This window comes from Homarus americanus, unplaced genomic scaffold (genome assembly GCF_018991925.1).
Source record: "Homarus americanus isolate GMGI-L3 unplaced genomic scaffold, GMGI_Hamer_2.0 scaffold15535, whole genome shotgun sequence".
In the NCBI taxonomy this organism is placed as follows: domain Eukaryota; kingdom Metazoa; phylum Arthropoda; class Malacostraca; order Decapoda; family Nephropidae; genus Homarus; species Homarus americanus.
The window spans coordinates 602733-674821 of NW_024749729.1; positions in this window are offsets into that span (position 1 = coordinate 602733).

Here is a 72089-nt window from a genome sequence, read left to right on the forward strand (position 1 = left end):
CAGCAGGTGAGAAACATTACAAGGTGAGAAACAATACAGCATCAACAGGTAACTGACGTGAAAAGCACAACAGAAGCACCAAGGTAAGTATTGCATTTACTTTATAACCAGATTTGTACGTTTGGTGATAATTTTGGAATGATAAATAATCATTATTATCAAACTTCAAACTCGTGAGTGTACTTTTATAGACATTTCTTGCCTCTATAATCATCATGAGCTTTTGTTGATTAGAAAATAAGATTCCTTTAAAGCTCAGTGTTAGGCCAGGTGTGTTAGGCCAGGTGTGTTAGGCCAGGTGTGTTCGGGGAGGTGAGTCAGACCAAGTCGCTGTGATCTTGTAACTTCCATGAGATTAAACATGTTAAGTAATGGAACTGGACCATCCCTCCGCTGTACTTATGTTACGGGGGGTCCATGTTGCTTCTCTCTGGTGTATGTGTGTGTGGTGTGGTGTGGTGTAGTGTGTGTGTGTGTGTGGTGTAGTGTATGTGTGGTGTGTGTGTGGTGTGGTGTAGTGTATGTGTGGTGTGTGTGTGGTGTGGTGTAGTGTGTGGTGTGGTGTAGTGTGTGGTGTAGTGTATGTGTGGTATGTGTGGTGTGTGTGTATGTGTGTGTGTGGTGTGTGTATGTGTGTGGTGTGTGTGTGGTGTGTGTGTGTGTGTGTGGAGGGGGTCACCTGGTTGCTTGTACAATACATGATAAATATATAAACAAAACACACATTCACAGAGAATCTTCACCCGCTCCACATACACAGAAAATACGTCTATGATAACATCCATAATCTTAAATAGAAATAAGAAAAAAACCCTGAGATAGACAGCCACTAGAGCCCAGGAGGACGGGGGAACGAACGCCCTAGTGCACATAAGCTTCCATTATTTCTTTGTGCAGGAACAGCTGGCCACCGAGGAGGAGACAAGGAATTCCGGTTGAGATCTGCTGGAGGAGGAGGAAGAGGGGGAGGAAGAGTTAGAGGAGGAGAAGGATGAGGAGCAGGAAGAGGAGGAGGTGGAGGAGGTGGGAGGAGGAGGAACAAAAGGAGGAGGAACAAGAGGAGGAGGAGGACGTGGGGGGAGGAGGAGGAAGAGGAGGAGGAGGAGGAAGATGAGGAGGTGGAAGAGGAGGAGGAAGAGGAAGATGAGGAGGTGGAAGAGGAGGAGGACGCCACATCACCAAGGATCGTTTTTGATGGGACTTTTTTTATTTTATGTTATCCCTGGGGCTCTAAGACCTTCCTCGTTGTCTTAAGTTCTAAAAAAAGATAACCAGCAGCCATAGAGTCCCTCGTAACGTCACTCTACAGGTAAATAGTTCTGTTCCACCTTGTAGTTGATTCAATGCACCAAATGGCGACAAATTTAAATATTTTTTGAATGTGATAAATAATTTCCCTCTCAGCGTCTACCTCTATCACTAGCAAGTCTACGGACTTGGCGCACCCACATTCAACCACAACCTCTTGCTGACTGTCACACCATTAGTTGTTGATTTTTTCTCACTGGCTCAACGACAGTGTTCAGCTAGTACTTTTCCCCTTCACAACAAAGCCTCAGGGTGTTTCGTGTCTGTCTGTTTTGTCACTGTCGCTTTAAAACCCTCAGTACTAGCCGTCCGCAACACAACAAACGCTAAAAACACATTTGATGCCATGGTGTCTAAGCATTACCAGATAACCAATTCTTTTTTTGTTTGGGTTACACTTCGCCTCAACGATAATATATACGATAGGTGTCATGTACAGACTAGTTTGAAATAAATATAAAAAACTAGAGATCCAGTAAATTGAAATTATTACTCTGTCGCACGGCACGGCACGGCACCGCACACACATCAGTGCCAACAAAGCCATAAGCTCCAGTAATCAATCGAACAAAAGAATCAATAATACTGTCAATATTTGCCACACTATCAGCACAATTATCAGTTCCGGAAGTAAACCAATCAGGAAGGGACAATACTGAGGCCATAGACGAGTAATGACGGCGGGTTAGGTTAGGTTAGTGAAATGACAGCGGGTAGGTCGTCTGATCCTCTCATTGAAACACCACGATGAGACCTGTTGTTGCCCTGGAAATGAAACTCCAATACTGCCTCTACCCGCAACACCTTTGATGCTCACTGACTCACACACTCGCCCCAACTAAATTAAATCATTATTGGCGCAGGAAACAACAGAGACACATTCTACTTGTATCATTAAGAGTGATTGGTAGAAGCTTGGTGGTGTACAGTGAGGTTAGGTTAGGTTAGGTTAGGTTAGGTTAAGCATAAATGATACAGTCTGTCTCCTGATCCAGTCAAGGGCTTATCTGGCCTTAAACTTTGGAGCAGCGGAAAAAAATATATGTTCTAAACTTTTACTCTATTTATGTTTCCTGCCCCACCACTATGTTTCCTGCCCCACCACTTTTTTTCTGCCCCACCACTATCACCACTATCTTGCCCTGCTTCACCATTCACCATAAGTGCACTGTGGGATAAATGGTGTGTGTTATGATATTGGGGAAGATTGTGGTATGTGTGTGTGTGTGTGTGTGTGTGTGTGTGTGTGTGTGTGTGTGTGTACTGTGATGTGTGTGTGTGTGTGTGTGTGTGTGTGTGTGTGTGTGTGTGTGTGTGTGTGTGTGTTGTGTTGTGATGTAGTGTGTATGTATGTGTGTGTGTGTGTGTGTGTGTGTGTGTGTGTGTGTGTACGAGGCAGCCTTCCTCTCCTGAACTATCAAATATGTAAGGTTGAAAAGATAAATTGTTATTGACACTTTTTACTCTCAAAGCTTTGATAATTTCTATTGTAGCAGCGAGTATTTTTTTTTATAACTTTTTTCGTGTCTTGATTGTTTTTTCAGTGACTTTTATTAGGATTTTTGTTTTTTACAGTATTTTCGTAAAAATAATAAATAAATAAAACTTTAAAAACCTTGTGAATCCCTGAGAGGTCGACCAACACCCACACAGACTACACCAACTATCCGAATATCCATCCCGTCCATTCTCTCTTCCTCGCTGAGACAGACAGACGAATAGAGGTCATGTTTATATCTCATTCCTTCACTGTGTTATAAGAAACATGAAGATTGAGCAGGTAATAATATCCCCACGTAGTAAAGCGTGTGTGTGTGTGTGTGTGTGTCGCAGGGAGTTTAATGGCCCTGGAGACCTGAACCAATACCTTCATCTCACACAGGAAATTACTGTCGCCGCCCTCTGTAAGCCAGCAGCGTTAACACGTGTTGTAGTGAGCAGCGCCACGAGCCTTAAACACCTCCTGTGTTCTCCTCTGTGTCTCTTCTCACCTTACTATCTCTCTCTTGTCTTTGTTAGTCGTGATTAATTACAACTCCTCTGTGTCTCTGTGTGTGTGTGTGTGTGTGTGTGTGTACGTCCATGCGTGCACCAGGAACTATGAAACACAACACCTCAACACCAAGAACTTAGAAATACAAGAATATACCAACACTCGTAGGCAGACGGTCACTCACACGACAGCGCCCCAGGGAAAGCAGAAAATAAACAACAGCAACAGAAATGAAAAAAAAAAAAAACTCCACGGTAAAAAAGATACAGTCAAGTGTGCGGACAGGTCATGAGAACGAAAAAGCTGGCAGGTGTGCGTGACTATAAAGGATCAGCTTATGCCCCTAAGGAACTCCACACTGGTCTGAAAACTCTGGTACGACCTCTCCAGACTTAAGAGATGTCTCCTAGCTCCGGGTTCTCTTCTACCTTCTCAAAATATCTCTGGAATTAGTAAGAAAAAAAATATGTGATGGAAAAATTAATAATTCTCTTGTCTTCTTTATCCATCTTTTTGTGTGTGTGTGGATCAAAGGATATAGAAACCTCAAAGAAAAGGAGAGGAGATATTAAGGAGAGTAATGAGATGTGTGTGTGTGTGTGTGTGTGGAGTGCTGTAGGGCTGGAGAAACTGACGGGCTGCAGATCACACTCTCCACACATCTCTAGGGCTGCAGATCACACTCTCCACACATCTCTAGGGCTGCAGATCACACTCTCCATACATCTCTAGGGCTGCAGATCACACTCTCCACACATCTCTATCAATTTCTCCTAACTTATCACTCCACATTATTCAAGTCAATGTTTACTCACAACATTTCATATTACTTTCTTTTCTATCTTTATTAATTCCGACATTACATCGAGTTTGGGATTTTAGCTGTTTTTTAAAAGGTTGAATGAGAGAGACAGACAGACAGACAGACAGACAGACAGACAGACAGACAGACAGGCAGACAGACAGACAGGCAGACAGACAGACAGACAGACAGACAGACAGACGCGGGTGTAAAGTATATAACCGGTCATTTTCACACCATTAGTTGACCGTGTGTATGTGTGTGTGTGTGTGTGTGTGTGTGTGTGTGTGTGTGTAACAGAATGTCAACGTACTTGTCACGGATGTATTAGTAAATAAAGACAATACAGGATTCAATAATCTAGGAGCTTAAGTCACTCACTCGTATTGTAAGACTTGCCTGTGTATTAATGGGTCGATTGTCAACAAGATAAGATTGAAATTAATATTAAATAATGTAAGGGTGAATTTTGTCATTATTCGTAAAAATATTGGTGTTCACTGTGATTTATTTCTGTGTATTCTCTTTTAAAAAAATAATTGTCAATAAACTTCACCTGGCGCCAACCTGTTGATGTAAACTGTGTGTGTGACGTGGGCAGATGGTCCCCAGTTTCTGATAATGAAAGGGCAACAGAGCCTCCTCCCCAGAACATATATATAAAGCCAGTAATATGCAGAGTAGCATTATTTAAATGAGAACTTAAGTGTGAGAACTGTCGGGGGCATTGCAAGTAACAAACAACGTGAAGTGCCTCATAATAAAACTCGCTCTCCACTCCGGCAACTCTCTCAGGACCACCACTTTTTGGTACCCAGGACCTGTCATACTTGTGGCGAGGTCTTGGCAGATTTACTCATATTTATCAAGCGTTATGTTGGCGGTGGAATATATTCCTGGAGCTGGGCTGGAATATTCACTGCTGCTAACCAGTAGGAAAGTGCTCCTAAATTTTGCTTTCGGCATCTTGATTATCATACGAAATGGTTGTTTGATGTGTAGCTATTATAAACAGTATATATATGTATACCCTATATATATTTGTCAGCACTATATATACCTCGGTACTCTAGATGTTGTGCACTCAGCAATAAATGAACGCATTTAGCCTAACCTAACCTAATCTATGTTATGAGGTAGGTTGTACATTGTAGTATACTAGGTTATGTAGATCAGACACTGAGCTAAATCTAATTACACAGGTCATAAACGTAATATATCTTGGTTCTCGTCAGTACCAAGGATACAGCTATTACGGTGCATCACGCATTACATTACCTATTAACTCTATCCCACTTTACCTACTCATTATACATGGAGATATTGCAGCACTTAATAAATCAGTTAGGTAGAAATTAGGTTTTAAAGTGAGAAGTGTTGTGACTCTTCATAACTGTGATCTTTTAACTTAATGTTATTAGTTTCAAGTGAGTTTACTGTGTTGAGTTTAATCTATATAGTTATAAATATGATAATGAATCGATAAATAATAATAATAGTAATAAATGTCTCCCCTCTTTAAAAAATAAGAGGATTTCTAGACGTGGCTGATTTCATTGTTTGTTTTTTCTGATCCACAAAAAGTTGAGGGTAAACTTCACGAGATGGAGGCAGTCATGTCCCTGGTGTGGCGGGCGAGTCTGCTGCCACCTGCATTATTCATGGCTGCCACGAGTCGGGGAATTGTTCACACGTCAGCAAACTGTGTCATCAGTCTTCACTTATGATCACTTTAACTGGAACTAAAGACCCCTCCCCACCTCATTACTGTCCACTTACGGCGTGTGTGTGTGTGTGCCGAGGCAAACAAGCGCCAGCCCCGGAAAGACGTTGCCACCGCCCCTCCCTCACTAAATGGAGCCATTCACCTGTGCAACACCTGTGAACAACTCTGCCGGTCCCTTATCGGCCTCTTTAGTCACCTCACAACTCACCAATGAAGGTGACATCCTTAATAACTCATATAATTGTACCATAACTGGATGATCGTCATATTCGATCCCGAGTGACAGCAAGGTAGTAGTAATGTGTGTGTGTGTGTGTGTGTGTGTGTAAAGACCCCCTAATGTAAGTACTAGGCGCCGTATATAACCGTAAAGACCCTCCCCCACCCGCAGATAAGAACGAAGCCTCTTTACCCAACACTATAACACCTTTTAAAGATAGATCGAAACCCATTATAATTTGCATTCTATTAGACAAACCTAATCATTTATATTAATCTCATGTAAAACCTAACCTAACCAACACAGGTAAGTCACCAACCATATCGATAGTTCTACGCCATTAAATTATGAAAAAATAAAGAAGAATCACATATTACAAGAACTAATCATTTACTCAATTTATCAAGTGTATAAATTTTACATAATATTTCGAGCGCATGAAATTGAAAATAAACACAAAGAAAATATTTATATAAACAAAAAGCAAGAAAGACGGAGAGAAGAGAACTATGTGAGGGGAAACGGAACTGTCAGCCAACAATAAGCTGAAAATACAGGAATTGCAATTGTCACGAGGATCATTCCGTCGGCAGAAACTGTATACCCAGATATCGAAATACAAGCCAAGAATTCTGGAGCCTCTCGGTGTATTGTCGAACACATTGCCATGGAGAAGTATTGAAGGAGGGAAGTTTTAGCATTGTGCCTTCAGTGGCTTCTTCTCCATGATATTGGCAGTTGTTTCAGTGTAAGACTTGTTGTATACATCAGCTGTGGTATTTAAGGTGTGTGTGTGTGTGTGTGTGTGTGTGTGTGTGTGTGTGTGTGTGTGGGGTATGTGTGGGGTGTGTGTGTGTGTGTGTGGGTGTGTACAATAAATTCACCTCCTCTCTTTTTCTTTATTACTGTCTCTAACTTTCTCTCTTTTTTCTCTCTATCTGCTTCTCTTTGTCTCTTCATTCTTTCTCTTTTCTCAATATTTCTCTTATATTCTTTCTTTGTTTCCATTCTAACTTTCACACCAACATCATAAGACTCACCAGGTGTTAGGAGCACAGCAGGTAAGACCATTAATTATTATCTAATGTAAACAGATCTTAAACAACTACACATCTTTTTCTATCGATAACAAGGAGGTTATATCCCATCCTTTTGTTTACGTTTTCCTTCACGCAAATAAGAAGCAGGTTTTCATTTTTCGTCTCCTCGGAGCTGAAATAAACAATGAAAATACACACACACACACACACACACATACATACACACACACATGCACAGGCCCCTCGCACTCACACAGACACACACACACACACACACAGACAATTCCAGAATATCACCTCGACGTCGTTCAGGAATATAATTAAGGTAAACAGAGCCTACCTGACCCACACACCTGCAGCTGACGACCTATACAGCCAACTATATAGGAAAATAAACCTTTATTTATCGGGTATAATTATCACTATATTATATTACTCGAATATAAGACTTCAGAGAGTCTCCTTTATGCTCACTTTCGCTTTAGTAATGAGTCTCCAATAACAAGAAACGGTATTATGTACTGAACCGGGGTGATCTTCACTACTCTGGCCTTCAAGCTTATATTTCAGCCTTAAGATTGTAATACTAACAGTCTATACAAGCTTAATAACATCAATACAGTCTATACAAGCTTAATAACATCAATACAGTCTATACATGCTTAATAACATCAATACAGTCTATACAAGCTTAATAACACTAATACAGATTTTAAGCTTAATTAAAATTCCACCTGAGTCTACAGGCTTGATGATAGTACCACCACATTTAATAAGCTTAATGACAACTGGACCACAGCTTATAACCTTAAGGATAACCTATTATTTTTCTACGTTGTGTTTATATTGATGTCACAAACCTAACCTAACCTAACCTAAACCTAACCTAACCAAGAGGACGAAAACACACACACAAAAAGAAACAATCACTTTCGTTAGTCATCACTTCGTCAAGAGATAAATATTGTATGGGAGAAAAAGAAGAGGGACAAGTGAGACCAGGGAAAGATATTGGTGGGTGATGCGGACGATAACAACTGGGTGATAAATAAGAGTATAGAAGGAGAGGGTGATGGAGAAGGAGAGAGAGAGAGTGAAGGAGGGGGTGAAGGAGGGGGAGGGGTGTGTAGGCTTAAGATCTAAGATTCAGGTTAAATTTTAGAAGGCCTGAGATTATCTTTAAGGTAACTGTGATATACAAATTGTTATTACTTGATTAATGACTAGAAAATAATAGAGAGTGAGAAATAATATGATTTATACGAGTAAAACAACTTAAGAGACGAGAACAGGCGAACAAAGGTGAAATTACAGGGAAGAAGAAACGGAGGGGATTAAGAAGCAGAAACTAAGGGAGAGAAGACAGAGAACGGCAAGGGAGAGACAGAGAGAGAGGGAAGTAGGGAGAAATCCAGGTAGATTATAAGAGATAAGTCAACTCAAGAGCCATTCACCCTCAAAATCCTTATAAATGAACCCTGTAGGTAATTAACGTCAAGACAGGTGAATTAAACAGTCAATCACCGTCAAAAGATACAAACCAAACGATTATTTAACATTTTAATAGAAGACTCAAAACAGTTTCTATCACTCACTTCTCACATTAAAGTTTTCAGTATGCTACTTTCCAGTCTCTCTACCTTTCCTCCTTGTTCTTTTCATTCCCTGGTGCATATGAATTTATTACAGTAACCTTTTCACTGTTTTAATCTAAGGCACTCTTATGTTCTATCACATTTCATGACTCAGGAACCTTGCCATACCGCTTCTGGTTTTTACTCGTTCAGATAATACCTTGGTTTTACGCCCTTCACCTGTCCCCAGTATAACATTTGTTTTGGTGTCTTTTAAAATAGCTTTACACAGAATCAACACAACCATGTTCCTTGCCTCCTTCTCCTTGGGTTAGAATGAAGTAATAACTCGAGTGATGCGGAGTGATGGCCAGGTTAGTGTCACGGAAGCGGTATAACGTCTTGGTTAATTCACCCACAATGGCGACCCAATACTAATACCTTACACAACTGACATTTATGGCCCACAAAGTTTTCACCATCTTGGCCAATTTCACTTTCCTTAATTTACTACTAAAGTTTTTATGATCTTTACGGTGTTTTAGTTTCAAGGTTATACACAATCGTCCTTTGGCATATATTCAGTTTGACAATAACATGAATTTTGGTGTTTGGTCCGGCGTCATACACTCAGTGACTTAACAAACAATGCTGGAACTTCTGCATTTTGAATTAAAGCTTTAACACTGAAGATAAACTTAAAACGTATTTCTAAGATGGAACAGTTTCTTATGATGCTTAAGATTTTTAATTTCCACCTGGATTACAACATCAACAGCAATTTACACAGCTCATAAAACATCATCCCAAGTTTATCCATCAACTAATTTTCCATTTTTGTACCTGTGTGATTTTTTTTTTCGTATTTCGATTAGTAAGTCTGATCACTCTGGGTGTAGAGGTGTAGTGTGTACTGGACGAGGCTAAGATTAACTAACTTATGAACTGTGGAAAGGTTATAGAAAATAGTATTGGAAAACATTAAGTGATGAGTGTTATGAATAATTTATATATAGATTATTATGAACTATTTTATACACATACACACACACTTTCCTGTTACCTTTCAATACTGTGTTACCTGTCAAAGATGAAGTCAATTACACCTTAATGAAACACACCTGGAGGCTCTGTGTATAAAAACTCCCAGTGTAATAATCTTTCTTCCCCTTCTAACTCACTCACTGATTAAGAGTCAAAGGCCAGAGCTCCTCGACGAGTTCTCAAGTGATCCATAACATCATTAACATTCCTATCTTGACTAAATCCCTTCCCTTAATACACTCTTAATTGTTTTGTTAATTTGGAAAGAAAGTTGAGTCTTGGTGTAGTGAGATAATCATTTTGGTTTTTTTTATATAAAGTCGATAGAAAAATCAAAATATAATACTGAAGAATTGATAGTGAATAATTTAATTTATTTTGTTTTAGTAGTGACAAAAAGGAAATTATTGTTTATTTCACCACCATACTTGCTTCACCATCGCTACCACCATCATCACCGTGTATATTAACTCCAACAAACTCAAAAAAATAAAATATCACAATCAGTTTCAGTCAATAATGAAGAAAATTAAACTACATCCAAGACAAAAATAAAGAGAACCCAAACTATCGCTTCTGGAGTGAGTCAGGCTGTACCACTCTGCCGCCCTCCAAACTAGCCACTCAGGACGCTCCAGTAATTACCGGAGAGAATGTCCTCCACTCTCATCTGATGGTGCCACTACCCTCCTCTACCCCCATGCCTGCCAACCCTGCCACAACACCAACAGATCTGAGCTCCCCCAGCACTATCTGCCTTGCCAAACCCTGCCAACATGCTCGAGTCTTCCAACACTGTCCTGCTAACCCTGCCAACATCCCTGAGTCCCCCCAACACCATCAGAACCACTGGTAACAGAAACACCAGAGATTAGTACAGTAACACACAAGCACACCAATTAGACACCATATATCGTAAATGTATAGGTCACATTCACCTTAGTACACGTTGCTGAGGACTCACATATGTCTGAGTGGAACATTGAGTTACATGTTTGATCAATAATGTGTCGTTTACTTCATCGACATCAGAGAGGAATACAGTGATATGGCCTAGATAATGAAGGAGGTAAAGATTGTGTGGATGTAGGTTGCCAAATAACTTCGTAAACATCAAAGGGACGTCGTCAACACCCTGTAATGTATCAATGGTATGCGAGAGACTGACGGATACTCGCTAGTGAGATTATATTAAAGTCCCTTTGTTCAGAAGCTGTCTATAGCGGTGGTCGTTCATCTCCAGTGAAGTGAATTGTGGTTGTCCTTTCATTGTTGCCTACACCACCACCACAGCTGAGCCACCACGTTCTACCACACACTTTAACATACACTTCACCACCACAGCTGAGCCACCAGGTTCTACCACACATTTAAACACACACACTTAACACACCTTAACACAGTCCTCCTCCTCTCTACCACACCAGTCTAACTGTTAACACGAAGACAAATAGGGAATTAAAATGACAAGGCTCATAACGTCGATAAATAAAGGAGAATTAAATACAATGGAGAGAAATGAAAAGTGAAAAATTAAACGTGTTGAAAAAAAATAGGAAAAAGAAGAAACAGAATGAGCAATGGAATCAAAAGCGGAGGAGGAAAAAAGAATATAAAAGAAGAATAGACGAACAATACCAGTCAGTTAAAAGAGAACGAAAGAGTAAAAAAAATAAATAAAGAGAAAGGAGGAACGTGGGAGAGACTGGAGAAAGACAAAGAGAAAAGAAAGTGATGGAAAGAAAAGAAAGTGATGGCGAGGAAAGAGGAGATGAACTAGGAGAAGTTGAGGAGTTAAGAGAAGTAATGGTGTGTGCGTGTGTGTGTGTGTGTGTGTGTGTGTGTGTGTGTGTGTGTGTGTGTACTAATAACAATGACTCGGGGAAGCAAAAAATACTTAGAACTTAATGCAACTTTCGTGTCAGACTTTCGTGGTAATTGTCTCAGAATTTTTTGTTGTGCTGTGGTGAAGGAGCAAGACAACTTTAATGGTGTGTGAGTAGAAACTGTTTACCTGAGAGAGATGTTGTGAAATTAGGCGGCATAACTAATGAAAAAAACAAGAAAAACATAGTAGTCCATTTCTGTGTGTGTGTGTGTGTGTGTGTGTGTGTGTGTGTGTGTGTATTCCTGTGTTACCTGATACTCTATATCTTGATTATTTATATACAGGTAAGTGTTATTATTCACTACGATTCATTTTACATCCTCACGTGGCTTTGATCATAACCCTTGAAGTTCGTGAGGAATATTATACAGTATATGTGGGGAAGGGGGGAGGGGTGAATTACCTGGCCAATTAACTTAGCTAAAATATCCCTACTTAAAATTAACTGGACTGTGTTAGTAGTTTCAAAGCAGTAATATATTAACGTCGACGGTATTAACCATTCATATCAACAGCCAGACATACGAGACTCTTAACCCCAATCACGTCTTTCATCACTTCCCTCTGTATCATATATAAGAAATAACAATAATTACTTCCTTTAGTTTCTACGTCTGTGTGTCCCTGGACTACCGGTAACTCTCTCCTCTGGTTCTCACGGGTAAAAGAGTGTACCTGTTCTGGCTCATTTGATGCTGAGAGTTGAGGGAGGGCTCCTGCTGTACTTTTCTGGTCCTTAGAGATGAGGGAGGGTCGCTCTAGCACTCTCTTGGTGCCGAGAGGTGAAGGGAGTGAGGGACTGAGGCCACCGAGAGAGAGAGAGAGAGAGAGAGAGAGAGACGGGGGGATGTGAATAAGTAAGAGGAGAGCTTTGACTCAGTATAATCTCACTGCTATGTTGTGCTAAGTGGTTAGGTTAGTTTAGGTTATGAAGGACTGAATAGAGTGAACAATTAACTGGCCAAAATCTTTATGAATTCGTAAAGTTTTGAGGCTAAACTGAAGACCTCGAGTGATGCATTAGCCTGTTGCTTCCTCTCCACACACACACACACACACAGTATATATATATATATATATATATATATATATATATATATATATATATATATATATATATATATATATATATATATATATATATATATATATATATATATATATTAACATCTCAAGATAGAATTTAATAAAATTTTTATCCCTTTTCCTTGAATCTTTGCTACAAATTGCAGTATAAATTAATCAGACAAACATGGCAGAATACACACTCCACCACCCCGGTTGTTCCTCCTAAGAATATCTCATAATGCTTCATTGTGTGAGCATTTGCTGCCTCATTCTTCCTATATTTACACTCACTCCAGCTGTAACTTCTCCACGTCATCACTCTAGTACGCGACTTTTGTTCACGTTTCCTCCATATTTACAATTCCAGTCATGTGTGTTTACGTGAGCTCCTCTGTTGTAGTAAAAATATCCTTTGCAATCCAATTATAATGAACCTCTTTTTTCTCTCTACTACTACCGCGTTTACTTCAAATCCCTCTGAGGGCTACAAGACAGAGACAACTTAGGAGGATTTAGGCTGACAAGATGAAGGAATGTTGTAATTATTCACCATAACACCATCAGTAAAGGGAAGCTCATAGGACAGTTTTAAGTTGTATAGAAAGTAAACACTGATAAACAGATCCCTTATATGTGGGAACACCTGAAGCTTGCTAATGCTTATGTTTATTATTTGTGAAAAAGTTTCTCAACCTTGATGTACTTGGTGTTCGCTGTCCACCACCTTGCACTCTGGCAGTGATATCTTGTCTTGGTAGGTACGGCTTTGTTACCTGGCTCTTAGCTGGCGTGGAGAAACAAGATGTTTTCGTCACAATAAGAATGGATCTCCTCCTCGCGGTCTCAAAATTCGCTTGACTGACTCATACTGAAAACTTACAGGTCAACACAGGCATCAGTTTCCTGGATCAGAGAGACACTGATCTATTGACCATCTTTTGTCAACAAGGCACAATACTCAGCCCCCAGACACACTTGTATTGTAGTTTGTCACTGTGTTATTGCACTTCAACTGTAACAACTCACAATCCTCACGAATCCGTCATATCGCAGACTGTGGACAAAAGTTTAAAGAAATTACTCTCTCTCTCTCTCTCTCTCTCTCTCTCTCTCTCTCTCAACAAACCGATTCCGCTCGAAAAGTTTTGTATCATGCCGCGTGGAAAATACATTTCCAGTGGAGATGTTCCCAAGACTTGGCAAACCTTCACTGCAAAAACACCTGTGAAAACATCTGTATAAATGACAGCCTTTATGACTTAGTATACTGTTTACCTCCTTTTACGGTTTTGACTCCCTCACCCGACTCCCTCACCCGACTCCCTCACCCGACTCCCTCACTCAATGTCGAACCAATTTTTTTCGGTGTATTCATTTACACATGAGTATATTTTAGCTTTCAAAGTTGCACTAATACAGTAATATATTAACATACATACACGGATATATTCATACATTCATACAGACGAAGGTATACACTTATATTCATATGCATAAACGATAATACACGCAACAAAATTATATAAATCATACTTTCATTATGCTTGCAAGTGTTGTATATAAATCTCACATAATACAACAGCTGGTGTATTAATTTTTCCTACATATATATTTACACTAAAGTTCTGACTCACTGAAGTTTAGATTTTGTTTCGAATTTTAATTTATTTTTTTTACCTTTATTGATCGGTCGCTGTTTACAATGCTTACTATAGGTGATGGTTATTACTACATGTACAGGTGGTGATTACTACGTACACAGGTAATGATGCATGGTCATGATTTAATCTTCACCTGATTAAATACTAAGAGTTCCTATTATTTTTACGACTTAATCTTCCCCAATGCCGAGACTAAATCCTCTTAACACCACGTTTTAACTCTCTCAATACAACGCTCTCTAGGAAAATTATTATTTTTTTAACTCAGAAAGGGATAATCGTTCCAGTTATGGCGGGGAAAACTTTTACGGGTAAATAAGTGTATTTTTGTGGGTGTGTAGTGGCAGAAGGTATCTTGGCGGTGGAGGGAAGTGCAGAGTTGTGTTGTCGAGAGAGGGTTGATGCATATCTATGGAGAAGATGAAGTTCCATACAAGAGAGTGTGGAAGAAAAATGTTTGTGGTGGGTGAGGTTAACGTCTGGTAGTATATGGAGGAATAACTGGAGGGTGTGTGGTGGGGCAGGTCATCTCCACAGAGAGGGGGGGAAGGGGAAGGAAGGTACTCGTGGGTGAGACTTGTATTGTAGAGGCGGGAGCTGTCCACAATATTGTAACTGTTGGTGTTGTGTGTGGCACTATTGGTGTCGTGTGTGGCACTGTGTGGTTGTCGTGTGTGGCACTGTGTGGGTGTCATGTGTGGCACTGTTAGCAACTTCATCTACATATAGACAGGGTATCGGGGAGTGAGTATGTGTGTGTGTGTGTCGCAGCTGCTATGAGGATAATTACTTGAGGGTGTAATTGGGGTTGTTACTCGGGGAAGATCGTAATGCTGCTCTTACTGTGTTCAGGAGGAGCCGGAGTGAACTGGGGTGTTAAGCAGAATACTGTCTAAGGAATAAACTGTTGTGGTGAACGAAGGGGACGCCAAGATGAAGACGACGACATTTTGTGTGTGTGTGTGTGTGTGTGTGTGTTGAAGACGTGGAGTAAACTCTCACGTCATTACTACCAAGAAATACTCAACAATTCATGGTGAGTTTTAGGTGTAAATAGTGAGCCTGAGAGTAAGGAAAACATCAAACAGAGACACAACTCAACAACAATACCTTAAAACTATGCCAAAAAAAAAATAATAATAAATAAAATAAATCTATATACCTCGAAACAAAAGGAAGGGCAATTATAAATACGAGTCATTCTAAGAGATTTTCTTTTTCAACTGAGAATAAAGAACATTAATTAACTTTAACAAGAACAAAAGTGGATGGAAACTCACAACTTAGTAAATATTGTTTTAAGAACTTACGAATTGAATGAGTAAAAATACCCAACTCTCTTTGTAAACTTATTCAATTAATCTCGCAGTTAGCAAAAAGACTAATTATCTATCTAACTTAAAACTACGTCTGTATGTGCGTCTTGTGTTGAGTTATAGTAATATAAACTGTAAGTATATATGGTGTTATTCATCCGACCTATTCTTTTACATGTAGTGTGTGTATATATAAGTTTGTATATTTTTGTGAATTTCTTCGTAAATATACAACTACATATGTGTATTTGTTAATGTAAAATTTTTATCAATATCATCATTAAATTTCCTCAACAACAGTTCCTATGTATGTATGTATGTATGTATGTATGTATGTATGTATGTGGGATAAAGTAATTCCATATATAACTAAGTTCCTCTCATTAGTGTGGCTATGTTTTGGTTCCTGCTGTAAATACTTAGACAAACGTAACAGCAGGAGGTAATACACACACACACACACACACACACACACACACACACACATTCTCATACACACTCACACACACACTAGGTTAGCACCCGTCGTTCCTCACCTAATAATACCTGCCACTCACGGTTGAATGAGTCATGCAGTAATATTGCTCGATGTATTGAGAGACGGAGGTAATTGCAACACTGGTAGACACAGAAGCCACTAGTTGCTGCCCTCATCATTAACGTCGACACTTATTACACCATCTGAGTTTACCAATGCAAGTGATACATTCCTGTTATATTACCCCTATAAGGAAAAAAGAACTCACATGAACCTTTTATTAATTTATTCTATTTAAAATTAATATCAATGAATAATTTAATGAAGTGAATATTATAGCCGATAGAAATGTATTTTTATATAATTTTATAGAAATAGCCATAGAAATATAGAATTAAAAATCACAAATTCTCCACACAAAAAAATAGTTAAAACGATATAAATTTTAGTCGGTGACAATAATGTAGGAGTAATATAAGACACGGTGAGCCGACCATCCCTCTGAATACAACAAGGAAACTCCCCTACAGTACTATAACCAGTGAATGACGATCACACACACATAACTGTATCCCTGACTCACGGTGATGGCAGACGAACATCCATGCACATAAGAAATTAAGTACTTTATGATGGCAAGTTATATCCCATTTACCAGATTTAAGTCACAAGATTCAGCTAAAAAAATAAAAAAAATGACGTCTATAACTTGGTCTTATTATATATTATAGGAGGTGTCACAATAATAACCCTATAACGTATATCATGTGTAGGAGCTGATGCCTCGATGATATATAGCAAAGGATCATAAATTCTCCCCCTACCAAATGACTGTAGCCAGAACCGAGAGGACTAGAGGCGTAACGTGGCAGGAATGACCTTATATTTATAATTAATGAAGGATTTTAGGCGTAGTTATGTCATCTTTTATGCTGACAATACTGAACTGTGACACGCGAGTCTCCTCTTCATAACATACACTAATTCATATGTATAGAAAGTCATATTATGTTATCATAGAGTCAGGTGTGTTATTAGTTGGATAAATAACCAGCTTGGGTGGGTGTAATGTTAACCAGTGGAGTTATTCTTGGGGTCACTGTATATCATCCATCATGTTTCCTTATGTTTATTGCTTCTATCATGCTAACATAGTGAACATGACTGCTTATGTTTAACACTTCCTTATCACGTAATGGTTCCTATAAGACTACATACAAGTTTATTCATTATACACTTTGTACATTAAAACTTCAATCCATCACGTGTACCAGTTGGCAGATTAATTAAATATTAAAGATATATAATGATGAAGTTTCTGTCTTGTTTACACAGGCTGAAGGATGACTACTGGGCAAGAGCTAGTGTCATCATGCTACGGAACTACAACATATCCGGGTCAGCGTGTAAGGGCTGCTGCTGCCTCCAGTAGGTAAAAACACCCCAGTCATTATTACCTATTAGTAACTCGAGTAATTCCTTTTGTTGCTTTTTTTCTGAAACAATTCCGAATTAATTATTAAAGTCGACAGCAACAGTAGAAACAGGATTCACTTCTCTTAGGGTTAAGGACAAGAGTTAAAACATGTTTATAACAAGAAACAACACAAGATTCATATAATGGTTTTGATGTAAATATTTATTATTTTATGTAATCATTATTTTTTGCCTAAACGGGAATTATACTCGGAAACATCTCCACACAAGTGCCCATAGCTGTACCTGTGTGACAATAACGCCTTCAATATGTAATTCTTCTTTTTGGGGGTGACAAACTCTTGCTGTCCATAAACCTCTATCAGCATTATCTTCCACCTACACTTGCATAACTAGTTTGAACTCGTCTCAGATTTAAAACTCTTCACCCAGGTTAATAAAGCTCACGGTGTTCTGGGAGGAAATTATAAAAAAAAAAGCTGGGTCTCTTATCATAATCTTCAGGAGTCTTGATGACCTGGTAACTCGCTTCCATTCTTGATGCCAAAATAAACTGACAAATGTTCTCTTAACACCGGGGTTCTCCAGACGCACTTATCAACGCCATAATCACCATCGTTAACTTGCAGAGAGAAAAATGGTCTTTACTGCTTCTTGAAGCGATGGAAAAATCGTCTATCGCTTTAAGAATTTGAACTTTACGATGAGTTTCCCATGGTGATTAGGTATTTAGGAGAGAAAACGAGATCAGCAGCAAGGAAGGGAAGAAGAAAGGAAAATGAGAGAGAAAGAAAGACATAAAATAAACAGATATAAAGGAGGTGAGAGAGAAAGGAAAAGATGAGATATACAAAACGCAGACGAAATTTCCGCTTACCACACTCTCCTGTACAGTGTGCCATATACACTGTACTGGACTAAATATATAGGTTTATTTACTCAAGTCCTGAAAAGTCTTGTTGATTGTAACTCTGTAAACAAGGGAGGCCAGATGGTGGTGAAACACAACACAGTTACCATGATTATGACAACATCAACAGAGGAGTGAAAGTAGAGTACAACCAACTCACTATCACGAAACATTTTCTTTGGGATTTACGAAGACGAATAAGAGTAAAACTGTGTTAAGTTGTGAGGCAGACACCAGTTATTGACACACTGTATACTGAGGATGTGAAACTGGTGTCTCTATCAAGCTGTTATGTCTCTCCACCCACTAATGTCTTACAGGGGGAGACTCACAACCCACCAACTTATGTTTTACAGGGGGAGACTCACAACCCACCAACTTATGTCTTACAGGGGGAGACTCACAACCCACCAACTTATGTCTTACAGGGGGAGACTCACAACCCACCAACTTATGTCTTACAGGGGGAGACTCACAACCCACCAACTTATGTCTTACAGGGGGAGACTCACAACCCACCAACTTATGTCTTACAGGGGGAGACTCACAACCCACCAACTTATGTCTTACAGGGGGAGACTCACAACCCACCAACTTATGTCTTACAGGGGGAGACTCACAACCCACCAACTTATGTCTTACAGGGGGAGACTCACAACCCACCAACTTATGTCTTACAGGGAGAGACTCAACCACCTAATCATCCCTTATTTACTCCATGATAACGAGCCATGAATAACTACACAATAAAGACAATGTTCCCTCGGGCAAGTTGTGACATAGATACACCTTCAAACCATCGTAACATATGACACCTGTACAGTGAGTGTAATTTGAAGCAACCTGGACCAACAAGGCTTAGTAATTGGCCGGTGTGTGAGCTAATGAACCGTAATTTTTTTTTCAGTAATGACAGCCAGACCATTAATTATGTGGGTAACGAACGTGCTCATAATACCAAGGCTGTATAGTATAGTTATCACCGTAGCTACCACTAACCTAACCTAACCTAACCTAACCTAACCTAACCTAACTGCTGTATAAGTCCGAATCTATATAAACAACCTAACTAATGATCCACGTTTAAGTTGAATCGTCACCACCAAACGCTTTTTAATAGACGATTTCAGTATCTACAACCCTGACTGACCGACTGACTTAACTGACTTGACTGACTGTGTTCAACTGGCACAGAGCAAATCAGTGTTGAGGAGAAAGGTTCCACTGCCAACACAATAAGAGAGAATTCCTACACTGGTTGATTTCTCTTCTCAGTATTTACTTTCTCGTGTTTCCTTACCTCTTGAGCTTTCTAAACTGTGATCGCTTCTGCCACCAATTGTCTCCTCTGGAAGCTAATCCATCAAAGATTTATTGTGAGTTATTGTGGTGAAAAGAATTACGAGATTAGAACCGTACTAAGCTCGTCTGTTATCTGTACTGACAAAATAAAAATAAAATCTCTCTCTCTCTCTCTCTCTCTCTCTCTCTCTCTCTCTCTCTCTCACCAAAACGCTGCCCCAATTTATTCCCTCCGTAACTTTAAAGAATTCCAGATAAACTTCCTCATCTCCCTCCATCGGGGAAAAATATAAAAGGCAGTCTCTTGTTAAGGCTCTCGTAATGTCTCTGGTATCCTCTCTTTTTTTCCATCTCGTTGTCTTTCTTATTACTTCCTTTCCATCTCATTATTCCCCTCCGTCTTACGTGATCTTCCTCAACTGTGTTTTTTTATATTCCAGGATAGACTGATACATTCATTTCCTCTCTCTCTCTCTCTCTCTCTCTCTCTCTTTAGCTTTTCTATAAAGTTCGTATATATTCCTGGGAAAACAACTAACATCTTTGTTCATTTTCCTTCTTCTTTTATTGAATTTTAATTAATTTTCTTTATTTTTTCTGTTGTAAGTTTTACTCTTATAGCGCTCACTAGATTTATCACCACCTGTTCAACATCTTATAATATAGGGAGCTAACATCACACACTGTATCACAACAAACACTACACACTGTACCACCACACCACACTATATACCACCACAAATACCACCAGACACTCCCCTGCTCAACACGACTGAAAAGAGTAAAGCCACACATCACAGCCACAGAGAAAAGGAAGATCCTGTAGTGCCGGCAGCGTCCACCACTCCCTCAAGACCTGATGATTTCTCTCAAGTGTCGACCATTACTCTTCTTGGTCTGCTGAACGGGAACTTTCTTACAACGTGAAAACAAAATTAATGAATTCACAAGAAGTAAACTTTAAAGGTATATATAGCTATAGGTGTCTTATTATTATTTTCATTTTTATTTTTTTCCAGGTGGTGTGAGTCGGGTGTCGAGTTGAGCCATACATCACACTGGTCAGGAATTATATTTCTCTCAACAGATCTTTAATCTTCCTGCATCGTAAGTTTTATATCTGATGAAAGAACAAAATCCACGCTCAATTTTTTTTTTAGATTAATCAACAAATTAGACTATCAACTGAAGAAAGAATTTTGATCTAGAAATTTAAGGTAATTTTTCCTATGTAAATGCTGATTACATGTCAATTATATTACTTAAACAGCGTAATTTTGCTGTTAAGAGTTGTCCTAATTGACTCCTTTTGACAACACCGTAATGATTTTTCTCTTTAAAACCTGTCTGTCTGTTATACGACTTCTACATTATTAAGTAATTATACTATTTTCCTCTTAGCTTATACATTAGTAATATTAGTTGTATAAATGAGTGCATTATAACCTCAGTAAACTATGATATTTTAGGTCAAGAAGTAATACTGACGAAGGACAATGACGGCTACCACAACACTGCCACACTCAAACACCTGAAGAGAAAGTTTACAAGGTATTACGAACGTTGAAAACTTTTACCATAACATTTAATCCTACTCATAAATGTGTGTCAGTATTTGGATGATTAAATTTCGTGATTCAGAATATAATAAGATGGAAAATGTTGTAGTAGATGTAGGATTTATATTATAATACTGACGAAGATGGAACCATGTATGTGCTTAAACCCTCCACCGTGTTTACTAGTATTGTCAGAAACATTATTCATGAGAAACTGACGGAGAGTAGCAGTGGAAGTCTTCATAAGGTGGCAACGTGTTCCTCTGAATAATAAACTCCACTTTGTACACAGTGACATTCTCTCTTAGATTTGTCCACCCTTTAATATTTGTCCATTTCCTCAATATATACACTCGAATATTTCAGCTTCATGTTGTATAATATTTGGGTCAGCGTGTACCTCTAAACACACAAAGAACGGCTATAAAACATAATGTCATGCTGGATAATTATCAAATAAAAAGATGAGACAACATTCTGATACTATTTTTCTTACTGGTGATATGACCTCAACAAAGCAACAACGAATAAAACACACGAAACACATCCAAGTAACATTGTGAGGCAGATCAAACATTGACTCGTAATAGCAAATTTCTGTGAAGGAATAACCCAAACATATCAGACTCGTATTAAACATTCTCATCTTGTCTTATACTGCGGGCCACAGCGGTCTTGACAATGCGTAACGGGATGACGTGACGAGAACAACAAGAAGCTGCTGCTACTTATGTACTGTAAGCCGAGGGTCAGGATAAAACACTGCATTAGGACATCACTATAATAACTGCGTACTGCGTCCTCTCTCATTTTTATGTATATAGGACGTGGCTTTTAGGATGGGGGGGTGTGTGCCAGGGTGTAAGGGAGGGATGTGTAGCATGGTGTGAGGGGAGATGTGTGGCATGGTGTGAGAGGGGAATGTGTGCCAGGGTGTAAGGGAGGGATGTGTAGCAGGGTGTGAGTGATCAGTGAGGATGTGTGACAGGGTGTGAAAATAGGGAGAGTGTTGAAGTAGGAAAACACGAAAGCGATAACAGAATAACACAGTAAAAAAAAAATTGGTGGGAGGGGAGCAAACAGAAGATATGACAGCCCTCGGTGTAGAGGAATGAATGTTTTATACAGTTAGAGATTGAAAACAGTGAAGATCGGAAATGTAGGGTGTAAAACCGTCCCTAAATTTCTGACAAACAGTGTATTGGCCATTATCGTTCATCACCTATATATTTTTTTTGTATGTTTTTATTTATAACTATATTATTTCGTAGTGTTTTAATGTATCTTCAGTTTATAGAATTTTTTTTTTAGATTAATCAACGTAAGGTATAATCCAAGTTTATTTTATTCAGGTAATATAATAGCTTCAAATGTATTCGAAATTTGAATGAAGACTGAAAAAAATATTAAACCGGAGCCCAGTAGTCAGTCAACCAGTCAGAATCATAATACAACCAAAACTTGTGTCAGTGTTTTCATAATCAGACAGAGATATAAAGTGTTAAGACTTCTTTAACACAAATAGTAATTATTATAGCAGCCAGAAAGAAAAACTATATCTCCCATTTCTATTTTGTCTTTATAACATGCATCTGGCAGAGAGTGTGTGTGTGTGTGCGTGTATGATTCTGTCAGGTGATTTTCGCGGAGAAGGTTATACGACACGCCGAAATTAAACAGCGCCTGGAAGTGACACAGACCCCCGCACCGTTCTCTTTAATCAAAGGAAACGCGTTATATTCCACGAAGCGAGTGATATACGCCTAATTTTCTGGCATAAAAGCTGAAGGAAAGAAGAAGAGGGGGGGAGAGGAGAGGGAGAGAGAGAGAGAGAGAGAGAGAGAGAGAGAGAGAGAGAGAGAGAGTCACATCATCACTATTATTCCACCAACACATTTTCAGAACATTACCCTACACAAATATTAATGTCATCACCACCACCACAAGATGCTACCCAGAGCTATATCTATCCATGTTATATTCAGCAACAATAACTAACACACACACACACACACACACACACACACACACACACACACACACACCTGGTATAATAACGCCCACATTCCTTTGTCATTAGTGGTGGGTGTCGAGGGTCTGGTGCACCTGCCCTTTATCATCTATACCTGGAGGTTGGGTTTCACTGAGATATAATGATCTTCTCGGGACACAGGTAAGGAGGACCAGGCAGGTAGATAATGAATGAACCTTGATATGAATAGCTACAAACCGGTCTGGGGAAGGGAGGTGGGAGGGTGGGGTGGAGTTTCAGGCTCAGAATATCACACAAGAGAAGTGAACAACGTTATATTATTATTGATTGTAAATTTATTCAACTTATGTCACGTTTTATATGTGTGTGTCGGGTCAAGTTTTTCTGGATTATTTTAGGAATATTTCTTGGATGGTTCCCTCCCAATGTTGTGTCCGATGTTGGAAATAATAATAATAATAATAATAATAATAATAATAATAATAATAATAATAATAATAATAATAATAATAATAATAATAATAATAATAATAATAATAATAATAATAATAATAATAATTTAGTTAGTATATAAACATTCATATAAAATTACTTCAAAAAATTAAACAGAATGTATTAGACTATGAGACAAAAGTTAACAGGAAAAAAAACTTTTATGGAAATATTACAACAGTAAGAGAGAGCACTGAACTCTTGCCTCTTCTGAGTAAAAGTGTTGCTGTGTTTTAAAGGTGTTTCTTTATGTAAAATGTTCCCAACTATATAGTGACGACATGTTATTTTTCATAAAACTTTTTTCCTGAATGTTGTTATATATGTGAGTTGATTTCCTCGATACGTTTATATAGTACATAGATAAATAGATAGATAAATAAATAAATAAATAAATAAATAAATGGATAAATAGATAAATAAATAAATAAAATAAAATAATAAAGAACAGAACCACACACACACACACACACAATCATAAATTATGGCCACGTACTTTTTTATCAATTCTCTATTTTGTGAACCGTGTAATTCCATTATTTTTTTCCTCTGAGTTTAATTACGATAAAACAACAAGCAATTGCCCGCATTAACTTAATTGTACTATCTACTAATGAAACCGAGGGTGGACTAAAAAATCGTTTTATTGTCAATGATCAATTTCATTCACTGATAAATTTTCAAATCAGTGATCATCTAGTTCCTGAAATTTCCTGAACGCGGGTGTTGTTTTTTTTTACTTATATATACAATTTATTTCATTAACCTTTCAATAAATATGCCGATTTTAGAGACATCGTTACTGATTTCCTTCTCTCTGCGTTGTACATTGATAGTTCATTAATACACTAATTTATTGGTAACCTAACCTAACCTAACCTGTCTCTCATGGGTCAAAGGGAAACGATTTCAGTAAGAAAATATTTCTTCTCTCATGACTGTTGTGGGTGAGGGAGGCTGCGTCACCTGCCTTCCTCCCCAACAAACTTTGACAAACATCACAACGTCTTGGTCTCCCAGTCTATATGTGGAGGTTTACTCTTAGCGAGGTAATACGTGTTATTTGACCATGGACAGGTGAGCTCTGCCTGCCTGCCTCCCCGTCTGCTGTATATTTCATAGTGCTACCACCACACACCTACCACCACCACCACACACACACAGTCACGTTCACCTTCCTGGGACAGTAATGACACACTTTATCGGTCTATAACTTTCAACACTTATAAAGACTTAAGTGTGTAAGTTTAAGTGTTGTTGGTGTTATGTGATAAGTTACGGCCAGGGATCATATTACTTATTAACATTTATACTTCATGGGTTACATTGTCACATTGTCTGGAAAAGTTTGTTGTTAGAATATTTGTTTAATATACGTTTAATATCCATATATATCGTCGTACAGTAACAAACACGTGTCTTGTCACCTCTCCTGATGTCCCACAACCCCAAATACTCAGACTCGTGAATTCAAAGCGTCAGTGGACAGAATAATGCATTAGTGTCCATTCGTTTTGATAAGCTGTCTCGGTCTTTTCTCCGGGAGATGGATAGTACTTTTGTAATAAGGCTCCTAAGGACTAACTTAAATTCAATGTAAGTTTAAGTGATTTTTCTCCTGTAATATTCAAGGTCTGGCTTTCTAAAATTCTGAGAGAGAGAGAAAGAGACAGACAGACAGAGACAGAAGAGATACTGTAAATCTAGGTAAAAAATATGGCATTCCATCACTAAAAGATTCTTCATTGAAAGTGTGTCTCCTACACCTTTTAATTTACAATTTATTTTTATCCCTGAATGATTGAAATTTAAACGAACTGCAAGTCAAATTATCTATTTCGTAATCCGGACTGAAAGCCAAAAAAAGATCGGTTACTGAACAAGTTTTCTGCCAAATTCCAATGTTCTCCTCTTTGAAGTAAAAGAATGGAGCTTAATTAAATTTAGAGGAGAAAATAGCACAAAGGAAGTGGAAGAAAAAACAAGAGAAAAGAAGAGTGGAATAAAAAGTAGGAGAAAAAAGTGGAACAAAATTTGAAGTAAAAGAAGTGTGAATGAAACGTAAGAAAAAGGGGAAAAACGTGGAACAAAAAGAAAAAAGAAGAAAGTGGAACAAAAATTTAGAGAAAAAGAACAAAGTCGAACAAAAAGTAATAAAAACGAAAAAATGGAAAAAAAAAGAAACAAAACACAGGAGAACGTTTCCTCTCACCTCCAATAGTTAAGAGGAAAAAAACGTTTCTTTGTATTATAACAGACTGGAAATACTCAACCAGCACAACACCCGCCTTGACAACACTGACAACTAAACAGAGAACACTACTGAAGCGAGGGGTAATATCAGGTATCGCTGAAGGGATTCGTTAGATTAGATAAAGTAAATTAGATAGACTAGATATATTAGATGGATATATTATACATTAGATAGATATACAGGTATATTAAATAGATAGATCATGTATAGACGTTGGATATTTAGTCAGGTAAATCGTCATAAAGGTTTATATTGTATGTTTTTGTATATAGGCAATACAGGTACAGTATACTAGGTACAGTCGAGGTAAGTAATTCATGATACAGTCGGGCCGGAGGGTGAGCAGGCCGTTCTATCCTTACTTGACGGCGAGTCGCTGTGCTGAACCTCCCTACCAACACACACAGACAGTCAGTGGTAAACAGTTAAGTGGATTCAACGAAGGAGTAGCCAACACAGTCATTAAGAGTTAAACAAAGACGAATTAAACCCACATGGTGATATAAACCCAACAAACTGGTTAATTTTCAGCATTATGTTTACATTATAACTTTTAATCTCTGCTAGTAGACTGTAGTTGTGCGTTATATGAAACTAAATACAGAGGTGAACCACATTCTAAATAGCCTACAAAAAATCTTGTCCAATTAACTCATCTGTTAATACGAGAACCAAGAATGTTTATAAACAAAATTTTCCCCCCGGTGTTTCAATGCTGTACCTTTGATATACTTGTGAGCCAAATCCCTTGATAAAACCTGTAAGTTAATTTTCTACAGTTTTCTCGAGTGATCAAACAAATTGATATAAAGATGCACTACAAAAAAGTCATCGACACATGAGTTACGCTGCCGACGGGGTGGTGAGGTAATATATATAACATTATCAAAACACAATTGAGACAGATTTATCAAGCATTTGGATATTCTTGTTTCAGTTGCAGTCCTCCCCGTGACGGTGGACTCAAAACCATCCATTAACAAACAACAAAGTCACCAGAATTTTCACTGTATTTAGATGACCTACTTAAGTGTGCAAAGTGGAACAGAGGCAGACATATTACAGAGAAATTCAAAAAGAGAATTACATCGTCACAGGCAAGAGAAAGCGCAGTGTTAAGTGAAAGTGGAGGGAAGCTCACCATCTGAAGTAACTACTACACTTGACACAGACTTGATAAGGGGCAACACCAAACAGAAGAGTAGCACCTCACAGAAGGATTAGTCTAGTATCTCTGTATATTTACGTCGATCCTATGAAGTCACAACTCTCGCCACGTGAAAGAGCAATGAAATACAGGAGAGCTGTTTAGTACCCAGTCAAGGAAAACAGCTGCAGGAGTGACCAGGGTATGATGGAAGGGATGAAAGATGTGGAAATAATGATGTTGAATATTATTAATGAAGTATAAGAAGACATAATTGCTTAGTATACTCGTAAGGTAAGGACAAGACAGATTGGATGCGGAAACAACACGAAACATCATCACATCATCTTGGTAATTTAAGATACCGTTAACTAACAACCCGATTACATCACATAACTGCATTTATAATCGTCCTTGATATAAAAGTGATTATCTACCCATCGATGGTTCTAAACCTTACGAAAACGAACATGTTAAAAGTTATCAAGATATATAATAGACAAACTCACGTACAGTCTAAGAAATAAGTATCGCCCTACCTTAGTCGAGTGAATATTAAAACCAGAGGTATTTTATGCCTTAAATCATCAACATCATCACTCCTTCTCCACTAGGCCCAATCCTTAGTACTAGCACCCTATATACAACACACACACACACACACACACACACACACACACACACACACACCCACACACACACACACACACCCACACACACACACACACACACTACGTAACCTAACATCCCTTTATGTATTTCTGTTGCTTGTAATATCTATGATCGTTCCTTTATCGTCAGTTCCGTCACTTTATATCTTAGTAAGTGTCTCTCTCTCCACTTGATGACGCTCCTTAACTTGATTTCTTACTACCATTTGCGGTTTACTGCTGTATTTTGATTGGTTGTGTTGTCCATTTTATCTTCCTCTGATGCCCCATTCTATCAACAATTTAATGTTTCCTCAGCGACGGAAGGAGAAATAAACAGTGGCTGCTCGAGTGCTTTTTGATACCATTTTTTTTTTTGTTCTTCACTTTTGCAGTCATTTTGTGCGTTGACTTATGGTAGTGGAAGACAATCTGGTAATGCTGCGTTACTCTCCAACCAAGAATTGTACATACAAACAATTGATGTAGTTAGGTTAGGTTAGGTGAGGTGAGGTGAGGTGAGGTGAGGTTAGAAAAGTGAAAACACTGTACCTCTGCAAGTCGTTATCTCTCCTCCAGTAACAAGTTTAAGAAATTATCCCAAATCCACCTTTAATAACATGAGTCTTATCGATAATTCCTTTGTTCCCAATAATTACAAACTAAATTCTATTAAGACTCTTGTTACAACTTCTTTAACTTGTGTGTTCCTGTTCTCTTTCTTCTCCTCACAGATAAAACTTCTTAATTTATTTCTTAATAATATTATTTAACTCTGGTTAGATAAACGTTTGGAAATATTTGATAAAACTAAAATTCTCAACACTATGCACTAACCTAACCTAACCAATATTAAACCCATTAGGTATCTACAATTAAGGTTCGGGTTTATATTCACGGAAAAAAAATAGTTAAACCCTGAGAGATTTTTTTTGTGGTATCGGACCAACAGTCATACAGTCAGCATCTCAGTATAACATGTTCCGAATACTACTGACTGTCACCTAACACTACTGAACTGTCACCTAACACTACTGAACTGTCACCTAACACTACTGAACTGTCACCTAACACTACTGACTGTCACCTAACACTACTGAACTGTCACCTAACACTACTGAACTGTCACCTAACACTACTGACTGTCACCTAACACTACTGAACTGTCACCTAACACTACTGACTGTCACCTAACACTACTGACTGTCACCTAACACTACTGAACTGTCACCAAACACTACTGACTGTTACGCCATCCATCACACCCTCGTGCGTTAAGTAATATTTTTGAGAACAATGTAATGCTGTTTTATACTACATTAATTTTAAACATATAATTTCCATCCGAGTCTTCAATAAAAAAAAATTGCTAAAACAACTCGAGTAACCAAAAGAAAAATATTACATTAAATAGCCAGAACATATAGCTGAACTAGTTGACTATTAAATCTCTCCAGTATTGATAAGACAAGATGGTGGTAGAGTTGGAATGGTGTCTCTCTGCCTGTCATAATCATTAGTATTTCCAAATAATTTTCTTTTCACCTTAAACAAAAGTTCACATGACAACTCAACATTGGATGAAGGTTCCTAGCAGTGTAGTGTAATGTCTTGTGCCGTGATGATGTGTACAAACTCACTCATTCACACCTGAGAATGAGTAATTTTAGCACCACAACCAAGGTGATTATAATAACTGAATATTTAACAAGGTGCGAGATGGAACAACTTTTAAATATTCAAAAGTACAACTGTGTATAAAATAGTTCATAATAATCTAGATATAAATTATTCATAACATTCATCGCTTAATCATTCCCAGCCCTGGAAACTGTCCGCTGGCATTGACCACAAAAAATAACACAATTAGACCATTTTTCTCGTCACTTTTTCAAACCTCGTCTCAGTATAACAGTATGGCTAGAGTCATGAGCAAGGAAACACCGTCTCTTCCTTCATTGTATCACCATCATCATCATCATCATCATCCATTGTGACTTAATAGATAGGTTTTAGTCTGGGGATTCCTTTCATTATACATATATATGATTCATTATATACCGTATACATGTACTATAACTAACGCACACACATAAACACACACGCACACACACACACCTTACCGCTCTTGTGACGAGAAAGGGACTAGTTGCTGGGGGTGAAGGGGTGAAGGGGTAAAGGGATGAAGAGGTGAGAGGCGAAGGAAGTGAAGGGGTAAAGAGATGAAGGGGTGAGAAGTGAAGGAAGTGAAGGGGTGAAAGAAGTGAGGGGTGTGAAGGGATGAAGGAAGTGAAGGGGGTAAAGGGATGAAGGGGTGAAGGGAGGCGTGTTCATCGTGTCTTGTTTGTCTCTCTCTGACTTTAGTTCATCCATCGTGTGTTTGGTGGTTTGCTTATCCCCCGTGTGGGCAGGTGGTGGTCCTCTGTTCGTTTGTGTTTTACATATTGACACAAAGGGGTCAACAATGATGATAAACATACACACACACACACACACACACACACACTGTAACGGCGTGTGTGTGTGTGTGTGTGTCCATTTATTAAGCAACAAGAGGCCGCAGAGAGAACAGACGTAGGTACGAAGAAAACCGTAGAGAGGGAGGAAGGGAGAAGGAAGGAGGGGGGAGAGAGAGGGAGGGAGGGAGGTTAGGGAGACTATAATATTATTTCACCAAGTTCATCGGCCATAAAGGAAAAGTTTATGTGTGATCATCTCCCTTTATGGAGAATTACGACAGAAATTTGTAGGTAAATCTTGATCTGGCTCCTGAGTAACGTCCGGGTGAGAAGGATGAAGCTGATTATGGCGCTAACTAATTCTTCCAACGTTGTCTGTCCGCCACCCATGCCTGTAAACACCCCACACCTGTAAACAGCCACCCCTGTAAAAAACCACACCTGTAAACAACCTCACCTGTAAGCAACCACACCTGTAAACATCCACACCTGTAAACAATCACACCTGTAAACTACCACACCTGTAAACACCCACACCTGTAAACACCGGCCAATTTTATTCAGTTAAGAGGGAAACCCGAACACAAGGGGGTTAGTCGACTATCTTCACTAAGTCTGGGTTATGTTAGGTTAAGTTCAAACCATTATGACTGACAAGATATTTGCCTTGACATCTTTACCATATACCCGACGCCGCTTAATTAACCTAACCTAACCTAACCTAACCTTACCTCACCTGACCTGACCAACTCCTGGCCCCCATGTATATATTTAATAAGGTATATTTATTATTTCAATGTCCATTTATTAATACATTAGCACCACATCACCCAGGAGGCTGTGGGGTCATGCTGGAGGGAGAGTTACAGCAGTTCTAATTTTCCGTGAGTCTAAATATGCCAGCTAGCAACATGGCTTCTGATTAACTTATACATCAAACGTTACGACGATAAAGAGGATTGTTGACAGTGTAGTTACCAACTAGACAGATTAGTATAGCCTCTCACTGCCCCGTCACTCTTAACTGTCTATTTCACAGGATGACTAAACTCCCTGCCTCGTGTGTCAGAGGGAATGATTTACTGTAAGGTGGAGGCTATTAGATTATTTACACCAATTTCCCGAATAATTTATGACTAACAAGTTGTCTTGCGTCGAGGAAAAAGTTGAATGAACGTTCCATGAAGAGTGAGGTTGTCTCTCTGAATAAATACTTGTTCTTGTGTTCACGAATTAATAAATGGAAGAACTTTATTCTCAGTTTCTCAGGCGAAGTAAATTATCTTCATAAACAGTCAACGTAACGGGGATTACATTTTATCCCAGTTGGTACTGCGTCAGGCCACCAACACAATATTACGCTCATCTTTCATCACGTGTGTGTGTCTGCCAAGAGAGCTGCCTCGTCCTTCTGAGATACAGTCGGATGCTTGTGACATCCACACTCGTTATTTTAAAGTAATTTTGTCCCCAGGACGGAGGCAGCTTACTGAAAGGAGGGTCGGTTTGTCAGAGACGACGGAGTCAGTGATGTCATCCAACTAACATTTTTCATTATCAAATGTTCACCCATAAAGAAATCCTCCAAAGAAAGTGATGCAACAGTGACAGACGTACAGTATTCTTACTCATGGATGCTGCAGCTACCTGATATGCTCACCAGAGAGAACTGATTTTTACAGCAACAATTCTGTTTTGGTTCATGAATGAACTGGCCTCCACGCTCGGCCAGATCGTCTAGTTCCCTGTTCAAGCGCCTCAGTGGAGAGCCAGAGAGAGACACCCCTGACATCTCTCCTACCGAGGAGCTGTGGCGACAAAGTTACGTAATTAGTTCTGTGCCAGAGGTGAGGTTCCATCCCTCTGGTGGCGTCTCCTCCTTCTTTCCCCTTCACTTTAGCGCTAACTCTGCTGGACTGTCTGTTCCTAACTGCTGGTTCATCTCTGATATGAACTCCACTAATGTCTCATTACAGCTCCTCGTTTCTCCTTCTGTTTTGCTATAATTTTACTCCCTTTTAACAGTTTGTCTTCTACTTATGCCAACTATACTGGTTCAGAATCGTCTCTAAGATGTCCATGACCTAACAATCCCTCAACCAACAAGAAAGACGTTGAGTGAGCCATGAAACACCCTGTACATTAACCATCAAAACATACCTGTATGATAACCCGTAACTCAATCCTTAACTCCTCCTTGTTATGATTTCACGTAACATGACTCGGTTCTTTGAGAGAGAGAGAGAGAGAGAGTCAAACGCTGCAATTTCATCAAGGTAGGAATAGTCTTTGGCCTGGAGTCACATGGTTGAATCTTTTGTCCTTACATAATCAACACAAACTGTACATCCTAAACGGGGACTATTCTACCCTCCTGGTTATCCTCTTATCAATGTTATCGTAATATCAATAGTGATGGTCAATGTGTGTTAAGAGGCACAGGACGATCACTGATAATACGTCAACAAAAGCATTACGTGATTACTATACGTTTTGAAATGTATATTAATCAGAAGTATCTACACACATCTACCTAGTTAATGATGATGAAACACATAGGTCGAGACACAGAACACAGACGCAGCTTTAGTCCAAGATATTAGAGATCATTTCAGAAGGTGAACTGATTTCCCTCCCCTACTGGACTCGAACGGCAAATCAACGATGATATTTACATTTATAGAAAGTACATTCAGTATCCAGCGTTAATGAGAATGTAAGCGTTTGTGAGATAGATTCTAAATGACTCATGGATTTGGGGAAATATATATATGAAAAACAATCTCGAAATATAATAGACAAGAGGCAATAATTTAAGGAACTGACACAGATTGATGGCCATAGGTGGAACGAGGTAGTTTAGAGAAGTTATCAATATAAGTTTTGAAGGTGTTTAGGTGATGTGTTAATGATGTGTTGGAGGAGGGGTGGGAGAAGTGTGTTGGAGGGGTGTGTGGGAGGGGTGTGGGAAGTGTGTTGGAGGAGGGGTGGGAGGGGTGTGGTAGGTGTGTTGGCGGAGTGTGCAGGTAGTAAATAGGTGGTGTGTAGGAGTATCACAGAGTAAACAGTGATTTTACACACCATAAAAAGTCACCGAGTTATTTCTGTGTTTCCTCATCCTTATTCTGGTACTAATGACACTGATACTCTGAAGTCTCCAGTACGTTAAGAAGAACAGAAAACCAAACATTAATTTCTAATCTTACTTTGGAAATAGGAAAGATGTATCGTAAAAACTCCATCGTGTTCAGGTAAAAGAACGTAAAAAAAATATATATTTCAAAAAGTTACCTAACATGCTTTTCCACTTTATGATGTCAGGAGAGGAGAAAGTTACAATTTGATCAAGTTTTTCGTATTATCACGCTGGGAAATTGTCCTAATAGTGTAGAGGTCGCCGGAGCCAGAGAACCATAGGAGGATAAGGAGTAGCAGTTTAGGTACGAAAGATAATAATGTAGTTCCCCGGAGAAGTAAATTGTGGATCAGGATTATGTAGCAAAAGAAAATGGGTGGGGTGAGGTGGGGGGCGGAGGAGGTGGGGTGAGGGGGGGCGGAGGAGGTGGGGTGAGGTGGGGTGAGGTGGGGGGCGGAGGAGGGTGAGGTGGGGGGTGGGAGGTGAGGTGGGGGCGGAGGAGGTGGGGTGGAGGGGAGGAGGTGGGGTGAGGTGGGGGGCGGAGGAGGTGGGGAAATGTGATAGAAGTATTAACCCGAAAAATACATCTCCCCAAAATAATGAAAATCACAGCATCAAGTAAGAGCTACGGGATTGAGTGAGTAAATGTTGCCGAATGAGGTGAACGAGACAGAAGAGGTTATATAACAGCGTGTGAATAATAAATGGAAATTAAATGAAGGGAAATGCAGCGGTGGTGATAGCCCTGATAACTATTAAGAGGTGATCAAGGGGGCCCCATATTACTGGTGCAAATGTAAACTTAATGGAATGAGGAGGCGGAGCAGACGACTATTCCCAACGATGAAAATGTAAATGGAGTTTCTGATGCGTGAACTCGGAAATAAGATGAATTTTGAATTATGATGAATCCAGAACTGTAACAAGGGGAAAAAAATTACCCACATGAAGATCCTGAAAAAACAGAGGAGAAGAAATGACAGGAGAAAATAAAGTCGGGTTTAAAAAAGGGAATAAATGGATAGTTTACTTATTTCGATGGACAGATACAGATCATTAACGAGGCAGAACACACACACACACACACACACACACACACACACACACACACACACAATAAAATACAGTTACCGAAACGCCTCAACCTTTCATTCCAACTATTATCTTTCATCATCTGTGCTAAGAGCAAGATTTCCTTCAACTTATTTATTTTACTAAGTAGTGGAAATTATAAACGTTAATAACACCTTAAATAAAAATTCGAAGTTAACATTGAAACAATTACTTGTTGTTAAGAAATAAACTGAGGTGTGTGTCCCGTAGGCTGACCCTGTGTTCTCTGTCAACTGTGTCCGGCTGCCTCGAGTGGTCGGTACTGGTGTGTAGTGTTCACTTGGTTCTCGGGCAGATTATGCTTGATCCCTACACCGACACCTGCTTAATGTAGGTGTTCCGGGAGAGTACTTAGAAGGGTGGTGGTGGTGGAGGGGTACGGTGTTGGTGATGATAGTAGGTGTGGTAGAGGGGTGTGGTAGTGATGGAGGGATGTAGTCGTGTTGAAGTGTTATGGAAGTGGTAAACCTCCAAAATAATCACCTTCAATCAGCCTCACAACATATCCAAAAGGAAACTCACCTGATTCTTACCTAATGGACAATATAAACTCACCATACTAGAAACAATTAAAGGCTTCCACTTCACAGGTACGAATATGGCGGCAATACGAAACTTACTTGACCTCTTAAACCTTTATCATATAACTGCCTTGGAGGGTCACTGAGACACCGCCCGGGAAGCAGAGCATAGAGAGAGAGTGACAATGAACAACTTGTGACTAATGTGTAGCCTGGAGTTTATTTATACTAGCTAACTGATGCATTAAGACGTAGAACTCACATTAATTAACTTCTTCCCTACTACAGCCTGAGGGTCAAATAAGATGTTTAGTAAAGGAGTGAATACAGCATCTCTTCTTCTTCCTCCTCCTCCTCCTCCCACTAGCTGAAGAACCATATCCATACACGGAGAACTAATTAATAACTACCACAGACAAACAAACAGACAAACAAATGCGCACACACACACACACACACACACGCACGCACATAATATTTCCTCTGCATATTTTTCCATCATTGTCTCTTGAGCTGCGGCTAAAAGGAAGACTACTGGAGGAAATACACTTCCATTATTCACAGCCTTAACTTTCCTCGTTCTATATCACTGAATGAATCACGAACCTCATTACTTCGCCGAGTTATACCCCCCCACCCCCCTACCCACACTCCACCCAACTCACCAGCGTCACAAAAAAAAAATAAAAAAAATACAGCATATTTTTTTCTCTCATTTTATCTCCTGTGCTTTTTTTTTTCCTCTCTCCCCTTTCTCCCCTCAGCTGGGAAGGCCATCAGCTGGGGTGGGTACAGCACACGGCCAGACGGTCCATATAAGCAGAGTGCACAACGTCATAAAACCCCTACTCAATAATACTTCCTACTCAAGCTTCATTTTTCAACATTTCCTGCATTTTTTTTTTCTGATTCCTGGATTTTGTTGTTGTTTTTATTATTGTTATTGTTTATTGTTATTTTGTTGTGGTGGTTATTGTTTGTTGTGGTTGTAGTTTTTGTTGTTGTTGTTGTTGTTGGTGAGGTTGTACTTTACGATCAGGTTGTGATCATATTTTCAACTCGAGGAAGAGAAAGATCTTATGTATTCTCTACGTCTCGGTAAGATAATGTCCCATAGAAGGAATGATTTAATAACGATCTTTTCTGAGGGCAAGATGGAAATTGTTGGAGACCAATTATGGTTTAAAAGTTGCTAAGTCATTGTTGTAATACAGTTTGGATTAGTTAAATTAAAACTTTAGTACAGACATACAAACACACACAGACACGTACGCACATATGCACACCCCAACACATACACCTACCAATACACACACACACACACACACACACACACACACACACACACACCTTCAATTTGTTCTAAACTTGACGAAAATTAAAACTGACAAAACTCTATACATAAGCATTAATCTGGCTGACAAACACTTTGGGTAATTATAGAATGAAAGGGAGGAGCTTGACACCCCATCAATTATAAATCAAGAGGAATTATTTTTGAATGTATGTTTGTCATTTTGCTTTACATAAGTGTAAAGAATACATTACAGTACATGAAAATTAAATCTGTATCCTGCCTAAAAACATGATATTCTTAATATTCTTTGTGGGTAAAGTTGGAATATTAAACTACACTCCAGTTTAAATATATTCTTAGGAACTTAGCATGATCAAGTTTGAATTGAATCTGACCTAATTTGAAAGTTTATACAGACAGTACCTGAAGACTTTTGGAAACTGAACACAACAGAGAAGGAATAGAGCTCACCATTGCCATCCTTTATCGAGTCCCAAAGTCAATCATCATCTAAAACTCTAACAGGAAAGTCTCAACTCACTCGACAAGGGATAATGATCACTCTGTGGGTGGTGCAATGTATCTGATGCCACGAACGACTCTTTAATAACTCGCATGATTGTTTTAATAAGCTACAGATCAGAAGATAAGCCTCCTCGTTAATATAGAGATATATTAATGTTAGGGGAGACACCAGCTGCAGGATGGAAGTGTAGGCTGCAGGAACCAGTGTACACCTCACCAGCTGCAGGATGGTAGTGTAGGCTGCAGGGACCAGTGTACACCTCACCAGCTGCAGGATGGTGGTGTAGGCTGCAGGAACCAGTGTACATCTCACCAGCTTCAGGATGGTAGTGTAGGCTGCAGGAACCAGTAAGGGCGCCACCTCCCAGGTCGTGTTTGGACAGCATTAGCTTGTACAGACGAAGATCCAACCATTGTTTATCCAGGATTAAACCTTCACTCTTTTAGCGGCCTTGAGGTCTTCATCATCGGTTAGTCTCTTGTTATTTCTGATTAAAAGGAACACTGTTTATACCCAAACTACAGGGGTGTCGGAACTCCCAAAATGTTACAGAGTCCAGAAACACTGAAATTTGCCATCCAACTTACCCTAGGACTCATACACCTACCAAAACCTAGGTCATCCACCCACCAAACCCTAGGTCATCCACCCACCAAACCCTAAGTCATCCACCCACCAATCCCGAGGTCATCCACCCACCAAACCCCAGGTCGTCCACCCAAACTATTCATCTCAAGAGTTAAAAATTGCATCGTTTCTTATTTTCATTTCTTCCTTCTTTCAGAGTCTACACTTGTACACCCCCAGAGTAATTTCGTCTCAACTCTTCCCCTGTAAATTGTCATAACTTGTTTCTCTTGACACAGGTCGCTCTCCACACCTTCCTCAGTGCAACTAATTCCTCTCCTTCATTATTTTTTTTCAGGATTTTGTTCCATAAGTAATGTTCCCTCTACTCCTTGGACTATGAAGGATCTCAATTCCCCCATTGTACTTCCTTGTCTTCCCCCTTTGTTTATTTTCACTAATTTGTTAAATTTCTTCATCACTATAAATTTCTCTGGCCTTCACACTAACCCAAACTCAACCACTTGCAAGAAAAACCACACTGCACTCACCTCCCATTTGCACCAAGATTCGCCATTAATCAAATCTGTTCCACTCGCCATTACTCTTACCTGCATCTCTCTCTTCCTTCCCAGACCCATGAAAGCAAACATCTTTGGCAACACAGCAAAACATACATGATCCTATTTTCACTGGGAATCGGTTCCATTCTTCACTCTACCTCATGATTCACTCGTTATTTGGGACAACATTCACTTTTTTTTTAAATCTCGTGTGTTTTCAATTTGTCCTATACACTATACTCGTATCTCCCCTAACACCATATACCTTTCCCTTCAGTAGTAACTTCATCACAGACGTGTTATTAGTTTCTACTGTTATTGACACACAAAAAAATCGTCTTTATCATGGAGTTCTCCCCTCCACTATTAAGAATAATTCCCTCACTCAAACGAGGAAATATAATAACAAAGTGAGAGAATTTACCACCACAGACCCCTTCAGTAATTGTGTGAGCAACAGAGACGATGTTACTATGGCGGCACCTCACCTCCCTCAGTGAGAGATGAAGGAGTAAGACGCCTCCACCAGTGAGAGATGAAGGAGTAAGACGCCTCCCTCAGTGAGAGATGGAGGAGTAAGACGCCTCCACCAGTGAGAGATGGAGGAGTAAGACGCCTCCACCAGTGAGAGATGGAGGAGTAAGACGCCTCCCTCAGTGAGAGATGGAGGAGTAAGACGCCTCCACCAGTGAGAGATGGAGGAGTAAGACGCCACCACCAGTGAGAGATGGAGGAGTAAGACGCCTCCCTCAGTGAGAGATGGAGGAGTAAGACGCCTCCACCAGTGAGAGATGGAGGAGTAAGACGCCACCACCAGTGAGAGATGGAGGAGTAAGACGCCACCACTCCACCACAAGAGGTAAGTGGAAGACGGTAAGCTATAGAGAGTTGGTTCTGTGTCAGTATTGTGTTCACTTGAATCAATACATTATGTTCATTGTCTCAACACCACCCGCGGCATTAGAGTGAACTTACACTTAAACACAAAAATACCTTCTTCCTATACTCCCCACAATGGACTTCAATTCATTACTCTGTTCTCCATAATACCCGGAGGATATTTTTACCTCCCCTTCTCCAGCCACTGCTTCAGGCGACCGAGAACACTGAAGGCTACGGCAGAATACCATTAGTACGTCCGGGCTTCTACCCCCAAGCTTTTAATACTTCTACAGTCTACTGTTTTCTCCGGGATATGTGTCAACCATCAGCCTAGAAGGTGTGTTTGTGTGTTCGTGGCCTCCTTCAGCGACTCCTTCATATTCCTGTGTTTATATCCAGACTGATCCCTACACTAGTGCTGGTTCAATGGTCTTGATAATCCTTCGTCAACTCTCTTCCTTCACCTGCTGTACTCAGTCTTCCTTCACCTGCTGTACTCAGTCTTCCTTCACCTGCTGTACTCACTCTTCCTTCACCTGCTGTACTCAGTCTTCCTTCACCTGCTGTACTCACTCTTCCTTCACCTGCTGTACTCTTTTCCTTCACTTGCTGTACTCACTTTTCCTTCATCTGCTGTACTTCCAGGTGACAGAAGAGTTAGGAACCAAAACACTGCCAAGACTCACAAACGCCACTGACCTTTCTCGTTTTATTTTAGAATGAAAATAATTTCTATCATACTCAGGAAAGTTAAATTTATTCCAGTTATAATCATCCAAACGTGAAAATTAATTCTGACTTATAATTAACTTCTCGCGGAGTCAAGACCAACAGGGGGCATAAAAAAAAATTATTATTTCTCTCGATAAAAATAAGTAATGTTATTTTATGTTGGGTAAAGATTGTCACCTAATCAAAACCTTTTTATTCACCTCTATTTAACCAGTCAATGGTCACTAGTTGAATTAATATCAGGTAAAAAAAAAACTCAAAATTGTCAAGAAAAATCATTATAGAATCTAAAAATAACAAAATAAAAATCGAACACTTTTATTTTTCGTGTTACACAAAGCGGAAATCCAATACAACAAGAGTTAGGGGAACTGTTCTCTCAGGTCAAGGTACAGTGTTGATACAAGCACACAGACGTGATGCTCGAATTCCTTCCTTGTAACATGCCATGACAAATTTCTTCACATTTCATTGTTTTGGTAATTCACGCGGAAAATTCCCTTCTAAGCGTTCCACCTGTCAGTCAGCTTTTACATTTCGCTTCAAGACTTAAGAGATTATTGTGTTGGACTTCAGTTTTTTTCCCACGTCACTTTAACTGATCCTGGATGTACAGCTGATGCCTGGTAAATCGGATTTTTCTTCGGTTCATCAATTGTTTATATGGAATTAAGTCGTTTGTGGCACTTAAGCTGTTTGTGGCACTTAAGCTGTTTGTGGCACTTAAGCTGTTTGTGGCACTTAAGCTGTTTGTGACACTTGAGTTGTATGATGAAGCTGCAGATTGCATTACTGTCTCATGTGTTTAATTTTAAGGTTTACAGATTTGTTGTCCTCACACAGCGCTCTCAGTCACTGGCCGGGTTGTGTGTTGCTTTGATACCGACCGTCAATAATTCGTGTTAAACAACTTTTATACCTTCTGTGTGGCGTGAACCAAATGTTTGATCTATCGTACCTCGACGTTCATTACTGCAACCGGCTCTTTCCCTGGCAGCTTGAGGCCACTGAGGAATTTAAACTTCACAGGTTATAAAGTCAATTTACCTGTGCGTGGTTGTGGGGAGGGAAGAGCGTGACCAGTAAACACAACAGGCATAAAAACATCTTGCCGCCACAGCCTCACAACATCTGTAAACATCTCCGCTAATTAAACATTATTGAAAAGCTCGTGATAATTAGATCAGACAAGTTACGGCATAACGACACCAGGCAGGAGAACTTTTCCTGCCTTTATGAACAAAACAAAATATTTTCACGGAAGGATAAACACGCAGTAATGATTTTTCAGTCTTCCAATGAACATTTTCTAAAGTTAGTAATCGTCCCAACCTTCAGAAAAAGATCCAATCGGTACTACTCATTGTATCTCTGTTGATGTTACCTGTAAATTGAGTTTTACGGCGGTCTTGATAAGCGTCCATCATCATCAGAAACCCATGAATTCCTGACGGGGTTGTGGCGCCGCGGATGTATAGGAGAGGGTCCCTGTAGCGTGAGGGGTGAGGCCGCCATCTGTTGTGTGTGTGTGTGTGTGTGTGTGTGTGTGTAAAAACATCGCAAAATCATAACCTTCCATAACCATACTTTAACCTTACACGATGGAGCTACACTGAGCAACTAATTAACATAAATGGTATCTACCTTACTCCTGAGACACTGTGTGGTTACCCCTCCTTAACACACACACACACACCAGCGGGAAGGAATACTGTACACTGTTTTCATCTGGTTCTTTCCCGTTGGTAACATTAACTTCCATTACCAGAAGTTAAATGTTTATATGAACCATATGCTGAGTATGGTCGCTTAGGTTAATGGTATTTTAAAAGAACAAACAACAGGAGACCACTGACAGAGAGGCGCCCTATGTGAGGTGGGTGGCAGGGGCCTACAGTACAACAACCACGGACTGAGGGGCACCAGAGGGTACCTACACACTCGCCTCCGTCAGTTCTTCACATATTCTCAGGATTTGTGTTATTGTTACGATCTTCAATAGTTGTGACTCTTCCTGGAATTTGGGTAATTTGGGGGAAGGTTCGAGCGTCTGGTTATGATTATTGCCGGTGCTGGCCAACCTCTCATAATTTTTTAAGGTAGGCGTTAGAGAGAGAGAGGGAGAGAGAGAGAGAGAGGGTGTGTGGGTGGGGTGGGAGCGCAGTATCTCTTAAAAAGCTTTACTGAATATTGTCAAACTTAAAATACCAGTTGGTGTGTGGAACGAAGATGAGTTAATTTAAACCTTAGAGAAAATAGTTCCAAGTGATGGGTCGTTATTCTGGATGAACGCCAAGACAGGAGGCCAAAACAACACGTAAAGCTGGGACCGACTTCAGTAGAAATTCAAATGTAGTTTAAGTATTAACTAATAATTTAATATAATCATAGAGGATATATTATTAAAACAGTAAATTGGTTTTGATGGATAAAAAGAATGGCTAAAGTGTACTGAAGGTCAAAGACGATGGTAATGAACACTGGTTAAGTAATATTGACCCGTATATTCTGACAGTATCCAGTCATCCTATACAGTACCAGTCTTAAATCTACCAGTCTTCGTCTCCAGTTACTGTCTCCTCCCGATATTAGTCACACAAGTTACAGTCTCAAATGTCTCTCCTTCGGGTAAGTAGTTTTAAATTCCATCGCTATAAATTATTTCTCCCATTTACAAGTAATTAATCCTATCTATCGTTCTACTCTCAATTTACCCTTAATAAAATAAAATAAAATATCTATATCCGAATGTTTTAACCGTATTGAAAAAAACCTCAATGAATTCTGTAAAAAATCGTCTGTGTGAATGTTTGGGAAAGTTAAGTCTTTACCAAACGTTCTTCCATTTCAGGACGTGGACTTGAAGCACGGCGAGACACTCCCTCCCATGAGACTAGCGACTGTTTAGGTCAATCTTATTCAAGGCTGACAGGGCTGAGTGAGTGAGAGAGACAGAGTAAGTGCGGGAGGTGTTGAGGAAGAGTGGCTGAGGTAATCAAGGAGAATTTGAAACAAGGATGACTTAAGATAACTGATGGGAGAGAGAATGAAGAGACAGAATGAACCAAAATAAAAGTGATAAATAAGAATAACGGAGAGATCTTGATAATTATTATTTTTTTATTCAATCACACTTTAAGATATATATTAAGTATTTTGTTTTTCTTCACATAAACCCGAGTTATTTTTGTCCTTCGTGTTGGGTTGGGTTGGGATGGGTTACGTGTGAACTGTTTCTTAACATTTCAGATTATCTTGGGAGTAAATCTTCGTCTGGGGACACCGAGTCACCTGTCCTCTCCTTCACCCCCACCCGCATATCATCTATATTTTCCCCCTTTGTCTCGTTAGTGTAGTTGACATTGTAACTTTTTGTCTCTTTTGTTGGAATATATATAGACAAATATATATATATATATACGGGTGGGGATGATATGGCAACAGTGGTAGAAGAGAAGGCCCCGGCACCCGTAGCTCACAGGCCAGGACACACACACACACACACGCACACACACACTTACACAGGGCAAGCTTAACACAATACCCAACGTAAACAATAGCAACAGTGGGCTAAAACTCTTACCAGTACAGAAACAAAACAAAAGAAACAGAATACAGTATTTTGCACTGTATTTGGTCAACATATATGCTACACTGTAATCTAGAATTAAATATGTCAGGCACTGCATAAAAGAGAGACTTTGTAATACCCGTTTTAGGTTAGGTTAGGTTAGGTTAGGTTACGTTACGTTACGTTAGGATAGAGACACGGGTTCGACTCTCTGTTTTAGTCAGTGCATTAGAGTCGAGTTGAACAACCCATGTATAAATCCAATAGCCATCAGACCGATTTGTTTGTCGAATTTATGCACAGTGAGCCAAAGTGTGAGACCTAGAATACAAATATAGTGAGGCAGTAAAAAAAAAATATTGCATGTTGGTGAAAATCGCATTATACGTTTTTTTTTTTTGCAGACTTGGTGAAAGACACAGCGAATCAGTCAAAAGAAACTTGAACTAACATATAGCTCAGCAGGTTGGGTTGGGTTGGGTTAAGAATGCTTGGCTGTACTCTGGTTATGTCCACTCGGGTCTAACAAAATGAACCAAGAGCGGGACCCGAGTCTGAAGCCGCCATTCTAAAACAGTAATGGGTAATTCAGGGTAATAAACTTACCTCTACCAGGTATTTCGTGTAAGAAATTGGTTAGGTAATTAATTTAACACAACCGAGATAGTTCTTATAATACAAAAAGTAAAGATTATATATAGCTTATAAAAAAATTCTTGTTTTAACCATTATTATTATTGTTATCATTGTGTTTAAGACTTGGTCCCAGAACAGAGCAGAAGATTCACAGCCACACGGGTTACTTCACTTGGCTGCTGGTATTAAGGAGCTTCACCACATTAACCTCTAAGAAAGGAACAATTATCCTAAATTTGTTGTTTCCACTTGAGGAGTGACGCCAAGACAACGAGGTGGAGGGTTGTTACTGTCACTGACAGTTGTGTCTGTCTGTTGGTTCACCATAAGTGGGGCAGTAACTGTTGGTTCACCACAAGTGGAGCAGTAACTGTTGGTTCACCTCAAGTGGGGCAGTAACTGTTGGTTCACCACAAGTGGAGCAGTAACTGTTGGTTCACCACAAGTGGGGCAGTAACTGTTGGTTCACCTCAAGTGGAGCAGTAACTGTTGGTTCACCTCAAGTGGAGCAGTAACTGTTGGTTCACCACAAGTGGAGCAGTAACTGTTGGTTCACCACAAGTGGAGCAGTAACTGTTGGTTCACCACAAGTGGGGCAGTAACTGTTGGTTCACCACAAGTGGAGCAGTAACTGTTGGTTCACCACAAGTGGAGCAGTAACTGTTGGTTCACCTCAAGTGGAGCAGTAACTGTTGGTTCACCACAAGTGGAGCAGTAACTGTTGGTTCACCACAAGTGGAGCAGTAACTGTTGGTTCACCTCAAGTGGAGCAGTAACTGTTGGTTCACCACAAGTGGAGCAGTAACTGTTGGTTCACCACAAGTGGAGCAGTAACTGTTGGTTCACCACAAGTGGAGCAGTAACTGTTGGTTCACCTCAAGTGGAGCAGTAACTGTTGGTTCACCACAAGTGGAGCAGTAACTGTTGGTTCACCACAAGTGGAGCAGTAACTGTTGGTTCACCACAAGTGGAGCAGTAACTGTTGGTTCTCAAGTGGAGCAGTAACTGTTGGTTCACCCAGCAGTAACTGTTGGTGGAGCAGTAACTGTTGGTTCACCACAAGTGGAGCAGTAACTGTTGGTTCACCACAAGTGGAGCAGTAACTGTTGGTTCACCACAAGTGGGGCAGTAACTGTTGGTTCACCACAAGTGGAGCAGTAACTGTTGGTTCACCACAAGTGGAGCAGTAACTGTTGGTTCACCACAAGTGGAGCAGTAACTGTTGGTTCACCACAAAATGAACCCTGGGAAGGTTCAGTCAGGGGAAGAGTTCACTCCTAGAGTAAGAGTTATGATGCATAATATTATATGACATAATATCTCAAGGTTAGCAGCTGACGGCCATAGTAGAATGATGATGATGATGATAATGGAGAGTCATGAAATTCCAGCTTCGTGTTAGAGTATATCTCTCTATGTCTTATGTGTGTGTGTGTGTTTTTAAAGTGCTGGTCTATAACAACATTTAAAACACTGTAACGAGAGATAGGGTAGGTTAGCCTACCAACGAATATCTAATTATATATGAAAAAAATAAGTCACATCTAGGATCTCATTAACACGCTGCTAATTTATATTCAAATGAAGTCACTCAATTAGGAGAGACAATACCAGGAGTTCATGCTTCTCCAATACCATAAATTTACTGATGAAAAGAGGAGCGCTGGAGAAGAGACAATGTGATACAAGAGAGAGAGAGACAGACAGACAGACAGACAGAGAGAGACAGACAGACAGACAGACAGACAGACAGAGAGAGACAGACAGACAGACAGACAGAGAGAGACAGACAGACAGACAGACAGAGAGAAACAGACAGCACAATTGTTGTTGCCACAGGTATAAAAGTTTTACCCTAAATAACTGTGTGGATGAGATGACATAACTCCGATGAAAAGGAAATCAAAGTCGCTTCAAATTTCAGTAAACTAACTTAACCTAACCTAACCCGTTTCCTGTGTACACCTGATGGACCTCTCAGCTGATTGACCCACAAGATAATCACCTTCATTACACCGCACCGAGTAATCTTCCTCACACTCTGGGATACAAAATAGTAAGACGTATTAAAATAAACTTCCTTACAGCCAAGAGCTCTCATATACCTCCCAAAGCTCCCTTAAATGAGGTATGATAACCAGGAACGCGCAAAAACTGATCATTATGCGGTGGAGATGTGACAAGAAACGCTCGAGAAAGAATTTGATTTAAGTCTCGTGGGACAGAGAACATTAGGAGGGAAGAAAAGTGTTACCATGAATAATGTAACTGAGAGAACCGAGTAGATCTAGTGAAGGCCAGTAAAAGCCTCGAGCAGCTCTGGTAGTGTTAAGACCGTGGAAGAAATTGACAAAAAAGATGAATCTAAGAAATTTTATAATAAATGGCACGTGAAGAAAGTTACGAGTCTGGAGAACGAAAGTCATTGTCGATTTTCTCTTCCAACTGCAAAAAAAAAATGATAAATACTTCAGCTAGGTGTAAAAGGGTGTGGCATTAAGCGCGACAATATAAAAACTTTCTAAATGGAGAATCTATGATGGCTCTTAGTGTGCGTTGTACACTGAAATACACTGAGTTGCCAGACTGAGTTACCTGGTGGACGCAAAGTAAACAACATCTCTACAGTTAAGCTCGCGGCTGACGAACCTGAGTGAAGAACAAAGACAAAAATAGGAAGGCGCTCTTGTTGTGGACGAAGATGGATTAGGAGGAGGAGGAGGAGGAGGAGGAGGAGAAGGATGGACAGGGAGGAGGAGGAGGATGGACAGGAAGCAGGAGGAAGAGGATGGGCGGGCAGCAGTAAAGGTGAGAGGTCAGTAGTGTAGTCCTGTGAGAGAGTCAGACCAGGTGAAACAGGTGAAGGTCGAGAAGCACAACACTTTGCCACGAGGGAGGGAGAGAGAGAGAGAGAGAGAGAGAAAATTTTAATCTGGTAAAAATTTCAACATGATATTTACAACAACATTCGAAGGACAAATTGAAAAAAAAAATGAAAACAAATGTAAGCACGACTCGAACACATGAACCAGTACACTGACTCATGGTTTGGTCAAATGTTCACACTTATTTACTTACATATTATGCCTTTCGTATCTCGGTCTTTCCAGTGATCTCGTAATAAGGTGCCATACAAACTCCTTACACCTTCTCTTGTGTGTAATGTTTACTTTTGTCGGATAAACGTACGTTCCTCAGAGCAGGTATTGGAACAGTTCAAATCATGGCAGCATTTGTTCAAGTCCTTACAATATGGTAGTGTTTTCTTATATGGTGATGATAATAGATGATAAGAAAATAGATACAACATGAGAAAAGAAACAACACTTTCTGGAATTATGAAACAGAGAAGATGAGGACGTAATTGATGATTGACGTGGGAGTGAAGAGGAGCAAGAAGATGGATAAAAGATGGAGGGAAGAAGAGAGGTGAGAGAGAGAAGCATCTTCATGTAACACTATAAGGTCCGGGATGATGTGGGTAATGTAAGGCAGAGTAGGTGGACCATTTACCTGCTTCACTGATGACAAGTGCTCCTGACAAATTCCCGTCTAGGTTTTCCTCTCAAAATATTAGCTTGTCCGCCGGGCAAGTGCCGGACACATGGACATGAAAAATCACTTGTCCGGCCCCTAGTCCGGGGACAGTCGGGCTGCCGGGCACTGCTAATCTGCCCATCCTGATGTAAAATATAATAGTTTTTTATGACAAAACTGGAAACTTCAACAGTGACATTTCAGAGAAGCGAGTGACAGCATCCATAACGCATCAGCCCAGGCGGTTAAATGATTCAGTTTTGGTGACGAACATCCAGGAACACATGGAGGAGTGAAAGATACAGAGAAGGGTGACTAACCTATCCTAACGACAAAGATACAATGGTGTAATCTATAATAACTCTTTTGTGTTTTCATGTTATACGTTTTTATCAGAGTCATACAAGTCTCTCCTCACTCACTGTCACCGTCTACACTCCCCACGTACACCAACATCATACTTAGTCCTCCTTACTTACCAAACACTAGTATTCTAACAGCGTCTCTCTAACGGTAAAAAAAAACTATATCCTGGAGGCTTCCCCTTCAGTTGACACAATCCCACAACAACAACAAGTATAATCCATCTTGACGGATATTGTCTTCACTAAAAAAAACAAGATGGAAAGTACGACTAAATTTTTTAAGGGGATAAGATGAACAAAAGAGTGCCCTAGACACCCCTAAGATCCTGTAAGATTCTTTTTTTTGCTGAAGATTCTACAGAAAAGATGTCCAACAGTGAGAATCTACTCCAAAAGACCTTGAGGAAACTTAGAGCCACAAACTTGTCTGAAAAACTTCTGGTCTGAACCTCAAGTCATGGTCCCAGAGAGGCATTGTAGAGAAGGGGAAGTGGGGATAGAATGAAAGAGGGGAGTACCAAGTGAGTGATGTGGGGCGAGAGGAGGAGGAGAAGAGGCAGACTAGAAGGGGAAGGTGGAAAGAGAGGGAGGAAAGGAGGCAGGGAGGGAAGGGACGGAGGAAGGGAGAGTGATGTGAGGCGAGAGGAGGAGAAGAGGCAGAGAGCATTTACTAGAAGAGGAAGGTGAAAAGAGAGGGAGGGAAGGAGGGAGGGAGAGAGGAAGGGAAGGGAGGGAGTAACACTAGACTCGGAGGAAGTTAGCTTTAGGAGGAACTGATAGAGACTGAGAGATAGCGTCCTGTGACATCACTGACAGCTGACTTACACAGAACTGAGCAGCAGTAGAAACAGTATAACAAGTTTGTCCAAAGTGACGGGTCGATTACTAGTCAGGGTTGGACGTTCATCCCAGCAAGAGCCCCAATACCTTCCCCACCCCCTACTCTCGACCAATCCACATTGTCAATAAATTACAAGAGAAGGATATAGAGGTGAATGAACAAAGGATAAATTTAAATAATGAAAATAAATGGTAAGTAACGGTGGCAACAAATGAAATAAAGTAACTTGTATGGAAGGAAAGAGAGTTGATGAATGAGGGAATAAATATTTTCGGGAAATATTTGTTGCTTCAGGAGAGACAGAGAAGGTAAGAGTGATTTCTGTCTCTCGTCTGTTTGATGCCATCTAGCGTGAAAAACTAACCTAACCTAACCTAACCAAACCAAACGAAACCAAACCTACCCTAAACAAGCTAAAACCACATCATTATTTTCATCAGGTTTTATGTTATAGGCCTACTGTTGAGCTTTAATAGATTTAACAAAACATAAACTACATTTTCTGAACCCATGGACAGAGGCATTCAGTAACCAGTGGACGCCGGGAAGCTCTCTTTGAAATTCCAATACTCTGCCCCACACCACACGCAGCGCCTCTGACAGACAAATGTTTAACAATTCCAATTTCGCTGCTCGAGTGAATTGATCGCACACTGGCTGTCATTTGGAGGTTTAAAAATACGACCGTAAGGCAACACCAGAATCACAGCCACCATTTAGTGATGGTGTGTGTGTGTGTGTGTGTGTGTGTGTGTGTGTGTGGGGGGGGGGAGGGGTAGTGGTATTTGTGGTAGCGCATTTGGTAGGGTGTGTAGGAATGCTTTGGTTTACCATGTACCAGTGTATCACCACCATTGGTCTACCATGTACCAATGTATCAACAAGAGCGCCTGTGATAATTTAATTAATACTCTGGTAAAAAAATAATTCTTTTCACGTGTTAATTTTGTCAGCACACTCACCTGTGTGAAAATCTACCATCATCATCACCACCAACGTCACCATCATATCATCATTATCATTATTTGTTCTATACATGTCAGAGGAAATTAGTTGTTTGTTTCTGTTTACGAATGTTCCAACCTCCCTCCCCCCCACCCCAATCCCGTTTAGGCCCTGAGGAACTACACACAAGTACACGCCTGCTGGTGACTCGCCTCTCCATCAATAACAAAGTCGGTCAACAATTCAGCTGATATAATGGTGCAGGTATTATGTTGTAGGTAATCTAATTATTGCCTTGCCATTGTCATGTTGTCCACAAATTAAAACGGAAAAATTCACAGAATATAATAATGCTTTTTTTTTTAATTATATCTCAGCTGTACATTATTATTTGTTTTATGTTTTTATCCTGTTTGCCTGTGTTTATGTTGTCACCTCCCTTAGTGCCCACAGTTTAACGCCTCACACCTTTGTTAATTTTACCTTTATGGCCTACAAGGTAATTCCCCCACCAAGAGGATTGAGTTGACGCATTACTGACTGGACGATACACGGTGTTTGGCACCATACAAGCCCGTCCTACCTGAACTTTGACCTTATGGCCTCGTGGGTAACAAAGGTCACGAGGAACATAAACACTGACCTGGGCGAGATGTCTCCAACTTTTTTTTTTAAAGATATTTCTAGTGTGAGAAATGTGAAGGGAAAAAAACACTATTGAAATGAGGACAAACAGGCACTAAAACTCATGTATGTACGGAAACGCATGAACGTGTGTATATATACAGTAACTGCATTATACAGATGTACACACACACACACACACACACACACACACACACGTATGCAACACATGCACACAAACACGCATGCACACATTGTTAAGTATATGCAACATACACAAACACACACACACACACACACACACACACACACACACACACACACACACACTACAGAGCTTTAAGCATCCTTACAGATAACAAGCGAGAAATACACCATTCTATACACCACCACTGAGAACTGACATGTTATACACCCGCGAATGATAGCTGAGTTGTGTATTAATTAATAACCACATACAGATTAAGAACAAGAGTTGGTAACAGGCATGAGAGTCTACATACCAACGGCTTAAGATACTGGAGAATATTAAGTAGACCTAAGACACACACTACAACGTTTGAGCCTCGTATAAACTGTATAACTAAGACTCGGTTACATCTCTCACTATAAATGTCATATCATAAGGTCATAAATCTTTATACAATACTAACAACATAATCCTTGGTCCTCTATTTACACCTGTTAAGAGATCTAGGAAGTTAGTACCTCCCGTGAGCCTGTGTAGGGCCGTTATAGCATACTTGGTGACCGAGATTTCTTTGCACTTAACCTAACCTAACCCAAACGTCTATAACTCTTAATGGTCTACTTATTAAACTTTTTTTTTCAATCACAGCTTCATCTTGACTGTCGTTATTCGTGGTCTAGTAATTACCACCTATTGTACGGTATAGTTTGGTCTACCCTCATGCAATAAGCGGATTTGGAGGCAGCAGTTTCAAGAAGCAATTAAACTTTAAGTCCACTGGGAAATCATAAGCTTAGTGGGACGTTGCCACTTGTTCGGCCGAGAGCTGTACTTGAGGGGACGGGAAGTGGGAAGATGAAATAAAACTTTTAATTGCGCCAGAAACAAGTGGTAAGCCATTAAGAACGACTCAGGAAACATCCGTGAGCTTGTGTATAATTTTAATTATTTTTCAAGACAACAAAATTACTGCATACTGAATGATCACACTTGGAGGTTCACGTTATGTGGCTGAAGACGCGGTGGTGATGAGGACTGTGGTAGAGAGCATTACCATAACTACACCACTTTACCACAACAATAAGTCATGTATGAACACACAAGTTAGAGAGATTAACCCTTACTATATCACCTTGTGTTCATTATTTCATCATCGCAGTGACTTTCTCCTGGATTGTTAAGATAAGCAAGACGTTATATTTTTCTTACATCAAAGGATTATTAATATTTTACCATAAACTATTCTTAATATTGATGATGGATGAACCTTACAATTACTACAGCACGGTGAAGAGGTTACCGCTCTGGTCATGATGGAGACAGACTACCAGTGCTGAGGACAATGACGAGAAACAGCCAAAACCCCACGTAAATCAGTGATGGTCTTAAAGGGATCACTCAAGGCTGTGTGAGAGGGTTAATCTATAGCAGGTTACTGAAGTGAACATCTGGACCGCTGCCAGACTCTCACACTCTCGTTTTGCTCACCGTGAAAGTAAATCTCCTTCAGTGCGACATCCATGTAAAAATATTCACCGAGGAGACTTTTACCTGACAATAAAGTGGCTATGCAAGTGGTGAGGCGAGAAGGGAGGTACCCACTGTAAATTTTAATCAATGAAGGTTACCTAAAAGAAATTATTCCATCTGACCTTTTAACGCTTCATGTTTCTCGCAGTAATAACAAACATCTCACTAAGATGAGTAAACAGGAAAGGGAAGATGTTTTATGTCAATCGTCCTCTGATGTAGTGTACCTTTCATCACCAAGGAAACTATACTGAGGTGTGATACTTGACAGGCAGTTACCATAGTTCAATCCATTTATCTCAACCACAAGACTGACCGAATGAGAAGGTGTGTGTGTGTGTGTGTGTGTTCTTAATTCCTGTGATGCCTCATTATATAACAGAGAGGGAAGCTTAATAGAGGAGAAAATAATATATATAAATTCATATAAAACCCTTATATCATCTCTATAACATTAACTGATATAAGAGAAAGATACATCAAAATTAAATCATCTTCTTTACGTAAATGGAAGGGAAGTTTTTGACCTTATTATTAATGTACGTAATATCTCGGCCGTGTTCTTCTACCGACAAGAAATGAACCACAGGTAATAGAACTTAAACGAAGCTTCTCCTCCTCTAAAGGACATCGGAGCGCCAGAATACCGAAAGGAAAGGAAAAAAAAAATAAAGAATTCACTAATGAACGTTCTATTGTGTTGAAGACCCAAGGCCTCCTCGAGATACGACGGTGAAGTCAATGGGATAAATCCAAATTTTCTGTCGAGGATTCTGGTAGAGGAGGAGTCTCAACCCAGAATATGACTTTAACCTCACTAGACACTTATGGCTGAAGGATAAGTAACGCATGAAATTATTAAGAGAAAGACATAAATATTATCTTCGTCTCTCTTTAATTATCTTCTTAATATAATTTTCTTTGCTTACTACGTTCTTCTTTTTCTGTCTTTCTCTTGGCCTTTTTCGTATCTCCCTCAGTCACGTTTGTTATCCTATTATAGTTATAATCTTCTATATTTCCCTTTACATCCCTCTTAATTCTTTCTCTCTATGTATTTCTCCTTATCAGCCCCTCTGCATATCTGTCCATCTCTGTCTCTCTTCCTTTTCCTCCACTCTCTCTCTCTTGCTTTCTTATCTTTACCTCTCTCCCTTTTTCTTCCTCTTTCCAATGTTTAACCTATTGTCTCTCTTATCACCCGTTTCTCCTCATTTCGCATTATTTTATTCAATTTCGTATTCCCAAACCAACACTCGTAGGTTCAAGGTTCATAAACTTTAATTACCTAGGGACTAAAGCACAACACAGGACTGTCATGTTCTTAATAATCTTATCATTATTTACACGTCTACCCAGTTGGAGATTAACTTTTCCTACCATCCAGTTGGTTATATTGGTTTAAGGAAAAAATATTCAGCTAACCTAACCTAACCTAACTTAGCTTAACCTAAACTAAGCTAAACCAAACCTAACCCAATATTACGGGGGAAAATTTCCAAGTCGTAAGTATTTTTCTTTTCTCGTATTTATGGTCGTGCTGCTGTTCATGACCTAAGTTTAAAATCACAATTATCCTCCAGAAATCCTCCACCTAAGGTTCAACAAAGGTCACCAAGTACAATAAATGTTATCTTATGTGTATCTACGAATTTCCGATACTCGTATTTTCAAAGGCGGGGGAAGAATGGATCTCCTCAGAGGCAGGTGTGTGTGTGTGTTAGTATCCCCCCTACCCCGTGAGTTATGTCCACAAAACTTTCCTGTGAAGTGAGTTTCTCTTCCCCGAGGGTTTAAGAAGTAAAGTTTAGTGGCAGTCAGTTTGGAAGTTCAATATTATATCCGCTAGAGCCTGACGAAAACACAGGTAGAGGTGGAACTAAGTGACGGCCTTGGGACTACCACTTATTACTGATAATTATTGACTTGTACTTGTGGGGAAAATATTTCTTTCATTCTTTAAGACTTCAGATACACTGGTTGCTTTAAGACAGATAGAGACAGACAGACAGACAGAGACAGACAAACTAGGTTCATTTTTATTTTACGTGAATGAAAAAAAAAATCAAGTCTTGAAGGGTAGAAGACTCGGGGTCATCTGGTGCCCTAACAACACACCCTCTCTTCTCTGGCGTTGTGCTTTGATCTAAAGGTCCTCTCTCCTACACCCTCAAGACACTAAGGCGCCGCTCACATCCCTCCCTTACCAGCTGACTAAGTTACAACGCTCTACCATAAAGTGTCCTTGTTTAAAATTCTTTCTCTTGTTTGCAGGGATAAAAATAAACAAGAATAAACAGAATAAAGGTGTTTTTGTGTGTCTCTTGGAGGTGTTGTGTATGTGTGGTGGTAAGGTAAAACACAATGATGAAGCAATTTACTTTATTCTGCTTGTTGACTGACTACTGAACGGTGGAGAATTTTTTATATTTTTTTATTAGAATTCAAGACATGTTTGTTTGCACGTCCAGAGTTCGTGTCTCGACTCAGAAACAGATGAGCTAAAAATAGAATGGAAATAAAAATCCAGTGAAGGTATATCAGGGTGCATCAACAAACTGCTTCAGATGGAAGTCACTGAGAATGGAGAGAGAGAGAGAGAGAGAGAGAGAGAGAGAGAGAGAGAGAGTTACTGCACTATAATTTATGAACTTTATGTGCACACTCCACTACCACACACACACACACACACACACTTCACTAACACACACACACACACACTCCACTACCACAAACACACACTCCACTACCACACACACACACCACTACCACACACACCCACTACCACACACACACACCCACTGCCACACACCCACTACCACACACACACACTCCACCACACACTCCACTACACACACACACACACACACACACTCCACTGCCACACACACTCCACTACCACACACACACACACTCCACTCCCACACACTCCACTGCCACATACTAAGCCACCAGATCACAGGCCTGACATAAAAGGCGAGCCAAACACCTGCTAAAAAGGTGTTCACGAATAAATGGTCTCAGTGCCTTGATAAATCTCACTTACTTGTAAATTTAAATACACCTTTTTTAAACCACCACAATATTAATGAGATAAAATCACTCGAATAAAGTAAACTGGAATTTATTATTGAATGTAATGTTTATTTTATAGTCAAAAATAATTATCGACATAAGAGTATCGTTTTTTGTTGATATTCTAGTGTTTTATTCTTTCAATTGGTGGATTATAATGCCTAGGCCCGTTCTACACACACACACACACACACACACACACACACACACACATAGCTCGCGTGTGTATTGATAGCATGTCTGTACAGTGTTACCCGAGTATTGGCTCACAGCATGATACCCGTATTTCGCTTTGTTATTGTACTCTTCTGCCAAACCTACAAATGTACAAAAAACCCGTCGATTATAATTATTGACCCAGTGTTTATTTTTGTAAGAATTTCCTCCCATTTATGGCAGTAAATTATTTTTACTGAATTTTTTTTACTGAATACCTGGCGCCTTGTTATGAAGATACTCTATTATAAACGTTTTTATTCATTTAATTAAAAACGTAAAATAAAATCCATTGATCAATTATAACTAAAATACAGTTAAAATCCCATGACAAATTATGAGTCCAATGAGTTGCTTGTGTCGACCAATAACACTATGGTGGTATCGTCGTCACCTGTTTTTAAAGTGATGTCCGATGTTGGAGGAGCAGATAACAGCCAGCTAGTATATGGTACAATATCACTTGGCCATCACCTCACAACACAACCAACTAGCCACACTTGACCCACCTAATCATCATCAGTATTGCAGAAAATTGTATTACTTAAGCTCGATGTTACTTTGATTTATTTAAGATCTGATGAAATTAGTCCTGCTTTCTCCCTCTTCCCCAATGGCATGTCTCCTAACCCTACTATCCTCTTCCCCATCCCACCTTCCTTCCCATTCCCCTCCCCCTGATCCCATTTACCCCTCCCCCTGTTCCCATTCCCCCCTCCCTCCCAACCTACACCCTTTGAAGACCGTCCACTCGATCTCTAGCTCACAAAGGATGGGGCTTTAAAGGGACTGCATGATAGATCCTATTATTCTATCGTGACCTTAGTTAAAGAAATGAATATTCTTATCTTATAAAAAGTCACAATTAATGATCCCTGTTATTCTAAACCTTCCATGACGTATAAAACAAATGTCATAATACATATATTTTATCTCAATTGATTTATTGTGATTTTGGATCTTTTCGTCACCTGACTCGTCCAATTATGCATCTTCAAAGGATGAAACTAATGAAGCCAGACACCTTAAGAACTCACTCAGCCACCCTCCTCCTAAGACACACTCTAAAAATGCCCCCCCCAAAAAAAAAACCCATAAACCTTAAAAAACAAGACCCTAAAATGGACCCCCTTAAAACAGACGTTGGAGTCTATGATAACGAAACTGTAGTGTAAGCTCCCAGCGTCATTAATATTGCACCAACAAGAATGGCTCACGGTGAACTGAATCGAAGGAGAACTATAAACCCCGTAGAGAGAGACGAACCCAGAATTCAATGGTGGCGCTGGTTCTTTGACTCTCCATGTTGCTTATCCCATACCATAACCTCAGACATCCACCTCCTGTAACTCAATATATATCTTTGTGTTAACTACTATAACTTGAGAGTATAACTGTAGCTAACTAAACCTCTGTAACTTGACACTTTGGAGTTGTTAATCAAATTGCTGGTCTCAAAGTTGTACCATCAGAGATACCCCACTAGTTGTAAGACCCTTTACGACTGGGATTGGTTAGCCAGGAAGACAAACAGTGGAGTTATGGGTCGTGATCACCACCACCTTCACCTTCCTCACCCTCTCCAACACCTTAATACACCACTGCATATAACTTGGGCCTTTGGTCATAATTCACTTCAGAGTTCCCCGGTGACCTAGACAACCAACGATAAATAAATTCTGACTTCTATGACCTGTGAAAATGTGTCAAAAAAGGAGAGTGAAGAAATTTTAAAGTTCCATAAATGACTTGGGACTAAACCACATACCTCTGCTTGTCTCCTCTACCATAAAAATTAATATTACGTTACCTGTGTATTGATGTTTAATGACCATACTGTTTAGTACTATGATGGCTGGTAGGTACTAATACGTCTTACGGTTTTGAATTACACTACGTCTGTGATCGTTAGAACCAACAATATATTTCAACCTAATTACGGAAGCGAAATTTTCTATCACTTTGCCTACTTCCCTTCCTCATACGTTATTTTATTTTCCTTACTTTTTACGCGTTAATTTCCGCTACACGATAATTTTAACCTTTTCCTTTTTCTCAATTGTCACCCGTTACTTCCAACCATCACTTTCCACCCGTTCACTTTTCACCCGTTCACTTTTCACCCGTCACTTTTCACCTGTTCACTTTCCACCTGTTCACTTTTCACCCGTCACTTCCACCAGTCACTTTCCATCCATCACTTCCCATCTCTCATTTTCCAGCCGTCACTTCCAACACTCCCCCTTCAGGCAATTCTCTGCTCAAGTGTATTGTGTGAACCATTGTACCTCTGTATAATATAACTCTTTTCAGGTAATATTTTATGGGGGAAATACATCCATGGTTACTCTGAAGACCTTCCCAAATTAAATAAAACTATTCTCTCTCTCTCTCTCTCTCTCTCTCTCTCTCTCTCTCTCTTTGTGTCTTTATTTATTTATGACCCACAAACTGTCACACGGTGTTAGTTATATGTCAACAACGAGCGCACACGCACACACAGATAATAAATTTGTCTTAGTAATACTTCAACACGATATTATATCACTGGTCCAAATATATTCCACTACCATTATCGATAAACTAACTCTGATAAATGATGTTTTGTGGTGGTTGGGCTGACACACACGGGTGCTTCTTAGTCCCGTGTTAATGTTATCCCGTGTCTACCCGTGTCATTTGTAAGGGCGGATGCAGTGGGTCCGGACGCCCCCTCCCTCCCCCTTTCACCAGAAAATTCCAATGCTTTTTTTTTTAATGCAGTATTGTACTCAGGCAATTTTGCATAGTAAAAAGTATTTACTATTGACTTCAGAATATCTCCTAATATCAAATGAGTATGGCTTCAAAATGCCCATGAAATGGCCGATTTGTGGACACCTGGGAGGGGGCCTTAAAGCGCCCCCCCTCCCTCCCTCCCCAAAGTCCCCAGTTGGTATTGTTGTGCTCGCCATGTTGCCCCCCCCTTTTGATATTCCTGGATCCGCCCCTGATTGTGATTTATAATGTGTCCTTGCTGGGTAGACAGAGGTGTTGTGGGTAACCATTATACAAGACACACGCCATTTGACAGTATATTAGCAGTGTGTCTCACAGGTAAAAATCACACCTGGGACTTGAAGCCTTTACCTGGCTCACCTTGACAATCTCATCACCAATCTCGAACAACAACACAAATGTTCAATAAGAAACACTTGATCGGTTTAAGATGCCTATTAGTGATCTGAAAATATTTCCTAGTTATGGCTTCTCTATGTAGACAATCTAGTTATGGCTTCTCTATGTAGACTTAAAACCTCTAGATACGACTTCCTGTGAGAATTTTAGCAAAATATACAAAGAGCTGTCATATTGTTTTTCGGATAGTAGTAATAATGTTAAAAAGAGTAGAATAACGATTGGGTATACACGGAGGCCATGATGAACACAGCTACTACTGAGGCCATGATGAACACAGCTATTACTGAGGAGGCCATGAGGAACACAGCTATTACCAAGGCCATGATGAACACAGCTATTACTGAGGAGGCCATGAGGAACACAGCTATTACCAAGGCCATGATGAACACAGCTACTACTGAGGCCATGATGAACACAGCTATTACTGAGGAGGCCATGAGGAACACAGCTATTACCGAGGAGGCCACACTGATTCTACTTAAGCTGTCGTCAGTAATGTTAACGCTTCCTGGCTTGTAATTCAGTAGCTGGAAGATCTCTTAAATCCTCGAGACTGGAAAATTTTTGAATATAAATTTAATTCGGTACAAAAGGCGGCGTCCTCAGCTGAAATACATCCACGATTTAACTTGTTGTATACGTGTGAAAAATTTCCTCCATTCTTTTATATTACGCTTATTCTAGTGTTTAGTGTGTGTGTGTGTGTGTGTGTGTGTGTGTGTGTGTGTGTGTGTGTGTAACCAACAGGACCTAAGAAATAAAGAATTCGAAGGTTTCACTTAATATTCTCTTAAACAAAAACTGCAATATTATGGTAGTGACCTAACGAATAATAATGACAATAACAATAATTTTAATTGACATCTCGTAGCTGTTATGACAATTTTATAATGCTGCCTAAACATTCACATAACAGTGTAAACACAATAACAAAACATAAATAACTAAATAAATAAATAAATGAAACAATTCGTCCTGCATTTGATATTTTTTATGTTACTGAAAAACTATTACTGTAATTATATAATGATGATATAATGCTATGATGAAATATTATAATGTGGAATCAAGTCATTGTTTGTGTACATTATATTTACAAGCAGCTCTGACGATTCCATGGCTGGGACACGTTAATCAGTTTGTATGAGAAAGTTTACCGAGTGAAAGTTTGAGAGGTAAAACAGAGAAAAGAAAGTAAGAAAGTTTTGTGAAATTGGCATGCGGTTTATGAAAGAAATAGAAGTAGGAGAAATATTAGAACGGTGGTGAGTGAGAGAGAGGGAAAGAGAGGGAGAGAAAAGGGATGAGAAAAGGAGAGAAAAATGAGAGATAGGGAAGTAAAAGAATAAGAGAGGGAGAGAAAATGAGAGTGAGAATAAAAGAGAGAGAGGAAAAGTAAAAGAAAAAGAGAGGGGGAGAAAAATAAGAGAAAGGGAGAGAGAGAGAGAGAGAGATGGAGAAGAATAACATGAAAAATCTAATTAAAAAAGGTATAACCTATGTTACCTCCAACACCTGTAACATGATACCGAACTATGACAATAACAGAGTCAAATATTACCTACCAAATAAATCAAAGAGAATTCTACGGATTTTGCGAAATTGACACCACACAAAAAAAAAACGGAGGGCAAAACGAGCGTTCTTCAGTTACACTAGTGGAGATACGGACGCCCCTCTGAACTGAATAAAAATCGACTGTTGTTAACCAAATATAACATCACAAGTAGCGTCCCTGTACTGTGTAGTGAAGGCGTTAAAAGATGAAAAGGACTTGGAATAAATTATAGACCAGAGGGAAGAAAAGGAGAAAATGTGGAACCCGAACGACAAAACCGAAAGATTAAGTACCTGTCAAGACCCGAGTAAGAGAGAGTGAACAAGATGTGAGGAAGGTTTTAGATATATGGGTGGTGGGCAGCGACAGTAATGTGCGTGGCTGGCTGGGAGGTGACAAGTGTCTGCTACAGTTAATAAGACAAATGATGCTGAACCACGACAAGTAAGAATGGAATTAAAACATTTTAAAGAGGAGTATAAATTGAACAGGTAGACGTGAGTACAAGTTGGACAGGTAGACGTGAGTACAAGTTGGACAGGTAGACGTGAGTACAAGTTGGACAGGTAGACGTGAGTACAAGTTGGACAGGTAGACGTGAGTACAAGTTGGACAGGTAGACGTGAGTACAAGTTGGACAGGTAGACGTGAGTACAAGTTGAACAGGTAGACGTGAGTACAAGTTGGACAGGTAGACGTGAGTACAAGTTGGACAGGTAGACGTGATAGCTGCGCAAACAGATAAACAGTTGCACAGACAAATAGAAAAAAAGGTGTAAACAGAGATTGATGTTAGATCACAGAATAAGTCCTAAGGAAACTAATAATATTGATGTTGTGTAATAAAAGATATTTAATGTGATCTCTGGACAAATTATAATAGTTATGGCGGGTCTGGTCTCAGGGAACGTATATTAAACAAATCTTCCTGTGATCATAAGGAGAATATTGGTAGAAGGGGGATATAATGGTCGTTATGGTGTTAATTAGAAATACATTTTTAGGAAATAAATGACAAAAAGAAACTGAAAAAGGTGAAGAATGCTGGTGTTAGTAATTGGATATAGCAGAAGTGTCCACCACCTGTTAGTTTATGGTAGGTAACGAGAGATGGAAACGATATAGAGTTTATAACTGGATGTACAGGCAGTAAGGTAGTTATTATTGGAGATTACTGATGAAGTTAATGATTGTCTATGCTGTAATGTTATGCATTCGAAAATCCAAGCTAGATTTTATGTACATGTGAATGTCACCATTGCAAATCTAACTAACATAAGACAGCAAACAAATTATTAAATAAATAAAAAATATTCATTAACTAATCCACTGCAGTAATCGTCAGTTATCCTTACTTGGCAACAGCAGCAGTTACGTTTCAGTATTTAGTTTGACGAATTTTGATAATAATGAATTATGTTGTTCACTGAATTCAAAAGTAAATGTGAAGGAGAAGCTAAAAGTGGCCGGAGGTTAAGGACTATCTCTTGTTGTCATGAGAGCTGCAGTTGCTGTTGGTGTTGCGTGTTACCTGTGGTGGTGTTGCGTGTTACCTGTGGTGGTGCTTGAGGATATGTGATACCATTTATCAGTATGGCTGAAAATAACCAGGGAGAATATGTACAAATAACGATAAACAAGATTTGTTACATAAAATAATACTAACAGTCATACACACAAATATTCAGCCAAGTCGTTAGTTGATACCGTGTCGAAGTCTGAGCACAGAGAACATTCACAGGTGCAGAGCGAGAGGTCATAAAAAGAACGATGAAAAATATTTTCATTTTACCAAGTTGGGAGAGGTGCAGATGTACCAGATTCCAGATGTTGGGTCAAAGCTTTTTGCTAAAACGGCTGCCAGTGTGGCTGTACGAGTGTAAAGGTACAGTACACACAGCAAATTCATAACATATATTTTCTGCCTTAACCAATTCACATAAAGTATAACTCTCTTAATGCGAAATATCTTATGCGTATATTTAACTGCATGAACACCTGAGCGATGAAGCAATACAGTAATTAAGAACTAATCGATACGTTTTAAGGAACCGCTGCCAAATTTGACGTATCATAAAAAAAATACGGAGAGAGAGACTTCAGATCCTGGAAACGTGGCTCTCGGCGGGAGGTCCTGACCGGCAATCTCGGTCAGTAATTCATTTCACAGTCAGTAACAAATAGAAAGAACAGCAACAAATTAGTTGTTTGAACCTGGAAGGATTTTTGCTACGAAGCAGGAGAGGGAGAGAGAGAGAGAGAGAGAGAGAGAGAGAGAGAGAGAGAGGAGGAACTGTGCGGGTGAAGGAAGGCAAGAGGTGTGGCTAATATTATATGAGTGAGTGAAGACTTACGATTAAATGGCGATAATATACCAGACCAAAATAGCCCAGGAAAAGTAAAAACAGGAATTGGCCTAAAAAAATTAATTTACTAATTCTACATCAACTTATAGCAGCTAATTCGTCAACTTATAGCAGCTAACTCGTCAACTTATATCAGCTAACTCGCCAACATGAAGCAGCTAACTCGTAATACAGTTTCTGAAGACGCTATCGCCGCTGGATGAGTGTCCCCCACAATACAACATAACCATTAATTCCCTCTTATACTACCTTCAGTAATGACTCAGTTTCTACATCACAGACGCCCACACCCTCCCACACTAACAGCCACACGCCCCCTCAGTGAAAAAACCCCACCTACCTCCCCATTTATGACACTTCACGCACACATACACAGAAGGAGAGGAAGAGAAAAAAGAAAAAGAGACAAACTGAAAACCCCCTTTGATTTAACACAAGTATTTAGTAAGTATGATATAAAAAAATATACTCGAGAGACCCTGAGAGATTATCATGACGGATAAACAATATTGCTTCCACTGAGAATCGTGAAGGGGGAGGAGGGTGTTGTGGCCAGAGGAAGAGACAGTTCCCGTATGTAAAGTGAGAAGCGAAAAATAAATATTGCCAAAGGGAAGCTGAAGTGTGGAGGGTAACCGACCACACGGGAAGAGCAGTTGTGTGTGTCGAGAGGCGCACAAGTGGACATCTTTACTTTAAAACGTTTCTCTCTCGCTAAATTAACTAAATATTAAAAAGAAGTAGCAACAGGTATTTTGTGGTGTAAAATATTGAAGAAATATGCATAACACAATATCCTCATGTATATTTCTGACTTTATGATTTACTTGAATTTCATGACGCTTTCACCATCTAATTCGTTGAAAAACTTCCTCAATTTAATGTATTCATGACCTGTCATTAACTGAACAACGTTTCATTATTACGGGGATTCCTGTCTGTCACCCTCCTCCTCCTGCTCGTGACCAGGTAGTGGCATTGTCTTATCCTCTGAGCCAGACATACAAATTCTAACTTACTGTACCCTCATGTTCCTCACTATCACCTGAAATTCACTCCCTTTCTCACTGACCTCCAACTTTCATGTTCCTCACAATCACCAATAATTTAGTTCTATGATCAGTAAATATTTCACCATAACCATTATAACAAATGTATATGAATTTAATTTTTACCGACTTGTGTAAAATATATGGCAATCATCCCACCTGGGCACAACTGCTATGGAGACAAAGCGATGTGTTACAGTTTGGTTCGCGAGTCCTTGGTGCTGGCGAGTGAACTGTGATGTTAAGGGTCTAGACAACAAACTAGCTGAAGAACCTGGAGTAATACTTTCTCGTAAGAGGCAGATTTATGCATAAGCTACGGCTACTGCTGGTGCTGTTAATGCTGTGTGTGTGGCTGGGATATGGCTACTGCTGGTTCTATTAACGCTGTATGTTTGGTTGGGATATGGCTACTTCTGGTGCTGTAAATGGTGTATCGTTTCCACACACACACACACACACACACACACACACACACACACACACGAAAATTGTAACTCAAGTGATTTATAATCTTCTAAGCCTGTTGTCCATCATGTGTCTCCAGGCTTAAGATCTTTAATGGTTGGATATTTATCACAAAATTTATCGGAATCCTAATATATATTTTACATCAATTAATGTCTTGTTTTAATATTATTTTATTATTATTTTATTAATTTACTGGTATTTTCCTAAAAAAAAAACTTTTATATTTCCATCAGCTCATAAATAAAGTCTGAACTCGTTTTATACAGGTATTGAAGAGTTATTGATTATGTCTTCCCTCGTGTCTTCCACTTTCTTTTGTTTGTAATTTGCTTTTATTTATACATATTTGAACTAAACTAAAAAAAATATCTAAATAACTTAATCAGGTGGTTTTCCCCGACACTTTGTCCATGCATCACACAAATTCCCTGATCTGCAGAGTGAGCTATTGTCCCATTATTCTGCCAACATTTAGCTAGATATGTGAAAAAAAATATTTGCAGGTGGCATGAGCAACGACATACCGTAGATCGTGATTGATATGATTTCGGCGAGACTTATGTTCAAATATCACGTCACATAATCGCATCACAAGTTCAATATTGGCACAATAGTCTAATAATCAACATACAAAATCTACAACTTTTTAAATGCCCTTTGTTAAGATAAAGTCTCAGTCCTCTTTTTAATTGTCATCACCAGAATATCATCAAAACGAAGAATTTCAATACTGTGTTTAAAGTATGATAGTAGGTGGTGTATTAACCTTAAAGTCTTAAGATTTCACAAAGTATTAGTATTTCTCACTCTGTTTGTGAATGAAGATGATTAGACCTTCAGCAAATTTTATCTTTATAATAAGATCATTGTAAAGTTTAAAAAATACTTGATTGGTCGACCCAATCACAGAGGTAACACCCCATTAGGCTTCAATTCAGAGATACGTCAATAGATCCCGCTGAGGTGACAAAGAGAAAACTGCTTATCTGCAGCCAACTGTGAGTGACATTCTAATTCCATTCGTGCCGACAACCAGTAGAAGACCGACAGAATCGATTTGCATAACTAACCCCACGGATGGCTCCCACAATCTGATTTTGTAAGGAGGTTTCAAGCAATAAATTTTTCTTTCACTGCTTCCACCTGTAACTCACAACGTCTAATATGTTATTTATGGATGCGAGGTTTGATGCTGCATCTTAAATCTTTGGGTGCATTTTCAATAGATCACTATTACTGATTTTTTTCTTCAACATCTCTAAATTACTTAAAACTTTTTTTTTGTCTGGTACTTTCAAACTCCTATTAAACTTCTTGGGTTTCGGCAACAAAAAATAGCTCCCTATCCACAACATAGTAACCGGCTCAACTGACATAATTTTCGTTCGATTGTAACAACATTTTGTGTGTTTAACGTCATTGGTGGTCGAGTACAGAGACCTTAGCCCGAGGCACCACTCTTTATGAAACTTCACTCTGTCTAACTATATTTTACTCGGCCTTCCACTCGGTATTCTTGCCTCATCCAGCTGCCACCTCTTCAAAGGTCGACGAGATTAGTTTCAATACACTTCTAACATTATGAGAGAGACGATGCTATTCATGAAGAGCTGAGCGCTGGGAGTTTTATATGGACGTGATGAAATAAAACAAGTTACTTGAAACAAGTGCCAAGAGACTTCCTCTGTCCAAATCTTTCTTCACAGTGTTAATACCCAAGTATCAATACCAGTGGGTTTTTTTCACCAGCACATTAATATGTTTTCTGAAACTCATTGTTAAGTGTAAATAAATGGACACAAATTTCATTCAAACTTAATCCTCGTTGTGGAAAGGATCACTAAGATCTGATTGGATCCAAATTTAATCCCAGATCACAAAAAGTGCATTGAAAACAGACTTTTGTGTATTTCGATTTAATCTGGACCCAATCTTTGGCAAGCAAACGAAACATAGGAAAAATAAGACTTAAAAAACATAATATTGTAAGCTGATAGAATCGGTGATATATGCTCGCAACTTTTCACAAAATAGTCCGATCCCAAAAAATTGACGTGTGACACAGGAAGTAAAGACGACTTTGGGTAGACAGAAAACCCCGAGCAAGTATAAAAACAATGATAAGGAGAGGGTCGCCCAGATATGCTTAAGTTGAAAAGTAAAATTGCATATCAAGCATATAATGAAGAGAAAATGAGCAAAAAATACAGTTACACCTTTAAACATGTTCTTATGTAACGTCAACATGCTCTGAGCCAAGTTGTGAGGCTAAAATGATGGGAAACAGAAACCAACAGACGTAGTAAGTAGTTGGCAGCTATCAAACAGGGAGGTACTACCGCCTGGGAAGATATTGTGATGCCATGTGGCATCACAAAAAATTGTGACCAGGTCCCAGGTTGCTGATCTGACTTTCTGCCTCATTTACACACAATTGCAGGGTCTCAATTGTTTCTCTTACCATTGACAACACAATATACATACATCATTTCTCACTCTAGATATTTTTTTATTTTTTTATTTATGGCTCATTATTACTATTATTATTGTAACTTTTATTAGTATTGATATTTTCTTTTATTATAATTGTTATTTATTTGTATTAATTTTATTATCATTATTACAGTATTTTTGTTATTATTATTATTATTATTAATATTTGATTATATTTTGGCCCCCCCAAGCCTTGATGTGGGTCATTAAAAATGACCTGTGCCTGGGTTGGCTAATGCCCATAAAAAAACAAACAAAACATCCTAACCGATAAATATTGTAAGAGCGCTAAGCTTGGTTTTTGTTGCTTCCCATCAGTTTTGATGACAACACCATAAAATTCTGATGAAAAAACTTTTACATTTGCGCTTTATTTTTGTTATTAGATTTAAATTATATGCATAAAGCCAAGCATTTCTGCAAAATGATGATATAAGATGATGCTCCACTCCTTCACCTTTACCAACAGTTTTGTTGTAATGTTCAAATAAGAGGAATAACTATGGATGGTACTAACAATATTTTTAGTTAACACAAAACCCCGACAATTTTACTTTCCATCATGTCTTAATAATAAGGCCCATGTGCAAGATCAGCCGTGGTGTATACCATGCTGTAGTACTCCCATGGTTGTTATGCAAGAAGCGTTTTGGGCTAAAAAAAAGAAAAATATGTACGATTCGTTATTGGAACATGGGGAAATTCCGATGATCACTACGAGGAAACTATTTTTGAAACCAAAAGAAAGAAAATTGATTTGGATGGACATAAAATGTATAAATCTGCAAAGGAATAATATTTGTTATACGATATACTCCATATAGAACAGCACATGCAGAATTGTATTGTTCTTTTTAAAAGCGGTCCATGTTTGTGTACGAAAAATGCCGCCAGCCTCTACTTGTCTCATCACCGTTTATATCCTCCAAATTCGCCTAACCATCATAAAAGGTAAGCCTTTAAGATAACTAATACAACTAATTTATGTGTAGAAATGTATTGAAATCAAACTAAACTAAAAAAAAGTCGTAAATGGTCTATTTGAAGAGTGGTGAGAACAGCTTCCTCTGGGATGGTGAATGACGTCCTTTATCAGTATTAGTATCGACGCAATTTTCGTAATGAGGGCAATTAATAACAGTCCAGCACTACCAAAATAATTATTTCCTTAGTATATTTACTTATTAGCCTAGATTTCATATTTTAATAAGTCCAAATATGCCAGGTAACTAGTGCCAGGTACTTCCCAGGCATGTTTCATTTGTGCATCAGTTTAACCACAATTTGCTACTAATAAGATAAATTCAGTGACCTAAATTCATGTTTTATTTTTTTATTCCCTTAGTGACTCAATGTATTACAAGAAAGAACTACTTTACGACTTGTTTTTGCCAACAGTTGGAGTGGTGATATTAATTAACTTTGCCATTCACACTGGTAGAATCAAATGTAGATATATTGGCTTTGTATGTCCATGATTTCAACAAAAATGAATAAGTCCTTCTAAAGTAAATAGAATTGATGATATTATCTTTTTGGCCATCCAGCGAATTTAATGATTTTAAGTTGACCGATTTTTACCAGTTAAGTTAGGTTACGTTAGATTAGTTAAGTTGGGTTAGGTTAGGTTTGGTGACATTGAAATTATGTTTTTTCAAATGCCAAGTAGGTGGATGACCTAAACATTCATTTTTTACCAAATTGATTATGAGTAGATAAAAAACATTAGTCTTGTTTTTTTTACAAATTCAGACCCCGTAAAGTTCAAATGACAATCACTTCATGATAGATGTTTCACCCTATACACTAAAGCTACTTTATGTTAGAGGAAAAAATTAGCACCAAATTGTAATGTTTAATACCAAAAGAAGTCATTGATGATAATATTTAATAACAATATTTCAGGTATTACGACCTGGTTGTCGGGACGGAACACCGTCGTAAGTCGAGGAGAGACCGTAATACATTTTCATCTTTAAACTCCTTGTATCTTACCTAACTCACCTTGATGCTGCACTCAATTATAGCTAGATGCAATAATTGTAGAAAGTAATCACAGGTATGACTCCCTTTACCGTTAATTGTTTTTATATTACAATTCTTGGATATTCAAAGATAATGAAATTATGAATCTTCAATAAATGTGATATACGTACAACAGAAATATGTCAGACTTGACTAATTAACTGTGACCAGAAATTAACCTAAGTGAATTTGTCCTTAATCCAACCTTTAAAATATGAAAGACAGTATACTTTATTTTATGATAGTTAAGTCAGTTTCCAGTTAGGTTAAGTTAGGTAGGTTAGGTTAACATTTTTATATAGATCATTAAAATTTTAATGGGGTTTTAATTTTTGTTCTATGGATTTCTCCAAAAAAAAGGGATCAAAGTTTTAGAATCACCATAACAATATACACTACAGTACATTAGAAAATAACAAAAGAATTTTTAGTGTGTGTTGCATATCAAACCAGACAAATCTTGAATTTCCTTTGAAATTTTTTATTTTTTTTTTAACAGACAAAATTACCCTCAATATTTAGATGTTGGAAACTTATGAATATTAACCCTCATATATATAGATGTTTCAGAATTCGCCAATTTAACTAACACAATATTAATGACTTTATTTTCACTTACAGGTAGAATACAGCTGACTATTCACCTTTCACCAATACTGAAGAAATATCTTGGTATCATTTGACTGATGGGGAATTTTTCCGGTTCCAGGGAAGATTTTGGAATTTGCTTTCTAACCTAACCTCTGAACTGGTTCCCAGACTCGGAACAGAAAAATTTGGAGACTTTCCATAAAATCCCCAAATTACTCATAGACCAGAAAAAATGCAGTTTCTGGAATTGTCTGAACATATACCTTGGAGAAATCATAACATACTGTATGCCCATCTTGAATAATCACACAATTTTCACTCCATTGTATTACGACCGCCGGGATACTATGCATGGTGTACACCACGGCTGATCTTGCATATGGGCCTAAGAACAACAGTAGTACTCACCTTGCCCTGATGGTAGAGGAAGCCTTGGCATCACCAGTCGTGTCTTGGGCCAGGGACCATCCTGCCTGAAACAACATTCATGAATAAGGCTACAGTTCTTGTACTACTTTGAATATATAAGTATTACTATTCTTTACACTAAATTTTTATGAACCAAACCATAGATACACAGAAAAAATAGATACAGATACAGTTGAGATAAATAAATTGATAAACATACAAACAGATCCAGCCATCTATCCATACATACATGTTCCATAAAAGTGTCATACAAATGTATAATGGATTCAGCATGTAAACATAGACTGCAGGTAGACAATATACATAAGAACTTGCGATAAACAAACTCAAGTCAAAGTCCATATCCCAGAATGTGATGGTCGTGCTTATGTTACTGTACTAAGAGAAGAATTTTAACTTATTTATTGCTCATATCCACACAAAAATTATTGGCATGAAACAAAGGAAGGAATTTTGTATTTGTGAGGCTTCGAACGCCCGGAATTTTAAACACCCTCTTCCATTAAAGAGGGTCGTCGTGTTTCAACCCGAGTTTAAAAAAAAATTGAGTCCTGAAGGACACCGCAGTACAGCACTTGACGGTAAAATTAACTAATTCCACTAAAATTAAGTGAATTAGTTAATTTTATTGCCACACCACCCCGTCAAGTACTCTACTGCCGTGTCCTTCAGGACTCAATTTTTTTTTAAACTCGGGTTGAAACACGACGACCCTCTTTAATGAAAGAGGGTGTTTAAAACTCCGGGCGCAAGTCCCTTGGGTTAAGATCAGTGATTCCCTCGGGTTAACTTTACAGAGGTATACAGATCCCCGCGGGTTGGGATTAAGAATCTCTCGGGTTAAATTTATTGAGTCCCTTGGGTTAGGATTACCGAGTCCCTCGGGTTAGGATTACAGGGTCCCTCGGATTAGGATTACAGAGTCCCTCGGATTAGGATTACAGAGTCCCTCGGATTAGGATTACAGAGTCCCTCGGATTAGGATTACAGAGTCCCTCGGATTAGGATTACAGAGTCCCACGGGTTAGGCTTACAGAGTCCCTCGGATTAGGATTACAGAGTCCCTCGGATTAGGATTACAGAGTCCCTCGGATTAGGATTACAGAGTCCCTCGGATTAGGATTACAGAGTCCCTCGGATTAGGATTACAGAGTCCCTCGGGTTAGGAATACAGCGACTACAATAGCTTATTATCTTTTCTACACGCACACACACACACCTTAACAGTCACTCACTCTCAACTCACAATTGGCGTCTCTCTATTAAATTTACCCACGTAATGTTGAACAGACTCTCGTTATGTTTTGTTAGGTGAAGTAAGGTTAGGCTAAATAGATTAAGTTAGGTTAGGTTAGGTTGGGTTAGGATAGATTAGGTCAAGATACATAAATTAAGGTTAGCTTAGGTGGTAAAATTGTCTTTACGGTTATCCACCTATTTGGAAGTAAGTCAGAATCGTTCAAAATACATCAGAAACCATCGGAAAACCTAACCTAACCTAAACCTCTCTCGAACGCTGGACGACAGAAACGAAAATAGTACCGCTTAAGTTCAGATAGGTTAGATTAGGTTATATTGGGTTAGGTTACCAGTATGATTCAGATATGAAAATGTGAATAAAGATGTGAGAATTAAATGTTTATAAACGTATAGTAGTTCGTGATAATATTTACACCCCTCTACTTGATACACTCGCCCCCATCTAAACTCGCCCCCATCTAAACTCGCCCCCATATAAACTCGCCCCCATATAAACTCGCCCATATAAACTCGCACCCATATAAGCTCATATAAAGCTCGCCCCCATATAAACTCGCCCCCATATAAACTCGCACCCATATAAACTCGCACCCATATAAACTCGCCCCCATATAAACTCGCCCCCATATAAACTCGCACCCATATAAGCTCGCCCTCATCTAAACTCGCCCCCATAAAAACTCGTCCTTCCTAAGTTAATGTCACCATAAGAATACCATTTTGAGGTATATTGATATTGTGTATCCTTAACAAATAATACTGTATAATTAGTAGGCCTATACATATTCCCACACTATAACCCTCCACTTACAATATATAAAGTCAACCACATTCCATTCTTGTTGCCAGTTTGTTTTCAAAGTGGCGTCTCAGGCAAACTTAGTCATTTCATATTTAACTATAAAAATATATATCTGTAGTGCAGCCAAGTAAGTTCTCGCGCCGTGTTATTTGTGTTTCTCGTGAAGTTATTGGTAAGAGTTTTTAGTTAAGGGGAATAAGGTAATGTGTCACAAGTTGTAGCAGTTGATTGTGTTATGGGGGGGGAGTCAGCCTCGGTTCACAACGTCTACACCCTCGCCGTGTACTGCACTGTACTGTGTACAGTATATCAAGAACACATTATTCTCGGCAAATACAACCTTTGTTGACCACCACTTACCTCTTGATTATATACTGTGTTCCCGCACCAACGATGACACTGTTACACTTGTTTACGCGACAACTGCTGGAACCAAACTGACCGTCCTGCTTCATGACACTGATTCATAAAAAATGTCGAAGCAGCAGAGTCGGAGCTTCATGGGACTGAATGAATCTGTCTTTATTCTGAGAAGACTTCGATGGTATTTCTGTTTTACCAGTTATGAAATACCCGATTTGCTAATCTAGAACCTTTATATATACTAATTAAATGAAAACTAATTCTTCCAATAATAATAAATTGCATTTGAGATGAATGAGTTCTATCTAACAAAC